This window comes from Protopterus annectens, chromosome 7.part0, assembly GCF_019279795.1.
Source record: "Protopterus annectens isolate FY-2018-M chromosome 7.part0, PAN1.0, whole genome shotgun sequence".
NCBI classification, from domain to species: domain Eukaryota; kingdom Metazoa; phylum Chordata; order Ceratodontiformes; family Protopteridae; genus Protopterus; species Protopterus annectens.
Genome location: NC_056739.1, coordinates 1,546,288,419 through 1,546,360,507, shown reverse-complemented (window position 1 = coordinate 1,546,360,507; position 72,089 = coordinate 1,546,288,419).

Below are 72,089 nucleotides of genomic sequence, written 5' to 3'. Positions count from 1 at the left end.
CAATGAAGTGTGATTTCCCTGGTGGAAACCAGAGAAACCACTTCTTATGCTTCCAAGGAAGGGGCAGAGCTGTTTGGAGAGATTGCCCCTTGTGGAAGTGACGGGACAGCCTTCATAGATAGCCTATTTGCACTTCACTCCCCAGAACTTTTTTGAGTGTGGGCGGGGGGACAAGGTGCAAACATAAGTAAGCCAAAGCACCCCAATGGCCGCCTAAATGATGGCCTGTCCTGGCCAACTCTCACCCCAGTGATGGGGAAAAAATAGTTCAATTGGTTGGAAGTGGGCTAATGATTGGCAGCCAGTGGGGCCAAAAATGGCAAAAGAAATAATTCTGAGCACAACAAGATTAAGAGTCTTTGAGGCCTTGATATATATATATATATATATATATATATATATATATATATATATATATATATATATAGTTTTTTTTTTTTTTTTTTGCAAGACAAACTGTACAGAATACAAAAGAAAAATAGCTAATGTTAGAGGAAAAAGTCAAGTAAACAGCATATGAGCAATAATTTCTCAATGCAGGATGTTGTTTTGCAATACAGTTGATAGAACTGAAGCAGTAGTGGTTAAATATATTTAGTCACTAAACTGAGACAGCACAAGACACTTGGCAAGTGGAAAATGTTACACAAGGTCTTTGGGTGATGATGGTATATTTGTACTGTCATGAGCCATTTTTTGTGCCTTCTTTCTTTACTTGGTATTAATAGGCACTAAACAGTACATCCTTTTCCATGTGAAACTTTGTGCCTCTTCTGTAAGCATTACTTAAAAATATGGTAATTTGGATGTGGATTATTGTTACATTTTCTAAGTAAACAGTGGCTGGTACATTGTTACTTTGTAGTTTTTCACTTTAGAAACATTGACCTACTGTTTCGGTTTAACTTTGTAGATATGGGCTGTCCTGACTTGTAGAAGGGACTGGATGTATATTTGCTGACTGCCATTGGATAGGGTCGTTATCTTATTTGAGATAACAAATTGTTTTCTTTCAGGATAACTGTCTGCTGACTTTAGAGCAGGTTCAAACCAAATTGATAACAGGTAATGGTTTATGATGTGCTGATATTGAAATAAACCTTTTTAATTATGTTTGTAGAAAGGTAAAGTAGACTATACGAATGAAAAGTAATAGCCAAGTATTGGCAACATTAATTTTTTTCTGTTTCACATGATTCCTAGTATCACGTTGGGGAGTGTTTGCATGTAGGTGAAGGAGCCAGGACAGTAGCAGTAGACTTTAATTTTGCACTTGTAGCCGACAGAATGGTGCTGCAGCAGTTCAACATAACTTTCCAAGGCACATAGAAATTACTTCATTGACTCTACTTCTTGAAAAAAGGTCACAAAATGTGAATTATTTGAATCATGACTATTGAACTCTCAAAGTTAAAAAAACAAACTTAAACATTACATTGCCAATTTGTAATTCAGCCTATTTCCATTTATAAAAAGAAATACTTGTGTATCCATCATTTCACCACATTGATACAAGACTTGATTGAAAATTCCGGCAAATTTAGGTTAATGTATACTTGATGTCCTTCCATATCAGTGTTGCAATATTCTTTCTGGGATCTCTTGCCAAGGATAGTCCTTCTGGCCAGTATACCAAACCCTTTAGTTCGTGTAGGTGTTGTGTGTCAAACATATGCTTCTGGCACAAGGAGTGGGGCATAAAGGTGATGTATGGACACACACACTCAGAACTTCTTTTCCACCAGTCAGAAAGCCATAGTTGAATGTCAGTCTAAACGACCTTCTACTGTGCTGTTTACCATGCTGTGTCTTCAGATAAGTGCCCTGTTGGGGGGGGTTCTCTTTTTTCTATTTCTTTGTGTTTATTGTGTTCATGTCATCCAGAAAGGGAAAATGTCAGTGTTGGAGGGCAGATTCCCTATAAAGACCATCATTTCCAGTGTCTCTTCTGTTTGGGTGCTTCCCATGATCATACAGAGTGCTGTATCTGCCAGGCATTTGTGCTTAAGACCCTACGTAGTCTTCTCTCCTCCTTGTCCATATAGCTGGAAAACCAGTGTCTTAAATTGTTGCCTCAGGGTGCTGTGGCATAATCCTGTCATCCTGAGGGCCAGCCGTCTACCAAAAAGAAGACCAAAATAGTTCGGTCTAATCCGGCTGCTGTCCAGCCTCCCCGAATGTCTCTCTTGAGGCTGGTGAAAGCCCGAAGGACCATCCAATAGTTGCCTTAGATTTCTCTGCAAAGACCTCCTCTGAGGCCAAATGGATCCATCTTCTCCCATGTCTTTGGAGGCTTTTTAAATGTCTGTACCTGATGTTGAGGGGGAACCTCATCTGATTATATCTGAAGGACCAAGTGGGATTCCTTAGATGTCATGGAGAGATTCCTACAACCATTATTCAGTCTTGCAAAGGGTCCAACCCTCTGAAGGTGTTTTGTGCTCATGCCCCGCAGAAAAAAGAATAGAAAACAAAGCATATTTCCCTTGTTAAGGATTACCAGTGTGAATGGTGGGATTTCACTCAAGGTTTATTTAATGCTTTGCTGACCTTGCAGCCTCCTTAAGGGGTCTCTGTACCTGCTCCTCCCTGGTCTTCCACTCCACTCAAGAGGCTTAGGGAATTGGATTCCTCAGATGAAGACTTGGACTCTGGAAGAATATGGCTTACTCTTCTCATATCCCTTCCCCCTTGGACTACGGTTCAGTGGGAGAGGACTCCATAAGTCCTGATTCCCACCTGGAGGCACTCTTCTTTGAGGATAACGTTACTCATATGATGGATTATTTTAAGTGGCATTATTCTCAAGTTTCTGAGATTCAGAAAAGATATTATGAGCTCCTACAGATGGAGTCTCCTGTGCCTTCTGTTGTTCCTCTTGTTTTGGCTGCCCCTCTGGATACTTTTTCAGCAGTGTCTTTAGCCCATGATTTTCAGCCCCATGCACCTTTAGACGCAGGATAGATTCTATAAATTGCATGAGGGAGTGCACATTTCTTTATAAATGCCCTTCCTACCCTTCTGTAGTGCAAGTATCCTCTGACAAGCCATTCAAGTTATTGCCCTCTACCAAGTTGTTGGCTTCTGATAAGTATAGTAGGTCTGTGGAAAGGCTGGGCAAAAAAGTTTACACTGCTGTCACTTTATCCTTTAGGGCCATCAACTACTAGACTCATATGACCAGGTATGTTTTGGCTGTTTCTCAGATTTCTAAGGCAGTATCTGACCTTACTGAGTCTGAAGGAAGGGCTTCCGCCCTTTTCCTGCCAGGTTCTACTTCTCAAGTTGCCAATCATTCAATCAAATCCAGCTGATGCCTCTTTCAGGGCTGCTGCCTTTGGATCAGTTATGAGGCGTTCTTCTTGGCTTCATCCTCAGGCTTTACCTGATGATATTAAGGCCAAACTTTTGGATACTGTTTTGAATAATAAAAATCTTTTTGGATTTGCTGCAGCTGACCTTTTCAAGTCCCTGCAGGTCAAGGGTAAAGCCTTGTAGGAGCTGAAACATATCTTTGTCTCACCTATTCCCAAGTTTCAGAGGAATTATCACTCTGCTTTTGTTCGCAGGCAGTCTTACCCTTCTCGTAAAAGCAAGAAGGGTTCAAGGCATGCACCTCCTGCTAATTCTGTTCAGACTCATGTCTCCCAGAAGCCTGATTTCCAGGACAAGCTGGGTTCTATTTAACAGTTTGCTTCCACCTGCCCTCGGCTAGGTTCCCTTGTCCCTCCATCTGTCCCTGTCTCTTCCAAATTGGCTACAAATCACTGCTGACTCTTGGGTTCTGTCCATTATCTGTCAGGGATGTTTCATGGTTTGGAAGTCCCATCTTTCCTTTAGAGGCATTCCTCAACCTCCTTGGGAACAGCTCCCTCATTTTCCAGAGGTTCTTCACTTTCTTTTGGCCCAGGGCACCATTCAAGCCGTGCTTTCGACCTAGGTAGGGAAGAGATTTTATTCCAGATTGTTTCTTATCCCATGAAAAGAGGGCACTTGGAGATGAATTCTGGATCTTTCCCAGCTGAACACCTTTCCCAAGATTCCTTCCTTTTGGATGTTATTTATGTAGACATTATTTCCTCTTCTTTTTTATGTTTCTCCAGCTCTTCCTTGCATTTTCAGTTCTCTTATTTGCCCTTTATCCTCTCTACTGCCCCATGTATATACTCCAAATGCCTCACTCCTGGCATTGCTTTCTTCAGGATGCAAGGAATTCAGATCTTTCCCTAGCTAGATGATCTGCTTACTCAGGCTCCCTCTCCAACACTCAGGATCTGAAGGTTACTACTTCCCTGTGACAGAGTATGGAGTTCACCCAAAACTTTCAGAAATCAGTTCTGGCACCTTCCCAGGATTGTATTTTCCTCAACTGCAGACATCAGACAGATGTATCAGGGTACAATCGGTCAAGTCGACGCCATATCGGCCCCAGTTTGCCAGTGGACCGGACGCCGCCATATGTTGTAAGTGCCGTGTCTTTCTGAAATGCACTTCGCAGTGCCAGAGTTTTGCCGACCAGTCCGCATTTTGTTATCTCCGCTTTTGGTTCCACTCCCGAGTTCAGAGTTTGGCCAGTACGTCAGAGGAAAATTTTTTCAGCAATTTTTGTTTCGTGGAGATAAGAGAGTTGGAACTCATATGCGGTGTATATTTTTTGATGAACCTTTGTGGTTTACCGCAATTTGGTGGAAATTTGTTGTAGGGAGGATGACGTTGTTGGCGTTGTAGCGTGCAGGTTGCATAATTTTTTAGTAAGTGGTTGGAAAGCGTAATGTGCATTGGTTGCCAGGTTAGTCTTTGGGAGCGGTGCAATTACTGGTGGATTCGGATGCTAAACCGCCGGCTTAGAGAAAGTAGCCCCAGGAAGAGGCAGTTTTATAGAGCCTAAGTGGAGGCGGAACCCGAACCTAAGGTAGGCTGGAGGCCCCAGGAGAACGGGAGTTGGAGGGAGAGGCCTCCGAACCCATGGCCTGGGGCTAGAAGGCGTCAGTGGCAGGGCAGAGCCTCCCCAAGAGGAGTTGTAGCATCAGCTTCCGTAACCCCAGAGAGAGGGGCTCCTCAGGCTTGTAAGTGTCCTGCCTTCCTCTTTCCCTAAGGGAGGACTGTGGAGTCCATTCTGCTTCCCAAGGGGTGTCTGTGGTACCTCTAATTAGGTGCTCCCCATGCCCCTCCTGATAAGTGCCTAGGGATCTCCCCTTTATTGGAGGCTCTAGAGCCCCTCCCTTTAAAGACTTAATTAGGACCAGTGCAGGCTCTATGATTATATTCTGATTTGGATGTCTGGGTCTTCGAGCAGGGCTTAGGATCCTGAAGATGGAGATTCTCTGTCTTGACTGATTTTCCCCCTCTGATCTCATTCTATTCTGATTCTGATGATTCTGATCCTGCAGCTTCTGAGCACATTTTTTTTGTTTTTTCCCAGCAGGGCCCTTTAGCTTTTTAGCCTGGGAAGAAGGTTGTTTTTTTGATGTTACCACCCAGGGCTAAACCTTTCTTTTGATTTTTTTCTAGATGTTCCTTGCATCCTGACCTCCTGTTCTTTAATTCCTGGAAGATTGCCTTTGTTAGAGGCGGTCCGGATAGGTATTCCAGGGTGCTGTAAGTCCCCAGCATATGTTTGCTAGAAGCCTCCAGAACCCCTTTTAAGAGATAAGAGGTAAAGGTCTCTCCTGTGCTGGGGGAGAAAGGGGGTCCTCCAGGCCAAGAGCTTGGATAGATGGCAAAATGGGGAAGTTTCTAGCTCTGAAATAGATAGCTAATAGAGCTTTAAAGTCCAGTCTAAGGAAATCTCAAGCTGTGAAGGCTTCCTTTCAGAAAAGAAATCAAACTGATCTTCTGCATGTTAGGTCACAATTGGGTGCTATCTTAAGAGTTTTTGTGATTCTTTCAATGGTGGTAACTTTTTGGGGTGGTTTCTGAACAGCTCAGTTCCTATCTCTTGCAATGTGGGTTTGAGGCTGTATATTCTATCGTATGTGGTTCTGACTAGGTGGGATTCATCTCTTTGCTGGCTTGAAATCTTTGGTTTATAAAATTAGTGTGGCCATCACTTTTAAAGGCTTTGGTGAGGTAGTACAAGCTTGTTGGAACTGTTCTTTGAAAACTAAAGTTCAGGCAAAAATTTAAAAAAAAGCAGGAGAACTAAGTCTTGGAAATTGATTAGGTTCCTAGGGTGGTTCCTAGTAAAATATGACGTTTAATTGCAGAAGGGAAGCTCTCAGGAGGCCTAGGACAGGGGTAGTCAGAGGTCAGTCTTCGGGTGAGGGCAGGAGGGAGGAGTCCCAAACAGGGGTCTTCCCCTAGGGAGAACAGGCCTCCTTCTTTGGTGGCCAGACCTGGGGACCCTTCTTCATCAGACAGCACCTTCCACCAGGACAGCCTTTGGCCAGGGAAGAAGAAATGGCATCTTTGAAAGAACATTTTTTTTATTACCCAAAAAATGCCTTTGGAGGACACATCACATTTGGCCAGGTTTTTTTTATAGAGGCTCACCAGCTTTCTCTCATTACCTTGCCAAGGTTCTCAAAGCAACAAGCATACATCTGACTTCAACTTCTTAGTCACATACATAGGGGGCCATACAGCCCCTTCCTCTGCCAGGGTATTTAGTGGGATTTGGATTTATCTATCTGTTCTCCTCCAAAAACGGGGGGCCATCAATTTTGAACATCTAAGGACTATCTTATACTTCTATATCTGGACATTCCCAAGTTCAAAATTCTACAGTTTAAATCTGTTGGAGGCTATCATGTTCCTATCTACTGGAGTTGCAGTAAGATCTGCGGGAGGCTTACCTTCATGGGCCTATCTTCAGCTTATCCCTAGGACTTGACATTCCTCACTTCAGCTTCCCAGTTGCCCTCATATCTGCTTGCTTATTTAGCATCTACAGGCATTTAGGAAAGGAAGATCATTTTCTGGAGGCACCCATTGTTCATATCATTTCTGTTGAATTTGGACGAGCTTTTTCTCCATTTGGAGTATGTGATAGCAGTGCTATTTGGGCCATGGTATTTAGGCTAGCTAATATGCCCACCACTCTTATATTCTCAAGACGAAAAAAAAAGTGGAGAAGTAAAACTGAATACAGCATCCCAGAGGGGAACATTTCTATGGGACATCAAACATAGCATTCTTTAACCAAGAAAAACAAATCTATCTCCCTTTCCCGGATCTATCTCTCTCTTCGATCAAGCCTGAGGGTTCATGGCATCTTGTATTCTGGTGTTTCCATGCTTATTCTAGTTCATTCCTTTTTCTTAAGTGCATGCAGGAAGTTGTAAAAGTAAGTCTATGGTATCAAATGGACACTGTCAACAAAATAAATGTTGCATTCAAAAGATATTCTGTGGCATTCAGAGGAATTTCACTACCTTGGGAAGGAATTTCTGTGACTGACTCACTCTCTATGACCGGGAATTTTTAATGAATAGCCAACAGAGCAGACAAAGCTTGGGAGCTCATCTAAATGGAAAGTGGATACAAGACAAGTGGCCTGTCAGACTACAGCATCTACATATCAATCAGTGGAACTGCAGTAGACAGTCAGAGTTGGGGATTTACTTTTCAAGATTTAGTACTTCTTCCGTGGCAGGTGTTGCATTCAACACAACTGTCATGTGGTACTGTCATGTGGGACAACAAACACATTCTTATCTTACATCATCAAAAACAATGGAAACAAATGATTTGCTGGGAGTTAACTCTCAGTTTACTTGAGCAAAGTTTCTGAAGCCAACTACAACTCCATAGCAGATGTTAGTAGCAGATTCATCATGATCCCCATGGATCTGAGAAACATGATCATTGTCTTCATGAGAATGAATCAGTGTCTAATGAATTCAGACATGAAGATCTTCATAGGTTTCCCAAAAACCTCCTGCCAAAAGTTTCCACTAAAGTTTCCAAAAGCCCACCTTGTGGAAGCTTTTCTCTTTCTTTCAGTTGGAAAAATCTTCATCTTCATTCCCACCCACCTCTCTCTCTTTCTCTCTGAAAAATCTTACTGAACAAGCCAAGGAAGATGCCCAAGAATCCAGATGATAGCTCCAGATTGGCAACACAGAACTACCCATTACTGAGTCTACTGAGGGTCAGGGTTCCAGTCCTGTCTCTTGCCTCTTGATTCCTCCATTGTGTCAGGAGGATTTGCCCATTGTCAAGCAGTCCTTTCACCTAACAGCATGTTAACAGCATGGCATACCACATTTGTCACCACTTCATAAACAGTTTTCCAAATGTTTTTTTGGAAACTTTTGCCTAGTAGAAGGAAAGTGTACGCAGATAAATGAAAGAGATTTTTATTTTGGAGTGCAGCTAAGGTTTTGAATGTATTTTGGAGTGAGATTTATTTTTTGGTCTGATTAATCTCTTGAATATTATACTTAGTTTTTGGTTCTCTCTTCTTCTATTATTTCATTTGTATTAATTTATGCTGATTCATGTGACAGTCCACTCAGTTCATTTCTCTCATTTTGTTTCAAGCCTTTTTGTAGAATTGTTTTTCATCCTCACCCCAGTGGGAGCTTAATGAGCTCCCTTGGATAAGACCCCCTCAGAGCCTCCTACTCCTGCTTGGGATCTCCCTTTGAGCCTGCAGCTACTCTTGACAGCCTGTTTGAGCTTGCAGCTACTGCTGACTTGAAATTTTGGCAAGAAGCAAGGGCTTTTTGAATTGCTCATAGCAGTTGAGCCTGAGCCTTTCTTCCATAGCATAGGGGATTCATTTTCGCATTAATCCTCCTAAAGTTATCTTTAGTGTGGCTTTGGTACTAAACCAAACAAATGCCTTTTTTTGCCTACTTTTTATGCAAATCCAAAAAATTTTGTAAAAAATTTAAACACACCCAACATAAGTGACTTTAGATTCATTATATTATTTGGACCAGCACTCAGACAGTATTTTGACAATCAGCGGTTCTCAGTTTTTTTTCCTCAGGCATTTCCTTTTGTTCTTTTGCTGATTCTAAGTGCATTTTTCTTTGCATTGCTTTCTTGGCATTGATTTTGTTTTGCCCATCATTGGCTCTCGATAGGGCCTCATCCACTTCCTGCCACTGCCACTTCTGCTGCTTTTTGAGGGGGGTTTTTTTGAGGGTGACTACTTGGAGTAGCTTTTGAGCATTTCAGTGCATACCAGTGGCCTAGGCATTTCTCTTAAACCCTCTGTACCCCAACCAGGGCTGGGGTGTGCACTAACTGCTTGGCAGTTTGCTTATGTCTGTGTTGGGGGGCATTTAGTTTAGCCATCCTCTCCTCCTCTTTAGCCATCTTCCCTACTCACCTTAAGGGATTCATGTGAGTAGGACTGCAGCAATGTGAGATGAAGAACATTAGTACAGTTTGTAATACCATAAATGTATGTGTTGCAAGATCCACATCACTGCACCTCCTCCCTCCTCCTGTGGTTTGAGGTGGTGTTGTGTGGGTGTGGTTATCCTGTATATGTATAGTATATATTGTATATATTGTACATATTTTTGGTGTTAGGTGTTTAGTTGTTTGTTTGTTGTTTTTGGTTTCTTTTTGACCTTTCTTTTTAGGGTCTTCTGACATCTAAAAAAGAAAATGATAAGGTCGTCATGTTGACATTTGTTGACTGTCTGATGTCGTTCTGATGTCAGTTTGACCGACGCCACCCTTATACTCCTCTGATATGCCGACCGAGGGACAGCGGACTACCCAAGTGTTAGGACTGCAGCAATGTGGATCTTCGAACATCTACATTTATGGTAGGTACAAAACTGTACTTTCCTAAGCTTTTATCTCTGCCTGCCCCCAGTGCTCTATCTGATTGCTTCTTTCCAGTCCCTTCTTCCTCTGGTGTCTGTCATGGCCAGGGACTTTCTCAGGGTTCTTGGGTTCATGGCTTCCACCATTCCCATGCTCCTACTTGCCAGGCTCCATATGAGGAAGCTTCAATGGTACCTCAAGCCAGTGTAACTTCAACATTGCCACTCCCTGAGCTTCCTAGTACCCTTCCTCCCTTACTCGAACTTCACTAATGGATTCATCAAGTTCCACTCAACCCAGGGCTTTCTTTTCAAACTCAGGTTCTGTCTCAGGAGCTCTTTATAGATGTCTCAGCCAGGGGGCAACGTGCCTCCTGTGGCCTTCTCAAGGTTCAGGATTTCTGGCCTCCTCATCAGAGGTCAGACTACATAAATGTAAAGGAGATGACGGCACTGTTTCTGGCTCTTCAAGCGTTTCATTTCCTCTTTCATCCCGGGTCCTTCAAAGTTTTCACAGACAATATCACAGTGATGTGGTATGTCAACAAGTAAGGTGGCACAAGGTCCTATCTTCTTTGTAGGCTAGCTCTTCAGATCTGGGATCTATCTATCCATTATCAAGTGACTCTTCAGGCAGTTTACTTTCCCTCAGAACACAGTCTAGTGGTATACTGTTTGAGTTGGTCCAGCACACAAGCTCATGAATGGATACTTCGCAGAGATGTGTTCTTTAACATTGTCCACTGGTGGGGTATTCCTCAGGTATATATTTTCGCCTGTGCTCTGAACAGACAACTTCCTATATTCTGTTCTCAAGTCTCTAGTCCTCTGGCTTGAAAAGTGGGCACCCTGCGATTTCCTTGCAAGGGGATGTTTCTGTATGCTATCCCTCCACTTCCTCTGTTATCATGAGTCTTGCACAAGGTTAGGCAAGACCCTTCCAAAATCTTGCTAGTGACTTCCTCTTTCTGGATGCACATATTTTCCTTGTCACTAAAGGCATTCTGGTCTTCCGGGTGCTTTTTCAGTTCTGAGTGTGTGCATCCGTATGTCATCTTTATGCCCTATATTTTGCACTGGGTGTGTATGTGTAATGTCCAATGCCTATAAGAACTAAAGGCTTTAGTATACTGGGCAGATGTTGGGCTATCCTTGGCAGGAGATCTCTTAATTAAAGAATACTGCAACAGTAGAGAGAAGGGCATCTATTTTATGGTAGGATTTTACACAACTGTATTTTTCCATGCTTTGCAAAACTAACTTTGAGAGCAAGGACTGAATTTTCTCTCCAATGACATTGCAGCATAACAGTGTTTTAAGATGGAACCTCAATGGATGCTATATTTGCCCATGTGCTTTGTCGAAATACAGCCATTCATAGATAAATCATTGGAAACTAGGTCACATTTGAATATATAACATACCAACTGCTATGTACTTGCATTTTAAGCAAATGTACCCCTCTTAATATGTCAAACCTCACACTGAAGGAAAAACAAGGACCAGCAGCAGCACCAGTGTAGCAGTCTGAAACAAGTTTCAGGCAGTAGAGCAGCATACTTAAAGAAGACTTAGCCTAAAGGAGAAATACAGTGTTCTGCAGTAGTATGGTAAGATGTGATGTTATGTAGTCCAGTCTCGCCTACATTCTTACCCATGTGACTCGGCCAAACTTTTTTTTAGCTCAAAGTCTTTCTATTGGCTGGGCTAAGATGGTATCCCATGCTGCACTGCTCTCTATCCCCAGATCTCGTTTGCTGCTCATGTAGCTCGGACGTGGTCTCACTCTTGGCTGTGGCTAAGTACTCTTTTTCTTCCTTATAAGAGAAATTTGTTGCAAACAAAAAGCTATTTTAATAGCTATTGTGTGTTCTTGTCTTGTCTTGTGAAAAAAATTGTGTTTTGGATCGTTTTTCTGTGGTATCCCACTAGCTGTTTCCAACAGGCCAGGCCCATTTTCAGTTAGAGGACCTAGTCTGTCCCTTTGCTTTCCTTGTGTCTTTTAAGTTTAGCGGGACTAAGTCCTGTTTAAATTAGAGGTATTAGTCCTTTCTCCCTAGTGTTTTTGTCTAAGAATCGATTAACTTAGAGATCTTTTGGTTTTTGTGTGTTATAGTTTTTTCCCGCCTTGTGACTGTTTGACCATTGGTCATTTTATTCAGTGTTTGATTGTCTTGGTGCTTTAATTTTGTTGGTTAACTATGTCCAAAGATACTAAGGAGCACAAGCCCTCGGGCTTCAAGAAGTGCTCTAGGTGCAGTTACAAAATGTCCATTACCGATGGACACTCTGTCTGTGTATATTGTCTGGGAGAAATTCATCTCCAGGAGTTGTGCAGCTTCTGTCATGCTTTTAGTCCGCGAGTTCTTCAGGAAAGGAAGAATAAATTGATTTTGAAGGGACTTCTGAAACCCTCCTTCGAGGAGGGTCTGGAGAGTGCTTCCAGCTCTAAGACTAAATCTTCTAAATCAAAAAAGAGATCTCTGGCTCCATCAGTCTCCTTGGAGCCACTGGATAAAATAGCAAAGTCTGTTTCAACATCCTCAGCTCCATTGTCTTTGGGGCCGCAGGAAGTGTCAGTTGTCATGGAACCTGCTTCGGCTCCAATTTTCTTGGAACCTGTTCGGAGCCGATCGCCTAGTGTTAGGCCATTATCGCCTCCTCGCAGGTCCCCTTCGGAGAGGAGGTCACAATCTCCTTCTCTATCCCCTAAATCCTCCAGGACCTTATCAGATGTGGACATCGATAGAGTGGTGCAGAGACTACTTCAGTCACTGGTTCTGGCAAAATTGTTCTCGGCTGCGACCCAGTCGGCTATGGAGCCGGTCCCTCAACCTACTTTGATACTTCCTCCTCCGAGCACACCTCAGCTTTTGGAGCCGGAGTGCTCGGCTCCGCGTGATGTCCCTAGGTTGGTTTCGACAGCCCCTCCTGGCTTATCGGTGCTGATGTCAGCTCCGACCCCGTCGGCGCCGTCCACGGGGTACAGGACTCAGGATTCTTCGGTCGGACCCGAGGGAGAGGCTTCAGGACACCTCTCGGCTCCTAGTCTCCCTCTTGGTGCTTCGGTGCAGGGAAGTTTGACTCCTGTCGTGGCTTCGGAGGCTGGTCGTTCTTCGGACTCAGGGGGACCAGCCTTCGAGGCCATGTGGAGCACGTTGGCCAGGTCGTCAGCGGCATCATGCGGGTCAGTCATTCTGTCCCCTACTACACCAGTGCAGGTCTCTGATCGCCTTCTATCTCTAGACAGTGGAGTCCCAAGGCCTCAGGGTACCCCCATGAGTGGTCCCCCACATTTCTGAGGGCCCCGCAGAGTTTTTGCCTGAGGAGCCACCCAGAAAGAAGACGTGCAAGAGGAAGCACATAGATTCCCAGGATGAGTCTCTCACATCAGACACTGACCTCGAGAAATTGGAGGGGTCCCCCAAGTCATCCTCTGAGGATGTTTCTTTCTCTGACATCCTAGAGATTTTGAAACAAAGAGGTGACTGGCCATCCAAAGCCCCCTCCAAGGAGGAGTCGGTCTTCCTGAAGGCCTTTGGTGCTCAGCCCTCTGCCTCCTGGGTGTCTCCACCCATCGACGAGCTTCTGGATTTGGTTTGTCGAAGGGTGTGGGAAAAATCTGACTCTGTGGAACCAGTCCCCAGGAGACCCAATACATTTTTGTCTGCTCCTCCTGATAAGGAATTTCTGTCCAAGGGAGTCCCTGTGGATGCCATGGTGGTGGCAGCTGCCACTCAGAAGGAATTAGCCGAGACTTCTTCCACCGTTCATCCCCCTAACAAGGAGTCTAGGACCATGGACCGGTACGGGAGGCGTACTTTTTCTTCAGCGACCTTTACCTTACTGTCAGTGAATTATTTGTCACTCTTTACATGCCTCCAGAGAGATCTCCTCAAGGAGCTTGGAGATACTCTCATGGGTAACGTTTCTGAGGCGGTGGCTCAGACAGTCAATGCTCAGTTGTCTACCCTCAATTTCATTGCAAATTCCTCCATGAGGCTAATCTTCTATGCAGCCGAAGGAGCGAGTAGGGCAGCAAGTTCAGGAGTTGCTCTTAGGAGAAAGGCCTGGATGCGCCTTTGTCATTTCGTGGAGGCCTTCAAGTCTTCAATCACCGACGCCCCTTTTGATGGTTCCTCTTTGTTCGGAACCAAGGTGAAAGACACTCTCACCAGGTGCAAACAGGAGGGAAAAACTCTGTCTGCCGTAGGTGTCCGTTTTTCCCTTCCCCTCTAGGTCTTATCCCAAGGCCCAGAGGGGTGGCAAAATGTGATTCAAGAAATCACAGAGGTTTTTTCCCGGTGCACAAGGTGAGCCCCCCTCCAGAGGCAGGGGAAGGGGTGGCTATTCAGGGAGATGCTGCCCTAAGGGGAGAAGAGGCCCCCGCAACTTGGGAGACTGCGATTCCTTTCATGGTTCTCCCTACCGCCGCCCCTGATGAGAGGCCCGACTGTGCATTTCCGGAGCCAGTCAGGGTCGAATCTCATTATACCTGGAAGCCTGGCAAGACATCACCCAGGACCAATGGGTTCTACGAATAATTTCCAGAGGATATGTCATTCCCTTCTCATCAAATCTCCCTCCAATCAAGAAAATCCCGGATGTTCCACCCAGTCAAAGGGATTACGCAGGTTCAGAAGTTTCAAAGCTGCTAGAAAAAGGAGCCATCCAACATGTCCCCTCAGACCAGATCAGATTAGGGACTTACTTCAGATTATTTTTGGTGCCGAAAGGGACAGGGGACCTGAGACCCATATTGGATCTCAGTCAATTGAACACCCATGTGCAAAAGTCCAAGTTCCGAATGGTCACATTGCAGTCTGTTCTCCCATTGTTGGGAAAAGAAGTGTGGATGTGCTCCATTGACCTCAAGGATGCTTACTACCACATAAAGATGGACAGGGCATCCAGAAGTCACCTACACTTCCGGCTGGGAGCCAGTCATTTTCACCCCTGCCCTTTGGTCTCACCACAGCCCCCAGGGTGTTTACCAAATGCATGGCAGTGGTGACTGCTCACCTGAGACATCAGGGATTCCAAATGTTTCCATATCTGGATGACTGGCTCCTTACTGCCACCACCAGACATCTACTACTTCAGACCAGGGATGCTACTATCAACCTATGTCAACAGTTGGTCATCACATTGAACTGGGAAAAATCTGCCTTGTTGCCCTCACAGCATGTCACTTTTATAGGCACTGAACTAGACACCGTCCTCATGCGGGCATGTCTACCACAGGAAAGAACCAGAGTCCTACAACAAGTTCACGCTTTGCTCTCTCTGTGAAGAGCGAAGGCAAGATGGGTCCTCCAACTGTTGGGGACAATGGCTGCTACAATTATGTTAGTCCCTCTGGCAAGGTTACATATGAGGCTCCTTCAGTGGCTCCTCTTTGCTCAGTGGTCTCTCCAACGCCTTCCACTTTCTCACCCTATTCTCCTCACAGACAGGTGCAAACAGGATCTCAGTTGGTGGCTTTGCACTGACAATCTGAATGTGGGAAAGCCCATTATTCCTGCGCCCCCAGTTGCCACAGTGACCACGGATGCCTACCAGATGGGGTGGGGGGGCATTGTTTGACAGGACAGTCCAAGGCACATGGCAAGAGCATGAGATGCATCTGCATATCAATGTCCTGGAGATGAGAGCTGTGCTATTAGCGTTGCAAGCACTCCAGAGTTTTCTTCCTCTCGGGACTATTGCAGTCCACTCAGACAATATGTCAGTGGTGTGGTATCTGAACAAGCAGGGAGGAACCAAGTCTTACCCCCTTTGCAGAGAGGCCATGCGAGTGTGGCAGTGTCTTCCCAACGTTTTCTGGTGGCAACGCACATTCTGGGGAAGTCTAGTGTGATCGCAGACAGGCTAAGCAGAGCTATTCTGATGCCTTATGAGTGGTCCCTGAACTGTCAAGTTGCGGAACAGATCTTCCGCAGGTGGGGTCAGCCTTGCAAAGAACTTTTTGCCAGCCCCCTCAATGCCAAATGCAACAGCTACTTCATGTTGATCCCCCCTCAGGAGGAGTCACCCAGGGACACTCTAGTCCATGATTGACCCTCCCTACTATATGCCTTCCTTCAGGTCCCCTTGCTGTCAAAGTTTATTCAGAAAGTGCAATCCTTAGGAAGCAGAATGATTCTGATTGACCCACACTGGCCTCGTCAAATTTGGTTCCCCTTTCTCCATCCCTATCTTATGGACACTCCTTGGATTCTGGACCCACAACCAGACTTACTGACACACATGTCAGGGCAGCTCCATCCCTCTTTTCGGACCCTCCGGTTGACAGCCTGGCTACTCCACTTCCGTCAGTTAGACTTCATCATTTTTCGCCGGAGGTGGTTCATATTTTATCTTCCTCTCATAAGCCCTCGACCAGGAAGATTTATTACAGCAAATCAAAGAGGTTTTCAATCTGGGCACATGCCAAAAAGATTGACCCTTAGACAGCTCCAATTTCGTCTGTATTGGAGTTCTTGTCTATGCTCTTTAACCAGGGTTCAGTGGCCGCAACCATTAAAGTCCAATTGGCGGTGATTTCTACCTTTAATGTCGCAGGCGATAGACTCTGTAAGGCTTTCCTGAAGGGCATGTTGTTACTTCGTCCTCTGGTATCAGAACCTGTTATACCTTGGGACTTAAACTTTGTTCTACAGGGTCTTACTTCACCCCCCTTTGAGCCTGCAGCCACTTGTGATTTAAAATTCTTAACTTGGAAGACTCTCTTTTTAGTAGCCATCACGTCAGCCAGATGCGTTTCGGAGCTTCAAGCTTCAAGCTTTATCAGTCAAACCCCCTTATTTGATTTTTCATAAGGACAGGGTTTCTCTCAGACCAAACCCCTCTTTTCTTCCCAAAGTGGCATCAGTCAGTAACCTTAACTAATCTATTGAATTGCCAGTGTTTTTTCCCCAGTTCTCAAACAAGGCAGAATTCAAATTTCATCAATTGGATGTGCACAGACAATTACTTTTTTATTTGCACAGAACGAAATACCTCAGAAAATATGATCAGTTGTTTGTTTCTTTTCGGAAAACAGAATTGGGTCTACTGTCTCCAAAGTCACGTTGTCCAGGTGGATTTCCAGTTGTATTTCTTTAATTTATTCCTCACTCTACTGGGTCTGTATCTACATCTACAGCTTTTCAGGCCAGATTGTCTATGGATGATATTTGTGCTGCGGCTACTTGGGCATCTCCTCACACCTTTGTTACTCATTACAAGTTGGATGTGGTATCTAGGGGCAGGTCTTCCTTTGGTTCCACAGTGCTCAGGAGTATTTTCCACTGAGCCTCCCAGGATTTAGGTGCTGGGGACGCTGTCCCACGGGTAAGAATGTAGGCGAGATTGGACTACATAACATTAAGAAGTTATGTACTCACCATAACGTTCAATGAATGAAGTCCATCTCGCCTCACATTCTTACTTATCCCCCCTCCTTCCCCCGTCCTAGAGGATCTGGAGGTTAGGTCTGGTTTCAGAGCTCCCTTCATTCTTGGTTTGTTCTTCCTTTCCTTAGGTGTTATGCATGGAGAATGAGTGCTGGTGCTCGCAGCAAACTAGATCTGGGGATAGAGAGTAGTGCAGCATGGGATACCATCTTAGCCCAGCCAATAGAAAGACTTCAAGCTAAAAAAGTTTGGCCGAGTCAGAGCCGACATTTGGCTCCGAACCCACGGGTAAGAATGTGAGGCGAGATGGACTACATAAATCGAACGTTATGGTGAGTACATAACTTCTTGTTTTTCAGGTGTTGTGTACATGAGAGTCCTTGTCTTGGAGCAGTGTATAGGTACACAGAGTACTCAGTACTATGTTTTACTACAACTTATACATGAATATAGATTATATGTAATATACATAACTTTATATATGCAGTATAGTGGGAAGGCAACCCACTGTCTGAAGTGCTTATTCCTAAACCATTTTGTATGTCCTAAATACACGATTTGTGGATATCTGACAAGGCTTAGTGGTAAATCACTTTGGCTATGGTGTGCAGGGTCCTGGGTTCGACCCTTGCAGAAGCTGTTTATATAGAATAGGTACAAGCAAGCAAAATCTGAGGGTAATGCTACTAAGTGCTAGAAGTCTAAACCTCAAAATGCATCCACTCAAGGCACTCCTTAAAATGGAGAACATCGACATCTGTGCAGTGAGATTGACCTGGTTCAAGGCTCCAGAGAGCACCCCTGCATTATTAGGCTATAATTCATACCACACCTTTCGGCCATCTAACCTGGAGAAACACTAAAGGTGGAGGAATGTCCGTATTCATTAAGGATATCCACACCTCCAGGCTAGTTGCTCAGCATAGTGCATCCAAGATTTTCCCAGTGCAACTTACTCTGAGCAAGCCCACAATCCAAATTGTAACTTGCTACAGATCTCCCACCATGCCCCAGGATTCTCACTCCTCATTTCTTGATACACTGGAAAATATTAGGGTACAACCCAACACCCTAATAATGAGCAATTTCAACTACCCCACCATTAACTGGGAAAACTACTCATGTACCAACTCTTTTGCGCAACGTTTTGTGGAATTCATAAATTCCAATGCCTTGGATCAACTTATCCACACACCCCCACCAGGGGCAGCAATGTCCTAGAGTTGGTCGTTACCAACATGAGTGAGTGGTGTTCCACACCAGAGGTCAATTACTCGCTGATCAGATCCAATCACAAGCTAATTACCCTAGACATCCACATCTTGCCCCCAGCCCCCATTAGGGAAACCACTGTAAAAAAAATTTCTCCAAAGCCAACTTCACGCTTCTTAAGACAGAAGTGGCAAACTTCACGACACCCATGCAGACGGACAATAGAGGTACGACTGCCGAATCCTACAACATATGCACTTTATAAGCACTTACACGAGTGTATGGATTGTGCTATCCCTAACAGAACCAAGATGCTATCCTCCAAAAAAAAGGAAGCCAATCTGGTGGTCCCCTGCCATAAACAAACTCTACAACAGACTAAGAAACTGTTGCAAAAAAGAGTTAAACCTCATGATTGGAAGAACTCTCTGGTCAGCCTCAGTAAGAAGCTGAGATCCCTCATAAAATCCTCCAAAGCTAGTTATGAAAACAAAATCGCCACTGATTCTAAAGACAACCACAAAAGCATTCTATAGCTATTTCAAGAATCTCAATGGCAACACTCAGATCTGCTCTGAGTTACAGCACAATGGCACTAAATATACAGAACCAACTGATATTGCCAACATCCTGGCAGATAGGTTCAGTGCTAACTTTACCCCCCTTTCACCCCCTAAAAGGCCCATCTCTATACCAGAAGAATGCAAAGTTCCTGTAATCACAGCTACACAAGTAAAAACCACACTCTCCAAAGCCAAGAACACAGCATCCATGAGACCTGACAACATCCCAGGCTGCGTTCTACATGAACTGCAGAATGAACTGGCACCCCACCTAAGCACCATGTTCAATCATAGCCTCACCTCAGGCTTTGTGTCCACTGAATGGTGCACAGCAACAGCTATCCCACTCCACAAAGGGGGAGCCACCATGGACCCAGGGAACTACCGCCCCATTAGCCTAATGAGCCCTGGTTTGCAGGGCCATGGAATGTATCATCATGGATCTTATACACAAAGACATTGGTAATCTCCAAATTCTGGACCCCACCTAGTTCGGGTTTGTAAAAGGCAGATCATGTGTCCTAACCCTGATAGACTTCTTTGAAGCAGTCACCAAAGCCGTAGACAAGGGGGTAAGGTGGTTCATACAGCCTCTCTAGATCTCGCCAAGGCTTTTGACACCATCCCCCACTCTGGAATTATAGATAAACTCACTAAACTAGGTATAAATCCCTATGTCACAAGATGAGTTGCCAACTGGCTCACTGACAGAACCCACTTTGAAAGTAGCAGACTCCAAATCCATGTTTAGACTAGTGAAAAGTGGAGTACCACAGGGTTCAGTCCTGGGTCCTCTCCTGTTTGGTATCTACTTTTCTGAAGTACAGGCCAACATAGAAGGTCTTTGGCTAATGAAGTTCGCAGATGACTTCAAACTAGGAGACATATTCAAAACTCCTAATGATGTGGACATCCTACAAAAGGGCCTCATAGAGACAGATGCCTGGTGTCAAAACCATGGCCTCAAGCTCAATGCCAAAAAGTGCATTGTCATCCCCTTTGGTAAAAACTCTGTACCCATGAGCTTCCACATAGGCGGTAATCTACTTAACACCGAATGTGTGATAAGACAGCTATGGAAAGAAGAGACATAGCTGTAGGTCAATGACTACTGAAAACTGTTTCCAATTACATACAATGGGTGTTATAGGTATACTCAGTACTCGACAGTGGCACAGGAAAATAATTTTCTAGGGTGGCGAAAGCCAGGATACCTTTGGCTAGGCTTATATAGGTCCTAGGGCCAATAGCCTAGTACCTACATATGAACCTATGAAGAAACCTTGGGCCACAGGTGGACAGTAGTCTCTTCTTTGATAATCACATCGCCACAGTAGTCAGGAAATCCTTCTACATGGCACACCTCATCACAAAAAGGTTTCTCATCCAGGAAAAAAGAGGTTATTGTTCCCCTCTACTCGTCACTCATTAGACCCATTATAGATTACAACGCCTCTTTTGGTATGTACCTCACAAGACATCTACAACAACTGGAAAGGCTGCAGAAATACCTCACAAAGAGGATTACCAGCCTCAAACAGATGCCCTCTGCAGACCGTCTCAAAAAACTCCAGCTGTACTCCGTCGCATATCACCTACTCAGAGGCGATCTCTGCCTAACATACAAAGCTATGTCAAACCCAGAGCTGTTGGACATGCTCCACTTAAAGAAATCCCAATCCTTCAGAGCTACATGCTCTAGGGACCTAAACTTTGTTACTAAAATAAACAGAACATGCTGGAGGGATAGATTCCTTTCCCAGAGACTTCCCATACACTGGAACAAACTACCTATCTATATCAAGCAAAGCTCCTCATTAACACTCTTCAAAAAAAAATCTTGATGATTGGATGGGAAATAGGAAATTCACCCACCGGGGATCACCTCTGTGTCTCTGCTCGACAGGAGCACAGGAAAATAATTTTCTTGGGTGGTGAAAACCAGGGTACCATTTTGGCTAGGCTTATATAGGCCCTAGGGCCAATAGCCTAGTTACCTACCTATGAATCTGTCTGCAGTGGGCCTCTCAATTTTTAACTTCAACTTCATAGACCATTAGCACACTGTCATATGTGATCCCCCAGGTGGCACCTAGCCAGTACTGTCTGTGAAGCATGCCTTTCCCCTGTGTATATCAGCTGTATGGTAGCCATCCCAGCTGTATACACCAGATGTCTGTCCTTACCACTGGTCTGGGTATTATTGTAGTAGCCCACTGTCCATAGAATAGTGTATCAGTAGTACCAATTGTGGTCTTGTCCTTGTTTAAACCTGTAATATTGAGTATACCTATAACATGCATTGTATGTAATTAGAATCTGTTTTCAGTAGTCATTGACCTACAGCTATGTCTCTTGTTTCCATAGCTGTCATCATGTCCTCAAGAGGGAGCAGACGTCAGATGTTAAACAGTGTCAGACAAGTTCATAATAATGCTATTCTACTTTCAGTTGATACTCATTGGTGTTGCCTGATGGAGAGAGAGGGTGCTCACCAGCAGCGATGGGACCATGTCTGGGAGACATTGGTTCTTGTCTTCAGAGCTGCTGGTGGTCAGAATTGTACAATACAATGTTTGGTAGCATATCACTGATGTGATTAGGAGGGTCTGCAAAAAAGCACACCATAAGGAGAGGGATTGACTGTTGGAGGATGTCCCTGCATAGAGATGATGGAGGCACAGGTGTCATAACCTGAATAAGTGGCCACAAATACTGGAAATAGCCAGTCCTCATGTCTCAGAGGGAGGTGCAATAGGTTAATAACAGTTCTGAATGTGGGTGCAGTAACATTTCATAAACAGGGTGTAAGCAGGTCATCTGTGCCAATACATATGTTTCACACAGAAATGTCAAGTTCTCAGACCCTCAGAAATGGAAGAGGAGATATGTGTCTGTTTTATATCTGCATGTTCTGTAATAATTTTTAGCATGTACAAAACAGGACCTGACATGTATGATGGATGTATAGATTCAGTCTGTTCATCTTACAGGGTGTATTCATTGGCCAAACCTCTTCTGCAGTGACACCTGTATAGGCTGCTTCAGGGCAACAGGTTTATGTCTGCACTTAAATAGTCTGATCATGCATTGACGCAGATTGAATCACAGTTAGATGGCATATAGGCACTGTCTGTATCCTTTCTGGGTGAACCTACACCCATTGTTCAGGGTGAAGGTATGGCCTCACCAACACTTGAGCTATTGCATGTACAGCATGTGCACTCACCTTCCCCATCACTTGGGACTGTTTGTGACTGATATCACCAGTACGGCTTCCCCCTGTGGCACCAACAGCATAGGAATGCACTGCATCAGATGTTTTTACCCAATGTACAGCAGGAGTTCCTGGAATTGCCATATACCACAGCCAGCCCCTGGTAAGTTGGTGTTGCTAGGGATCAGTCAGTCGATGTGCAAGACTATCATCAGGGCACAGACTTTTGCTATCCATGCCATCATGGATATAGGTGTTGTGGTGTGTGATTTCTGTGAGGATGTCACCCAGTACTGCCAGTGTCTTTGTGAAGCCATGGAGTGTAGGCACAATGTTATATTTCATTTTGTAAGGACTACAATGGCACACATATGCCATAGAGACCTTCTTTCAGAAGATAGCAAGTGTCACTGGCATTGCCCTGTCTAATAGTGTTGTTCAAGGGGAGTGGATGGATACATTCATGTGACAGTCACCTTGAGAGGCATCACAGGGTACGCAGTCTACTCCTGCAGATCTAGGAGCATCTCACTCCAAACCTTAGCAAAACAGCTCACAAACCGACTCCATACTGCTTCCATTTCCACTCTTGTGTAGAATCTTTATCATGGGGGCCTTGAGTCCTGCCACATCAGGTTAGCACAGTGGCCCCAGATCACAGTCATGTAGTGGCTTTCCCTCCCAGTCACAGTCCAGCAGTGCCACCCACCTCACAGAGGAAATTGTGTATGTCGCAGATTTCCCCATGCCCTAAGACCCTTGATTTTATCTCTAGACTCATTCTGCCACCCTCTCCCTGCCATCAGATGATGATGTCTGTGACAGTGTATCCTTTGCCTCAATACCCACTTCTCTGTTTCCGTAACATGGCCACATTTTCAGATTATGTCAGTTGTGTGTCATAGTTTTCCTTTGGCACCTGTGCAAGTGATGACTCTGACCCACTTCACCCTCCCTTCCTTCCTCCTGTGTTGTGTATGCAGTGATATCAGGATGTGCAGTGATACTCCAGTATACACTGCCCAGCACAGCCCTTAAATAACACTGCATGCATCATTTATGTTCTGTATGACTCCATACTGTCACTGTGTACTTATGGGCCCATACAGCTGGACTGAATTCCACTGTTTCACCTACGCTGTTACTTACTATGACCATTGCTGGCTGGGGGGGAGGTGTTGCTGCTGCTAGCTATAGTTTGACCCTCACTGTCATCACTGGCCGAGTTTGGTATGCTGGCTGTAATAGGGGCTGCTGTACTGAGTCTTGGATGGTCCTAGTAATCATACTAAGCATGTAGCATGTTGCAAATGTATTGCAGCTTTTCCAGGGGCATACCACAGCACCCAAAGACATATCCATGCAATGCATCCTAGCCTACAGCAGGCCAGACACATACTTGGCAATATTTCTGGTTTGTGGATTGGTTTTATGATAATGCAGGTCAGCCAGGCTATGTGGGTTCCTTATGTGCATCATCTAAAAGGGCACCAGTGGGTATCTTGCACCATCTGAAACACAGTGGGAACATATTGGGGGAGGTCAAACATTACTACCCACCATTTTTGATGGCTCAGTTTCACACTGCCTGCATTTAGCTAGGTGGCCCTGCGGAATTTCTCTGTAGAAGAAGCAACAAGGTAAATGACTTGTACATTCAATATGAGAATCATGATTATTGCCAGAATGGTGCGCAGATACATTGGTTATCAAACTATGTGCATATCTGAAAGTTCATAGAATGGTAGCACTTCCTATTAATATAATGCAGTCCATGGACTTCAGGTGAGACGTCTTTTGCCAAGTTTGCAGTCTATAGCACATAGAAGTTTGTGGAAGGGAGCATTATCAAAGAAAACACGTGGTGGTTGTCTTTCTTTTTGTATTGAGGTAAGCTCATCCTCACATTGAATTAGCATATCAAGGATCTTATTTTGTATTCTGTAGTCTGAGACTTGCCATATGCCCAGTCCATCCCCATGTTTATCTCTGGAAGGTCACTATAAGTACTATAGTAAGCTTTACCCGTACCTTGATGCCTACTGGTATAAAATGCCCACATATTCCTCTCTATCCTGTCCATGGGCAGTATATGTCAACCAACACGTGATATCTGCCCACTTGAAAACTGGCAGATACTGGTCATTTAGCTGGTGGTAGGTGATACACTGGCAGTACCATTTTCATTATGGCAACTGCCACCTTGTCATGCTACCAGCTGAAAGGTAGCAACCCTTAAAAAATAAGTGCTGCTGCTATGCCTATCATAGTTTTTTTGTGCAGCTACAAAGTGATACATGCTTTTTGCCCTTATGGTGACATGCAGCTTACTATGTGACTGCTACTTCCTAGGTCTAAGAATCACAACCTGTTTTCAGGGGCAGTCATTTGCATCTCATTATATATCTTCATTTGTATGTCATTATACTGTTATTTGTGTATACACATTCCCATGCTATTTTCCTTGCCGTTAAGTAGCTCTAGCACATACTGTGAATAGCAATATGTTTCCCATGCAACAATATGTAGCATACTATGCAAGTTTGCTATGAATACCAGTCCAGGAGTCAGATATTTACTTTCCAACTACCAGTTCAAGTGCTTAGCTTGGGACTGTGATTCTGCAGTAATGCATCATGTGATTTCACAGTGTAATTGAACTGAACTGCAGAAGACTGAAACTTCTGGGAAAATAAGCCATAGTGCTCAGCAGCAACATTTCAGTGAGAGCAGATTCACCTGATAATCTTTTTAATAGTCAAAATTGTTACACAGTTATTTACTCTGTGCAAGCAGCTGCTAGAAAATTACAGTCATTGAGGGTCTTTGTTTACAGATGAATCCAATATATAGCAGTAACTCTACCATGATTCAGCTTTTTAAATACCTACCTTCCTGTTTTCAAAAAACTTCATCCTGCTGCTGCTGAATTAGTGGTGTCCTTTCTGCATGTGTGCAAGTCAACACAAAAAGCCAGGGTCAAGTTCTTCATAGATGGCATATACGCCTAAAGAAGGTAAACATAAGACTGAGGAAAGAAAAGTAGAAAAATAAAAATTAAAATATAAGGTTCTACCGCTTGCTTTTTTTTTAACTGATGGCTGCCAGTATAGTACAATAGAACTTAAATCTATTTTAAGATGCCAAGAGTATATTAGCCTCCAGGGTGGGAAAATTTCAACTTATTGCTAAAGATACTTAATGAATTTGTGAATGTAAGGGAAAATGGCACTTTCTCCCTGAAGCCTTTTTGGTGGCAGTGTGCATTTGTTCTCTAAATGTTAAGTGAGAATAACTTTGTAAACAGCTGCATGTTTTACTAAACAAGTTAATATACCTGAGATCTGATAACATAAAGATGTTTAAATTACAATGGGTGCTACAATGCTGAATTTTCTTTTTAAACTGAGATGTTTTGCTCATGATCAGTATTGTCTCCTGCATGACAGTAGCACACCTAAATAATTATCTTACATATTATGAAGCCATTAACACAAATGGGCTTGCAGGCAAAATAGATCAGTTACTTAGGAAAATTATAAAACATACTAGATTAATTCTTAGTTTCTATGAATGATTTAATTTTTTATGTATCACAGGCTTATGCACAGGGACACAAATTTAAAATAATCAAAGTAATGGCACAGTGTCCTTTATATGATCACTTTCACAATAATCCTTACAGATAGGACATATCCTGTCAAGGTTACTGTATGTCTGTCCAGCCTACAAAGCTCAGGTAACATCTTCATGCACTTTGTCTGCCCTTAGCACTAGCAGATGTGGTAGTGTAAGAGGGATGTATGGACATGCCAAAGCACATAATTTTCTTGCCATTAGTCTATTCATGCAGGCTGTCATCAATGGCATGTCTAGTTCTCTATGCAGTTGCCTTCAGACCAACGTTTTCAGGTAAGTCCCCACTGAGACCCTTCCTATTCCTTTGTAACTTTTTGTGTGAAAGTTTCATATGTCTGTCAGAAAACGTATGTGAGACTGTTGGCATCAGATACCATACAAGGACTTCCCTTCCAGTTGTTTTGCTTTGGAGCTGATCACTACATTAAATGTCCCTTCTATTCTACTGTTGCAATAGTCTTAATATGAGGGATTCCCCACCGAGGGTGGCCCGATGTCTGGCCAGTATACCAAAGCCCTTAGTTACTTTAAGGTACACCATACGTCACATGTATGCTCCTCGCATATGTAGGTGTAAAAGCAACATCTGGACGTACCATCCTCAGACGAAACTTCTCTGCCGCCAGTCCAAAAGCCATCTTCGATCGTCGGTCTGCTCACCCGAGTTGTTTGCTGGTGTATCGAGCCATTCAGATAAGTGCCCCATTTCATTTTCTCTTTCTTATTTCTGCTGCTTTTTGTTGGAGGGGGGTTTACATGTCACCCAGAAAAGGCAAATGCCAGTGTGGGAGACAGATTTCACATAAAGACAGTCATGGAGCAGTACTTGTTTTGCTTTGGGCCTACTCATGATCATAAAACTTGCAATATTTGTCAGACCTTTGTGTCTAAGACTTTATGAAGTCATCTTTCCTCCCTTGCAATATACTTGGAACACCAGCTTCTCAAATTGTTAGCGAAAGATGCTATGGAGGAACTTCTAGGCTTGATATGGAGTCTTTATTGAAGAGAAAAGGCCAAAAAACCTAGGTCAGACTCTTCCGCTGCACCTCCTACATTGGACGTTGCTGTTGAGGCTGAGGAAAGCCTAGAGATTTGCCCAGTTCTGGATTTGGATTCCTTGGTTGGGACCATTTTGGAAACTGCCATGGATCCGACAACAGGGACGTCCTCAGAGGCATTGCAGACATCTATTTTGGATGGTCAGGGGGAACCAAGACTGATTATCACAGAAGGAGTTGGGGGGTTCCTCAAATTCTGGTAAGGGTGGAAGTTCCAATGACAGTTGTTGAGTGTAGGTCGACGTTGGGCCCTTCTACATTTCATAAGGCAGACATCCAGTTAAAAAAGAAGCAAAAAACAAACAATGTTTCTTCTCCCACGGACCCTCAAAGTTGTTGTTGTTGAGTCTTTCCACTTTTACCGGTTAGGAGTCGCCACAGCGGAACTCCGATCCGCCAATGATTGATAGTTGATTTTTACGTGCCGAGTTACCAGCCCTGATGCACAACCTTCAACGAAGGTACGCCCATTTGTGCATGTCTTCACTCAGAAGACGCTCTAGCTGAGAATCGAACCAGACAGCATCTTACTGTGAGGTGACAATGCTACCACAGCAACAGGGACCCTCAAAGTAAATGGCAACATTTTACCCAGGGCTTATTTAATGCCCTTATGGCTCTGAAGCCTCCTTCGGGTGTCTCTATCCCTGCACCTCCTTGGACATCTTCCCCTCACAGGAGTGTTAGGGATCATGATTCTTCTGATGAAGAGGTATCTTCGGATGAGGAATCCTTGGCTTATTCCACCCAGATTCCATCCCTTCTAGAGTACGTTTCTCGTGAAGAGGAATCTACCAATCCAGAATCTCTTATTGAGGAGATTACTTTTAGAGATACCATTGCTAAAATGAGGGAGTTCATCAAGTGGGATTTCTCCCAAGTTTCAGATGTGCAAGAGATATTATGACCTACAAATGGAGTCTCCCTCACCATCTGCTGTTCCTCCAATTTTGCCTGCTTTTATTGGATGCTTTCTCTCTAGCATCTCAGGCTCCAGATTCACAGCCCCCTGCTCATAAGAAGCCTGTCTACTTTTATTAAATGCCCGATGATTGCAAATTTGTTTACAAGTGCCCATCTGTTGACCCTTCAGTAGTTTCTGTTGCCTCAGGTAAGCCTTCCAAGTTAATGCCGTCCACGAAACTTCTTCCTTCTGATAAGGAAAGCAGAATTATGCAAAGACTGGGAAAGAAGGTCTGTACTTCTGCCATGTTTGCCTTTTGTGCTATTAATTACCAATCGTGAAGGTCTGTACTTCTGCCACTTTTGCCTTTTGTGCTATTAATTACCAATCGCGAAGGTCTGTACTTCTGCCACTTTTGCCTTTCATGCTATTAGTTACCAATCGCATATGACTAGACATGTTTTGGCTCTCCTTTCCTAGGCTACTCAAGCTAACTCTGACCTTTCAGATTCTAAGTGCAAAACTTCAGCTTTGTCTTTGTTAGGGGCTTCTTGTCAGGTAGCTCGCCATTCTGTTAAGTGCAGTTATGATGCAGCAGAAACTTCATCTAGACCTGCTGCTTCAGGATCTGTACTGAGGAGGTATTCCTGGCTAAGGCTTCAACCTCTGCCTGATGTCATAAAAGCTAAGTTGATGAAAGCTCCACCGGATAACAATAGCTTGTTTGTTCCTGCTGATGATTTGCAGAAGAAAAGCAAGGAGTTACAGGACTTGAAACATCTTTTGTTTCATCTGTGCCTAAGTTCCAAAGAAACCATCCTTCCAAGCCAGCTTTTGTTTGAAGACAGGCCTGTCCTCCTCCTAAAAGTAAAAAAAAGTGGAAGGAGGGTTCCTCCAACTAAAATTACTCAAACTTCTGCTCAGAGGCAGCCCTTTCCTGACAAGCCAGGTAGCATTTGATGATCACACTCCTACCAGCATCATTCCACTCTCGCTTCTTCTTTCTTTGTCTCTTCCAGTGTGGTCAAGCATAACCCAAGACTAATGGGTTTTTTTCCATAATTCAGCAAGGGTATTTCATGGTTTGGAAATCCTTTCCTCCCTTCATGGGCATTCCTCAGCCACCACAGGAACAGTTACATGTATTCCCAGAGGTGCTTCGAGCGCTATTACATCAGAGAACTATTTAAGAAGTTCCACAAGCCCAAAGGGGAAAAGGGTTTTATTTTAGAATGTTTCTGGTGCATAGAAAGAAGGGTCCTTGGAGACCCATTCTAGATCTTTCACACCTAAATACCTTTCTGAAGGTTCCTTCCTTTCACATTATCTCTTCAGACCTTGTTCTGTTTACTACTTCCTCGGGCTTTCATGGCTTCTCTGTTTATCAAGGATGCCTACCTTCAAATAACTATTCATCCCCTTTTCAGGAGATTTTTACATTTCTCTGTTGCTTCCTGACATTTTCATTACTCTGCTTCACCCTTTGGCCTCTCTACTGCCTGAAGGGTATTCACCAAATGGCTAGCAACTGTGATTGTTTTTTGCTTGCTTCAAGGCATCCAAGTATTTCTTGGGCAATCTGTTTCAAACATCCTCTCCAGAGACCTTACTGCAAAGTCTTCACTTTGCCATTACTCCTTTGCAAATCTGGGGTTCACAATACATTTCAGAAAGTCTTTAATACTTTCTCAAGATTATGTTTTCCTGGGGTGTAGGATTCAGATGGTGCCTATCATGGCATCCCTGCCTCCGCCAAAGGCCTTGACTCATTTCCTTTCAAAAACTTCTTCCTCTGACCTCTCTCACTGCCAGAGAGTACTTGACACTTCTGGGATTTATGGCATCTACCATCCCTGCGTTACCTTTAGCCAAACTCCATGAGGAAATTTCAGTGGTGGTTCCTAAAATCAGTCTGGCAACAACATGTGCATCCCCTGGAATTTACAGTTTCTCCTCTTCCCTGTCTAAAGACAGAACTTCTCTGGTGGATTCAGCAGTTGTCTTTGAACTCAGGCCTTCCCTTCCATCCCCCTCTTCCATCTCAAGAGCTGTTCACAGATGCTTCAGACGTAGGTTGGGGAGCAGCTTTTGGCAGTATGAAAGTACAGGGGTCTGCTCTCTTCTTCAGCAAAAGGAGCACATCAACATCAAAGAGATGACAGTGCTTCTGCTGGCCCTTCAAGCTTTCCAGCCTTTTCTCTCCCCAGGGCATCTCAAAGTGTTTACAGACAACACCACAGTCCTGTGGTATGTAAAACAGGGGAACAAAATCTTACCTTCTTTGCAGGCTAGCTGTCATGATTTGGGAACTTGCAGAACAACATCAGGTGACTCCAGGTCAGAACTATGTGGCAGACTCTGAGCAGTTCCTTGACTCAATCCCATGAATGAATGCTTCACAGGGATGTGTTTCTGGACATTGTCCGCAAGTGTGTTACTCCTCAAATAGATCTGTTTGCCTCCCCTCTGAACAGACTTCCTCAATTTTGTGCCAGAGTCCCAGGTCCTCTGTTTTGGAAGGTGGATGCCTGCTCATTTCTTGGAAAGGGGTGTTTCTGTATGCATTCGCCCCCTCATTCTGAAAGTTCTGTTCACGACTCAAGGCAAGCCCAAAATCTTGCTGGTGACTCCCTTTTGGCCAAGACATCATTGATTCCCTCATCTTCTGGATTTAGCCAAGGACAATCATCCATCACAAGTTACCTCACAGAGTGGACCTACTCACACAAGACAAAGGATCTCTAATCTATCCCCACCTGTCCACTCTTCATCTGACCATGTGGGTGATAGGATTTTGATTCTATATAGACACCTTTTCAATGAAGATGTGCTTAGGGTTCTGCAGTAGGCCAGGAAACCCAATACTAGGAAATTGTACTTATCCAAATGGAAGAGGTTTTCTGACTGGTGTCTTTCATGTACCCTGGAACCACTCTTGGTGGACGTTCTTGTGGTTCTTTCTTATTTGTGTGAATTGCTCAGTGCTGGGTTGGCTTATTCCTCCATTAAGTCCCACTTGTCAGCTATCTTTGATTGTTTGCCTTTATCTCATCCTTTAGCTTCCAGGTTTGAGGCAAAACAATTTCTTAAAGGCATCCTTCACATTAAACCTCCAAAGAAACCTATTCCTTCGCCCTGGGATCTTAATTTTGTTTTGGATAAACTGGCTCCATTTGAGCTTGAAGCTTCAGCTTCATTGCAACACTGTTCTTGGAGGACTGTTCTATTGTTAGCCCTTAGTTCAGCCAGATGGGTGACTGAGCTTCAAGCCCTTATGGCTTGTCGTTTTTGGTTTTTCAAAAGGACAGGGTGTTCTTGTGTACTAATCTTTTATGAGTTGTCATTTAATCAGTCTATTCATTTTCCCACTTTTTTCCTTTCTCCACAATCTGCTAGCGAGAAGGTACTACACACCTTGGATATGCATAGACAACTCTGATTTTATTTGGATAAGAGTAAGACTATCAGGAAATCTGATCAGCTTTTTGTTTATTTTCTTCCCAGGTCTTTGGGATTGGCTGTTTCCAAGCGGACGGTTTCTTCTTGGATTTCTAAACCCTTTTCCTTTTAAGTTTTTCATGGTAAGGCCCTTCCTTTTCTGTTAAGGCTCATTCTACAAGGGCTATGGCTTCTTTGGGGGCTTTTCTCAAGGGTTTGGCCACTAACTGCATTCTTCAGACAGCTACCTGGACTCCTGTGCATACTTTCACCAGACACAAGTTGGATGTAATATCCAGAGCTAGAGCTGGTTTTGCTATGGCCATTCTTCATGGCTTTATAGAGAGCTCTACTGGTCCTTCCTCCTCCCAAGTTTCTTCCTGAGCTTTGGCATTCTCCCTTGTGTTAAGAATATTGCAATGGTAGAATAGAAGGACATGGTACAGTTGTGTAAAATCTTACCATAGTGATAGATGTCCTTCTTTTCTCTGTTGCAGTATTCAATCCCTCCCTCCCTCCTACCCCCTGATTCTTTTTTCTGTTCTGGATGTATTGTTTACTTCCTTTTCCTTGGACTAGCGTTCCTACTGGAGCATTCAGTTCTGAGAATACTACATCCAGACATTGCTTTTATGCCTTACATACGTGAGGAGCATAATTGCGATGTACAGTGTACCTTAAGGTAATTAAAGGTTTTGGTATACTGGCCGGACATTGGGCCACCCTTAGCGGGGAATCCCTTATGTTAAGAATACTGCAACATGAAGGGAAGGACATCTATCATTAAGATTTTACACAACTATACTATCTTGGGAATTTTGTCAGTCATGCTCCACTAAGTCTATTAGAAAGTTTTAACTTCCTTCATGCTTATTTAGGGAATAAATACCTTTAAGACTTGGCATTGACCTCCCCCTTTAGGTAAAATTGTTAAGAGAGATTTATGGTACCTAGACATCCTCCTCTCTCTTGGTCTGAGACTGATGTGCATTCACAACTCTGGTCCATCTGTCCGTTTTTCCTGGGCCCTCTAGTGCATCCCATTTGGAGGCTGCTATAGCTCAGGAACCAGAGATAAGAAAAGCTGTGTAACTCTCTCCATGAGTTCTCTAACTTTTTGAAATGTTCAGCAGAAGAGTTACCAAATAGCAAGTCCTTATCAGGACTGAATATTTGGATGAGTTAGCTGGGAAAAGATGAACCTAAAATGATATTATTTGAGGGGTGTATCCTTCAACTTTAAGTCATACTGAACGTCCATGGCTGTTTGATGGAAATCAGGTCAATGGCTTCCACTCAGAAGACTATACTCCTAGACTCTCATTGGAAACACATTTCTCCACTTTCTGCTCCTTCCATTTAGAAAGCCAATAAAGAAGACTGGTTCAGTTTTGCACAAGATTCATTTAAAGCTATTCAGTCCCTTCCAGTCTTCACTGCCTGCGGTATTTTCTTTCATCATAAAGAGGAAAAGAGTTCCTTCTTCTTTAGATGAAGAGGGATTTTTAGATTCTGACCAACAAGATTCCTTCTCCCATTGGTTGTGAGTCTGAGCTCAGTAAATCATATTGCCTTCATTAGGAAATTTCTTTGAGGGACACTTTTGCTAGATGTTTTGTAAGTGGGAGGGTAAAGAGGTTTCTGACTGCCAGAAAAATGTACTATGAGCTTTTTAAGTATGAATTCCCCTAAGATTGCTATTCCTCCAATTTTGCAGGCTCTAGAGGATGACTTTTTGCAGAAGCCAAACAAGCTTTATGGAGTCCCTTATATAAGCACCTGTATAAATTCCCTTTACTGACCATGCTGCCATTTCTTTCGATCATGATAAGTGTACCAGGATACTTCCATCTTCTAATCCAATTGTCAGGGAAAAGGGCATCAGAGCTCTTGATTGGTATGGCAAAAAAAGGTGTATACCTCTGCTACCTTAGCTTTTAGAGCTAGTAATTGCCAACCAGTATGCCTAAATTCTTTTTTTACCTATTTTGAGTAATATGTGACAAACCTTTGCAAATCTCCCTCATTCGGACCTGAAATCTAACCTTACAGACATGCTTAATTCTGACTTTTGGATAGCTGAGGTATGATGTTGTGGATGTCTGTAGGACAACTGCAACTGGTACTTTTATGAGAAGGCGTGTCTGGATAAGATTACAGTCCTTCCCTGAGGATGTTAAAGCTCAATTATTAAATGTCCCTCCTGAGAAGGATTTGCTGTTTGTTAATGCTTCTGCTGAACTTTTCAAAAGCTAGAAGAAACAGGAAAAATTATGGAGGGAGTTAAACAGCCTTTCTTACCTGCAGTTATTAAGTTTCAGAGGAACTCCATCAAATCCTGATCTCTTTTTTGTAAATCTTTCAAATTTGGTCAGCAGAATTCTGGGAAAGAATGTAAGAAAAAAGTGGCAAGTAGACTCCAAAAGAAAAAAATTATGGACACCAGGAATCCAACACTCAAAAAAATGCTTCTTACTATCACTGCCACATATTTCATCCCTCCTCTCCCCAGCCTTCTTTAGAAAATTTCAGGAAACTTTCTCTCTGCCTTCCTGCTTGGCAAATTATATCCACAGATTCTTGGGGCTTGAATATTAAAAAGAAAAAACTACAGACTCCAATGGGAATCCTTTCCCATTCAGTCATAAACTCCTCAGCACCCAAAAAACTAGTTTCATCATACACCCCCAGTCATTTCAGAGTTACCCCTTCAGGGGTCACACAATCAATGTCTTCAGCTCAACTGGGATAAAGATTTTACTCAAGACTTTTCCTGGTTCTCAGGAAAGAGGGAGCCTGGAGGCCCATTCTATATCTATCTAGTCTAAACACTTTTTTGCACATTCCAAAATTCAAAATGTTGGCATGTCAAACTCTTACCTCTTCTTTGCTCCAAACATTTTGGTCACTGTACCTAAATGATGCTTACTTACATATTCCCATTAAAAAAACATGTAATTTTAAAGGGTATTTGTCTTGAGATTGCATTATCAATTTATGTTTGTGCCATGTGGGCTCTCCAAGAGACTTTACCAATGCATTGTTCCACTGACAGCTTATTGCGGACTTCAAGGCATACATATCTTTCCTTACCTGGATGATTGCCTGATCTCCACATCAACCAGTCACAAGATGGTTCACAACCTGGGATTCATCCTGAACCAAAAATATATCCCTGATTCCATCTCACAGGCTATTTTTCTGTGATGTCTTCTAGACATCTAACTAATGACTAGTTTTCTTCTGACAGAAAAGATGGAAACTTGCTACCAGCACAATCTTTCTCAGCAGAACATGTCCACTGCAAGAGAATTTTTAAGAGTTCAGGGATTTGGGGCCTCTTGCATCCTTATCATTCCTTATGCCAGACTTCAACTGAGAAAAATACATTGGTTCCTCAAATCTATTTGGGATCAACACTCTTACCTCTCAATTGTACTCCATTGTGAGGAGTGTTCCTCATTCTGAGTCTTTAAAAGTCCATGTTCCACTCTGAAAGTGTCTGTCACAAATCATTGCTAAGGAACAACTGATATTCATGGCAAATAATCATGAGCCATATTAATTCATCAAAAGAACGCATTACATGTATAAAGTGGTATTAACCATTCTTTGAACTTCCTAGTTGAAGTTGTTAGTAAGCTGTTAACATGTGTTTCTCATTTTCTCCATTTGTTCTACGTTATGAGAAGTAGTGTTCCACATTTTGGAGATGGAAGTTTGAGATCTATGACACTCTCACTCTATATCTTTTCCAATTTGAGTTCTAAGCTTTGTGAAAAAAATGTTTGACCAGCCATCACAGGGGTTCCTTTCACTCCTCCTAGCCCCTCACAGTCAGTGGCAACAAATCATAGGATCTTAGAATGTGCAAGGCATTTGGGCCATGCGGTCATTTACTCCTTCCCAGTACCCATCCTTAGACCTTACTTCCTTTTTCAAGGAGCGACAGGCCAGTTATATCTGGAGTGATTTTATGAATATTCACCCACTTTTCTAATTGTTTCCTTAAAGGAATACAGTGTGTCAAGCAATGTAACGCACTATCTTCCTTTTTAAAGGAAGATAGTGAATCACATTGCTTGATCTGGAGAGGAAGTTTACTCCAGAGAAGGACTTGTTGCTGCATGACAAACTTGTCTCTCCACCATGAATTCTTTATTTATTGAAGTAGGTTCAGGTAGTGTTAACTTTGTGGAGAAACAATAGGTCTTGGACTGCCAGATCCACAATAACCCAGAAAACAAGACATGGATCACCCCAAGGAGTCTGTAGGACACTGAATAGAGGCACAAGGCCCTCCAGCCTCTCTTGATAGATCAGGTCCTTTAGTCCCACAATCTTTTTTTTTTTTTTTTTTTGTCAGGAACCTTTGGAGACTCTCTAACTGCTTGATAAGTTTAGAAAGATACATCCCAAAGGGGGGCATTGTATTGTAGAATGGGCCTGATCAGTGCAGAATATACAGCATTCAGGGCTTCTTTGGACGTAAAACAAATGCACTATGTGATCAGCTGTGCTGGACAGAAGGACTTCATGACCACTATTGCAACATGGTGGTCAATGCAGAGGGAGTTTTCTACCCATGCACCAAGATCACTCACAAAATCATCATTTTGGAGTGTAGTGTTTCCTGTACTATAAGCTGGGTGCAGGGTTTGCCAGATGCAACTGTACTGCATTTTTAGCATTTAGTTTTTGCCTTTTTTCAGTGTACCAGAAATTAATATGTATAAGTTCACTTTATATCTTCTGTATATCAAAAGAAGATTCAAGCAGATCACCCAGTTTACGGTTGTTGGCAAACTTCGTTAATGATAGTTTGTGATTTTTGATTTGGAGATCAGAAAAATATATGCCACATCACAAATGTCCCAGCATGGAACCTTGTGGTATCCCACTGGTTGTGCTCATGCTTTCTGAGGACACACCTGCCACTCTCACAGTGAGAGTTCCATCCTTCAGCCAACTGGCTATCCATCTAACTACAAAAGAATCAATTTGGAGTACATTTAGCTTGTTGATAATGTTTGCATTGATGAATGCTTCGGAAAGGTCAAGGTATGCTGTGTATATGCATTATGACCACTGTCCATCGTTTGCATTACCTTCTCAAAAAACTACCAGATTTCTAGCAAGGTCTACCCTTGACAAATCCAAACTGCTGGGGTTCATGTCTTATAAGAATTTTTTTTTAATGATTTATTAGAATTGTTAGGACCCATTCCATGGCCTTGCAAATAAGGCTATCAGGCTGAAGAATTTGTAATTCCCTTGGGGTCAGGTGGTGTGGCTGCCCTTGTGAAGGGGCATCACCAGTGCTGCACATCAAACAACAGGGACAAAGACAGTGGATAAGCTCAAGTTGAACAGTTTTAGGAGTTGTCCACCACCACCTTTAGTCCTCTTCAGCAGGCAACCTGGTCTGTTATCCGGTCCCTTAGCACTGAATTTCTTTGCCGGCATATTTGCAATATCCACTAAATCAGTGTATTTGGTGTAATTTTAAATGAGTTCAAAACAATGTAGGTGGTCTTCACTTCCTTAAGTAGGTAAAGAAGGATTTGTAATTATCCTTAGCTTCTGATATTAGTGTAAATTAATGGGAAGCCTTTGTTTTCCTGATGATGTTTTTCAATACTGTGGACAACCTTTTGATGTTAACCTCGATTTATGTTTAGGTTTTCTGTTTATTCTAAATTCTTATTGTATTATTTATGCTTGTGGACCACCAGGCTGGTTTGCACTTTCCCTTTCCTTGTATAGTTTTCATAGGGACTTGACAGGTTGTACAGTTTTATAGGTCAGCTTAGAATTTATTTGCATGGCTACTATCCATAATTACATTTTCAGGGAGTACAGTTATATTTGAATTTAGACACTTCATCAGAGAACAGTAGGATGTCTGTACATTTGAAGTATTTGAATATTGTGATATTTGCCTGACCTGGTTTAGGAATTTTGAAAGAGAAGGATACTAAGGGTATATCTGTGGTATAGGTAATATTACTACCACATTTGTAAAGATCACATTAAGCATATTTTGACCTCTAGCAGTTTCTTTGACTATTTAATCCAGGCAGGAATTTTTGGGTATAGCCTACATTCGAGGGATAAGTCTCCCAGTTTATCAACAGGTAGTTAAAGTCTCTCATGACGATGGAGTTTTTTTGTATATGAATTTCATCCAGTATATTTAAGAAATTGACATGTGTGTTTTTTTTGTGTGTGTGTGTGTCTGGGGGGGGGGGGGGTCATTCGGGGAGACCTGATATATGCTGTGATCTGCTAGCTGTGCTTTTTATAGGCTGAGTTGAATCTCAGTAAGTTTGGTTTGTGGTTCTCTGGAAATCTATCTTGAGGTAGTAGTCTTTAACAAATATTGATACTCCACCACAATTCTCAAAAACCCTGGTATAGAGCGGGTTCTTTCTGCATTCTTAAACCATGCATCAGTAATAATAGAAACATGAATGTGCTCCAAATGCAGGAGGACTTCAAGGTCAGGCAATTTGTTATTCAGACTTCTAGAACTGAGCAGTACCACGTTGATACTGTCTGGTGCTTTGTTTTTGTTTTATTTTTTATATATTTTTTTTTGCTTAAAAAGGGACTGAGATCAGCAAAGGCTTTAATCAGTATTTAGAAGTCTTGGAATCAGAGGTGTAAGTCCATCCTTGGCAAAGGGCTGTGCAGTAGTTCATCCAATGCTGACACATACAGGATCCCCTCAAGTGACACCAGTTATTGAGCCAGTTTGTCAAATTGTCATATTTTCTTTGTACTTCTCCATCATTCTTTGTGAGGATAGCATTCTATTCAATAATAGTCTTTCCTGCACTTATGACATGCATGCAGAGATCAAAAATGTCCCTCTTCATTTCTCTTAGGGTTTTGTATGGCAAGTCATGTACACTCACATGGACCATCACGTCATAGTCATGTTTGTTCATCTTGAGGACCCTTGAGGTGTCAGAAGATCTTGGTGCCATAAAGACAACTTATTGTCACTGTGTTTTTGTCCAGCCTTGTGAGGATAGAGTCTGTGTGTGTCTTACTATGGAGTCACCGATCAACAGTACATTACTGTTAGTGGACAGTATAAGTGTACTTGCTTTGGAGTAGGTTTTTTTTTCCTGGTGACTCGATTGTGGATGTAGTATTGTGTGTTGTGGTATTTAATTTCCACTGGGAGTTGGTCTTGTTTGATCATAGAGGTAGATCCTTCAAACTTTGCTTGGGTGCTGTTTTTCAGGTTGTCACATTTGGGAACCTCAACACAGGCACAAACACATCAGTCTGAAATGAATTATGGCTCATAAATTCCCCTAAAGCTCTGTGTATCAGCTTTGGATACCAGATACTCTTGTAGTGGTGACAGAAGAACCCAACTGTGAAGTGGTACATAAACAGTGCAGAACAAGATCATACTCTTTTTGCAGGCTGGCTATGATTGCCTAGGCCACAGCAATTTATCACAAATTATTCCTTTTGGGAACTTACATTCCTTCAGAAAAGAATAAGACTCTTTGAACCACATCCAGGATAGATCCCTGTGTATTTTTCCCCATAAATAATCCATCTTTGGGGAATCTCTCAAACAGTTATGTATCCTTTAGCTTTTGCTAGATCGGTATCTGAATTACAGGCCTTCAGCCTTTCTTGGTTTTTCAGAATGACATGGTGAGTCATAGAACCAATCATTTCCTTATGCCTAAAGTAGTTTAAATTTACTGTTAATAAAACTCAACTATTTCCTGCCTTCTACCCTCACCTACATAATAAGAAAGTGAGAATTCTTCATTGCCTGGCTGTACATAGACAGTTGAGATATTATCTGGACAAAACTAAAATATTTAGAAAAATCTAATCAACCTGTTGTACCTTATGATGGTAAGATCTAAACAAGCTATCTGCAGCTTTCCCTTTCCATTCAGCACTGCTATTCTAACCATGGCAAGCATCCTAAAATGTCAAGGCTTATTCTACTAGGGCAGTGGCCACATCCTGGGCTTTTTGGGAGAGTATGGACTCTAGATTCATTCTGAAAGCAGTTACTTGGACCTCAGTTCATGTATTCTCCAAACATTACAAACTAGATATCTTCTCTAGAACCCAGGGCTGTTCTTTAGGGCATTCTGGAATCTTAGTTAAGCTTAATCCACCCTGTCTTCTCAAGCTTTGGCAATTGGCCCCATCTGTAAGGATTACTTGCAACAGTGATCATAATTCAGTTGTGAAGGTAACATAACATAACAGTGGATGTTTGAATAGATCCCTGTTATACTACAACCACCTTCCCTCCATCCCCCTGAATAATCTCTTTCCTGGTTGCATTGAGGTATCCACTTTCCTTTTCATTATGACAAGACCTGACAGAGCAACAGACATCAGCTTCCATTCATGAGGCAAGAAAGTTATGAGTTCTGGTGCATCTATCTCACACAAGCATGTGTTGTCATGCTAATGGTAAACTTGCAGAGTGTGAGGATGGTACCTGAGCTTTGTAGACTGGCTGGACATATCGTATCCTTGGCCGGATGTGTCCCACCTGCAAGGATTACTACTACAGTTATCTATTCAATCATCTGCTACTATGGCAAGTTACCTAAGCAACTGTTCTATATGAAAGTCAGTTTTGACCCTGCTGGCTAGATCAGATTCTGTTCTCTGCAGTGGCTTTTTTAATATGTTTATTTCTAATTAATTTATGAAATGGATAACTTTTTTGAACCACTGTGTCTAGATATGCCAGAATAACCTCTGAAAAATCATGTTATATTTAAAATTGACAGTAGTTAATTACAGTATGATTGTGATACATATATGTGTGTACCTGTAGTATATTACATTTGCAAAAATTAATAAGAGTTCGCTGGCCCTTTGGTCACATGGTGATTATAACACAAAAATGAGGGCGGATTGGTTTTATTAATCCTTTCTCAGAGAGTAATCAATGACCCTTTAGCTAATACAACTACTAAAAAAGTCAGTAATGAGGACATGTCTTTCTGTGAGTGTACATTGATTGCTGCTGCTACTGTGGGCATGGCAGCATGGTAAGGAGGACAAAGGGGGTTCACTGACTCTGACTGCTGTAGAGAACAGGCAACATATGTGAAAGCGAGAATGGGTTCAGTGACAGGGCAGTACTAACTGCAGGTATTGTTTTTTTTATACACAGACAATAAAAATCATCCATTGTTTATGCAAATGTTATTGATTATGGGTTGTCCCCAAGTATCAGTAGGCATAAAATGGAATTTCCTAATCTGATGATACAGAAGAATACTCACGATAATTTCAACACTGTTTTAGTACAGGTCTCCATTTCAGTGGATTACTATATGAAAACTAGCTGCTATTGCCTAAAATGGCCACTATGTAGTGCTCGTGGTCATGAGTATAATCCAATCCACCTGGTTGGTGTTTCAAATAAAGAAATAGAAAGCAATGCAAATTTTAAACAGTTTAACTACAGACTTTCTTCCCTCTGTTAAAAGGTAAATATACCATAAAGTCAAGCTATAGTTTGTTACTGTGATTACTATTTCAAGATGCCACTGTGTGACACATCCATGTTTGTGGCTTCCTAAACAGGGCAAACATTTTTGTTGCATAGTCCACTGGAGTCGCACTGTTTTGTCTATAGTGGATACTATATTTGGTCATTAATTTGGACATGCCAAATTGCAGGTTTGTTAGAATGGCGCAGGGTAGTAGCCAGTAATTAAAATGCCACAAGTAGCCTTGCAAAATGATGTTTTACACTGTTTACCCATTTAGTGATTGCTTTGGGTGATTAATTATTTATATATATATATATATATATATATATATATATATATATATATATATATATATTACTTATATATATGTCTACTTCTGCTTACTCAGTTGTCTGTACAATTGTATAAATGTGCAGTTGTCACCTGCAATAAGTTTGCAACTTACTAACTGCATTCTTATGCATTTTCTGGCATTGTTAAATAGCTGTATTGAAAATTTTCTCAATGCAGTTCCCATATAAATGGACAGTAGTTCATTGTGTCTAGCCTGGTTAACAAATATATGTAGTAGGTGATTAGATTAGGCTGGCTAAGTGTCAGAGCTAATCCTAATTCATTCCTAAAGTATGCTGTATTATAAAACATAACCAAGTTATACATAAAATATGGGAAGATGTCACTCAATGTGTCTTGATGTCCATAGTTAGCAGGCTGAGCTGCACTAAGTGCATTCTGAAGGAATGCTGAGGCCGCGTACTGAGCAGGCTGAGCTGCACTAAGTGCATTCCGAAGGAATGCTGAGGCTGCATACTGAGCAGGCTGATCTGTACTAAGTGCATTCCGAAGGAATGCTGTGGCTACATACTGAGCTGCACTAAGTGCATTCCCAAGGAATGCTGAGGCCACATACTGAGCAGGCTGAACTGCACTAAGTGCATTCCGAAGGAATGCTGTGGCTACGTACTGAGCAGGCTGAGCTGCACTAAGTGCATTCTGAAGGAATGCTGAGGCCATATACTGAGCAGGCTGAGCTGAGCTGCACTAAGTGCATTCTGAAGGAATGCTGTGGCTACGTACTGAGTAGGCTGAGCTGCACTAAGTGCATTCTGAAGGAATGCTGAGGCCACGTACTGAGCAGGCTGAGCTGCACTAAGTGCATTCCGAAGGAATGCTGTGGCTACATACTGAGTAAGCTGAGCTGCACTAAGTGCATTCTGAAGGAATGCTGTGGCTACGTACTGAGCAGGCTGAGCTGCACTAAGTGCATTCTGAAGGAATGCTGTGGCTACGTACTGAGCAGGCTGAGCTGCACTAAGTGCATTCTGAAGGAATGCTGAGGCCATATACTGAGCAGGCTGAGCTGCACTAAGTGCATTCTGAAGGAATGCTGTGGCTACGTACTGAGTAGGCTGAGCTGCACTAAGTGCATTCTGAAGGAATGCTGAGGCCACGTACTGAGCAGGCTGAGCTGCACTAAGTGCATTCCGAAGGAATGCTGTGGCTACATACTGAGTAAGCTGAGCTGCACTAAGTGCATTCTGAAGGAATGCTGAGGCCATGTACTGAGCAGGCTGAGCTGCACTAAGTGCATTCCGAAGGAATGCTAAGGCCACTTGAGGGAAGTAAATATCGTGGGAAGAAATAGCCAGGGAATTGTTATGGCTAGGCTTGTATAGGCCCTAGGGCCGATAGCCTAGTACCAACCTATGAACATAACTGTTAAGGTGAACAACTAAGTCAATTCATTCAGCTCAGTTAAAGAAACTAAATGTAAGAACTCAGGACAATCCTTAATATTTAGCATTTCCTGTGCTGAACACTTTTAATGTTTAGAGCCATGCATGTATTTATTTATTGAAGTGGGGGGTGCAGTCTTGTAACAGCAGCCGATAATCCTTAGATCAACATTACTAGTCAATCCTCATTTGATTAAAAAATACTTCAATACTTTTCTAGAACATATTTTCTTTCTAATAGCATAGTTATGAAACTAACATCTCACATTGAGTAGTTTTACTTGAAAACATTTAATGCTTAAGTTTCAGAATTGGCACGCTTAGAAAACTGCAGCACTGGATGCTGGGTATTGGTCATCCCCTTCAGCACTTTCAAGTCTTTTGGTGCTCCTAGACCCAGTTAGCAGTCCTCACCCTCGTGGAACCAGCCCCCGAAACAAGCAGTCCTACAAGGCTTACAACAGAAGGACGCTGCCCTACTAAATTACTCAGAATATCTGTTCTAAGCAGCCCACCAGCTAAAAGCCCTGCTAAGGAACCATCCCCCTAAACAAGCAGCCCTACAAGGCTTACAACAGAAGGACGCTGCTCTATTGAATTACTCAGAAAATCTGTTCTAAGCTGCCCACCGGCTAAAAGCCCTGCTAAGGAACCATTCCCCTAAACAAGCAGTCCTACATGGCTTACAACAGAAGGAAGCTGCCCTACTGAATTACTCAGAAAACCTGTTCTAAGCTGCCCACTGGCTAAAAGCCCTGCTAAGGTTATTATTCATCTGAAACTATCTGTGCATCTTACTTTTGCTGACCTGGGTCTATAGCACTATTCCCTAGCCCCATCTATAGTACCAACCCCTAAAACCACACTTCCCCGATATTTTTATCTACAAAATTGGAAGAAAATTAAAGAGATTTCCCCAAAATTAAATAAAACAAATTGTAAGTAAAACAAGGTTAAAAGAAAACTCCTGAATTACAATTTATATAGTACTTTTATTCATTCGGAGCCTATCCTGTTAAACCTAAGCAGAATTAGTTACTTACTTGCAGGTTTCTTGTGTCTGGTTAAGCCTTGAAATCCTATCATACCTGGGATCCCCTCCCCCTGTACAACTACATAAGCGAGGTTTGAAATATACCTCTGAACCCGCCATTTTTTAAAAAAATCAGTGCTCGTAGACCCAGTCGGCAGCCCTCACCCTCGTGGTTTGTGCCTAATGTTTTAAGCTATATTTGTGTATTTACCCTTGTGAATTTCAGCATTTCTACAAGTTTTTATGCTACTACTGTCTTTTTTTCACACAGAAATGCATAAAGTGTAATAGAATGCTTAAGTGTTAGTGCCGTTCAGCTCTACAGCTACGGCAAGCTGTTTTTTCTGTATTAAGCTAGCTAGCTTGGATATATATTTGCTAATGAATGTTGCCTAGAGTCTTCTGCAATTGCAACATAGTAATATTGACGCTGTTGCAACAGAATAGCGAATTAGCAGCTGTAAAGCTAGTACAACCTCACTTTGAATGTTTAAACCTTACTGAACTTGTGGATTGCATTCCTTAAGCTACGGATGGCCAAACACTTTGGTCTGCGATTTAGAAGCTAAATGATACTGTTTTAGTGGCTTTTAAACTAGTATAATCATTAAGTGTTATGGTATTATATAGAGAAACTGCTGAGTACGTTTAAAATGTTATGGATGACCAAAAGCTGTGGTCTATGTATTTTAGAAGCTACAGCATACAGATTGTGAGGCTTGTTGCTCGCAGGGACTTAATTAGCTTATAACAGTAAAAATACAGTAAAATTAACAGACTAGAGGCTCTCCTGCTTATATATAAATAAGGACTCTAGTATCTGCATCTGTTATGTAATGCAGTAGGTACATCAGGAAAGCTGATATTTTATATCCAAACAGAATAATACAGGGAAAACAGTTGTATTGTGGATGTAATTGCTTTGTTCCCCTGCACATAGTGTTACTGTTTGAGCCCTAAACATGTGCTAATTAAATTTAAACTAGCTTTCCCACCAGGAACCATCCCCCTAAACAAGCAGTCCTACAAGGCTTATAACAGAAGGACGGTGCCCTAATGAATTACACAGAAAACCTGTTCTAAGCTTTCCACTGGTTAAAAGCCCTGCTAAGTTTATTATTCATCTGAAACTATCTGTGCATTTTACATTTGCTGATTTGGGTCTATAGCACTATTCCCTAGCCCCATTTATAATACCAACCCCTAAAACCACACTTCCCCGATATTTTTATCTACAAAATTGGAAGAAAATTAAAGAGATTTCCCCAATATTAAATAAAAAAATTGTAAGTAAAACAAGTTTAAAAGAAAACCCCTGACTTACAATTTATACAGTACTTTTATTCATTCAGAGCCTATCCTGTTAAACCTAAGCAGAATTAATTACTTACTTGCAGGTTTCTTGTGTGTGCACACTTCCCCGATATTTTTATCTACAAAATTGGAAGAAAATTAAAGAGATTTCCCCAAAATTAAATAAAAAATTGTAAGTAAAATAAGATTAAAAGAAAACCACTGGCTTACAATTTATACAGTACTTTTATTCATTCAGAGCTATCCTGCTAAACCTAAGCAGAATTAATTACTTACTTGCAGGTTTCTTGTGTGTGGTTAAGCCCTGCTCCACCCACCCTCGCTGTGCTCAGGGATCACTCCGCAATCCTCCCTGCCCCAATTCCCACTCACCCCCTCTGTGTCTAGCTTTATGGCCACTATTCCACTCCCCCTCCAGCTGAACCAATCCATAATCCCCTAAGCAGCGTAACTCATCCCATTTCCACCTCTCCTTTTCCTATCCAGACCAATCAGTACTGTACTGTACTGTGTACACTACTCTAGCCCCCACCCTCCCCCAGTAGCAAATATCCAACCTCAAGATCCTGAGGGTCCTAGGCCTATAACACCAATATAGCCTCCAACCATGTTACCATACAAAGCAATGTCACTACTCTCTCTGCTATCCCTCATGCTATTTCCATATTTCCTCTCCATTTATGAAAATCAGTCCTACCTAGGATTTCACCACCCAAAATCTCAAACTAGCCCTGATGTATCTAATAACACAGGCTACCCACTAGTTACAACTATTACCAACTCCTTAACAACAAAACACTATCTGCCTATTAGACCCAGATACATCAGCTCAAAATCTAAATGCCATCAAAAATTTATATACAAAATCCTGAAAGTTATAGCAATTATACGCAATAACCTAGCAATGGATGGAGATGTTCATCCAAACCTTGGCCCTGCCACCTTAGATACGGGAACTTCCACTACAACTAACTCAGTTATATCATTATCAAATAATAAGGCCCCCAACTTCCTCCTGATCTGCCAACTAAATATACGTAGCATAAATAACAAAGTACACAATCTGCATGCCCACCTACAAGTCCATTCCCCTGATATTCTATGCCTAACTGAAACCTGGCTGAAGCCATCAACCTCAGATAATGAAATACTACCACCTGGATATAATATACTTAACTTGATCGCTCCACCAGGAAGGGAAGGGGCTAGCTGAACTCTTCAAATCTACACTAAATGTTACCTTAGACCCCAGTCAACCACCCCAGATCAATAAGGCAGAAATAATCACTACCAAGCGCCAAATTAACAAAAACAAAAGCATAAATATAGTCTATGTGTATATTCCACCAGGGAATAATACCAATTCCCTAGAAGACATCCTCCAATGGTTAGCTAGTAACTATCCACAAGAAACCATTGTACTAGGAGACCTTAACATCGATTGGAACACTTGTTCTTCTCAATCTCCTACCACACATGTAAACCTGTATGGATTCACACAGGTTATATCCACCCCAACCAGGATAGGAAAACTTAACCAAAAAGATAGTATACTAGATTGGATACTAATCAATAGCCACTCCCAAATGTATTCTTCGGGGGCCATCCCTGATGACCTCAGCGACCACTTTCTTACCTTTATCTGCAAGCACAAATCTAATTACTCCCAGCAGCCCATCTACAAAACAATAAGAAATAGTAAAAGTGTCAATCCTAGCAAGTTTCGGGATGAACTTAAGGTAACCAATTGGACTGCCTTAAAACACCTGCCCTAGATGAAGCTGTCTCCCATTTTAACAATAAATTCCTTACCATCCTCGATTCTCATGCTCCCACTCATTCCATGAGGGCAAAAACAAAAGCTACCCCATGGCTATCTAAAGAAACTAAAGCAAAAATCATAGTCAGAAATAAGACATGGGCAAGATGGTGTGCTACAAAAGATCGTATAAATCAAACCAAATTTAGACAAATAAGAAATGAGACAAAATTAGCTATTCTATTAGATAAAAAAGCTGCTACCTCCATCTTCAACAAGGGAACCAAAATAACCTCCCCAAAATTCTGGGCAGGGATAAATTACTGCACCCAGGTCAAACCACCACTCCACCTCCATCAGCCTCAATCGATAAACTACCAGAGGATGTTGCTAACACCTTTAATAATTTCTTTACTGAAACCATCCAAGCCCTTGCAAGCCAAATATCCCTTAACTCCTCTAACCCACTGGATTGTACTCCCAGTTCCCAGCCCTCCTTTAGCTTCCAACCAGTCTCTACAGCTTTCATTCATTCACTACTCAAAAAATTAAAATCTACTACCCTAGCTGCAGACCTTCTCCCAGATGAATATTTGCAAAAAGCTGCTGATACCATAGCATACTCTGTTTCTATTGTAATTAATCGGTCCATATCAGAAGCCTCAGTACCCTCTATCTGGAAAAATCTCTCATGTCATACCCCTCCATAAAGGTAGTAACTTACTGAGTTATCCAATTATAAACCCATAGCCATCTTATCACCTCTGATAAAAACAATGGAAAAATGCATCCATAAAGAAATCCTGAACTTTCTAACCCAAAACAACCTACTGGCTAACTCCCAGCATGGCTTCAGACCATATCATAGTACCACCACAGCTCTCCTCACCTTCGTTAATGCAATAAACTATAACAGGAACAATAACAAGCTATCTTCAGCCCTTTCCTTGAACCTGTCAAAGGCTTTTGACATGGTTAACCACCATCTTCTCATCAACACCCCGGCAACAATGTCCCTAGGTAATCATCCTCTCTGATGGTTTGAATCCTACCTGCACAATAGGCAACAATCCGTCTTATGGCAGAACAAACTCTCAAACCTCCTACCCAACACTCTAGGTGACCCACAGGGGTCTATCTTAGGACCACTTCTGTTTTCCATTTTTGTCAATGACCTCCACACTGTAATTTCTGAAGCCATCTGCATTCAATATGCAGACGTCTCAATGTTGATCTGCACTGGCACCTCGCAAACAGAGCCGCTATCAGTAACTCAGAGTACTTTCAACCTAGTAGAGAACTGGCTTGCCACTTGCTGTCTGATTCTAAATCCTAATAAAACAAAGCTCCTACTTTTCACCCCCACTCAAAGATCCACGGCGTTATCTCTCTCCATTAAGGCTAATAATGGTACCATTATCTCTCCAGATGCCCATACAAAACTGCTAGGAGTTATTGTAGACAACAATCTTAAGCTTGATGTGCACGTCAACAAAACAATCAAAACCATTAACAGAAAACTGTGCTCACTTTATAGGATAAAGCCATTCCTTACCCCATATGCTAGGACCTCCACTGCCCACTCCCATCTACTCTCTACACTCTACTATACTTCCCCTTTACTAGCCAACCTAAATAAATCTGATCTTAATAAACTTTCAGGCTGCTTTAATAACATAGCTAGATTTGCAACTGGTCTACCCTGTAGAACACATCATTGTAAAAATATAAATTATCTCGGATGGCTAGAGCTACCCAGGCAAATTCAGTATAATCAACTCATTGTTGCTCACAAAGCACTTAACCAACCAGATAATACACCTGCCCTGAAAACATCATCTGCCCCCACTCCAACTCCACATCACTCCAGTCATCTAACAGACTATTAGTGCAAACCATCAAATCCAACAACGCATCCGGTGACTCCCTGTTCGCCAACTCTGCTGGCAAAATTTGGAATTCCCTTCCTGCTAACATTACCCTGGATACCACCCTATCTCAATTTAAAATAGCTCTCAAGGAGTATTTCAAGTCTGAATGGATATGTCCCTGCTCCAAGCCTGACTAAATCTTTATGCATACAGGTGTACCTATCCTATGTCTGTAAGTGATACTTAAATATCTTTGTTAAGCTGGTTTAGAAGATTGTTAGTCTGTACAAATTTAAATGTACTATAAAATGTGTATTATGTTATGATTACTCCTGTTCTACATGACATTGTAATGAGTATACCTTTGGAGCATTTCTCCCTGGGCCTCTGCTGAAAATGGACATGTATCCAGTCGGACTATCCCGGTCAACAAATGTAAAATAAAATAAATAAATGAATGTTTTTACATGCTTAGGCAGCAATTCCATCCTTTTAACTTCAATCCTTCATTTTAAAACATTTTAACAAAGTCATACTTTTCAATAGTTTGACTGCAGCTAGTGTTTAACAAAATCTTGGATTTTGTCCTTTCTTTCCTGTAAAATTCATAACTGTTGTTTCTCAGCAGCATATTTGATTACCAGTATTCTATGTTTCTACCATCACCTCCTTTGTGTTTATCTTTCCTGTAAGTTTCACTCTCTTGGGCACAGCAATGTTTTCTTCCTATTTTGATTCTACATCTCCAGTGCTACTAATATTTCATTCTTATATAGCAGTAATATTGCAATTGTTATTTTCTTACTTATCTCATCTGCATAGCTTTTTGTTTATTAAGTGCCAGTGCTACAAACTCCATACTTTGCCTCTCCTGTTGAGATGTTATTATCCTTTGATTATGCCATAGCTGTTTGTGAATTCAATGTATAATAACATGTATGTTCCTAGTAGCCTGCGTCAGGGCTAGCCACCCAGCGGTGTGAAACTTGGCTCTAGATGATTCTCACTATGAAAGTGACACCCGACCCCCATGTGAAAAAAATGGGAAAATGGTTGTGGATGGATGTTTCTAGTAGCAAAGATAATGATTCAAGGTTTTTATTAAAGTTATTTTTGTTTAAAAATACAGCACATCAATATGCTATAGACATAATTCCATAATGATATAATTTTCAGTGTACATACTAAAATAAATGTACATTTCAACACATTTCTTAGCATCCCTGTTTTTGTAGCATTAATGTTGCACCATTCTCTTTCTTTTTTACTGTAATACTCTTGATTTTATTATGAATTTGTTTTCCTACATCTGCATCAATTTCTAAATGCCGTAGGCAGAATTTCTGACTTGTTTGCCTTAAAATTAGCTTAATTATTACATGTCTCCTGCAAAGATTCACTTAATGCTTATTATTTCTTTTTCTCAGATGCCCCATACCATCACCTCATTCTTGATCTTTGCCCACCTCCCAATTTCATTTTTGAAAACTTTTCCCCAACCTGCATAAGTAAACAAAACTCCTGCTTCTCAAACATTCCACAGTCTTCAAAACTCTGCGGTTCCTGCACTGCTTTGCTTTTGATTATTTCGACTTCTGTGTTTCTACATATACAGATAGCGAGTGCACATCCTTTATAGAAGGTTTATTTTCATTATTCAACATCCTTAAAATGGTTTTTATTTTAAAATCCCTTTACTTTGCAGTTTTGTATTCCATCTCATGCTCATTTTTCAATACCTGAGGCTCCAGTTTCACTTAAACCTCCTTATTCCCAGTTTGTCTTTTTCCTTCATCATTTACCAAAACTACCACTAGAGGGCAGTTGTACAACATTCTAATTGAGTTTATAATTCATTACTAAATCCCTGCATTCTCAGTTACCTAAATAATATACCCATATCCATTTGTTCAAAGCAAAGATATACCCACTAGCTTTTTTGCTCCTACAAGCAAATAATATTTCTCTCAATAAAAACAAATTGTAATAAACTGCCTGTCTTTAATTAAAGGAACACTCCACCCTCTCATGCAGTTTAATTCAATCATTAGGTTTCTTTTCTCCCTACAGTATGGTTCCAGCATTGTGTAGGTACCAGAAACCTGCTTGTACTTTTCAAAACATTTTATTTCCTTGCATTGGAATCAAAGGATGGGAACGCCCACCTACTTTTTTTTTAAACTCAACTTCTCACATACTTTGCAGAGAAATTTGTCTACACCTGCATGACATATCATAGACAAAGTTAAATATGTAGTGTACCCTGTCAGGTACTGCTGTCAGACTTAGATGGGTAATTAATCTTGCTAATGTCAGAAGTACAGCAGCTGATATAAAAAAAGGCAGAAAGCTGTGGAACTGTTTTCCACTGTTTTTATTGCAGAAGGGAGGGGAACTTAACATTCCCCTTTCACTCCAAAACAAAGCAATTAGATCAGTCAGGGGTTTAAAGGTTCAACTCTTCTGACAAATTTACATAAGCAGCAACACAGTATTGAAATGCTAAGCTTTAAATGTTATTTATAATCTTCTTCTTCTTCTTCTTTCGGCTGTTCCCGTTAAGGGTCGCCACAGCAGATCAACTGTTTCCATTTCCTCCTGTCCTCTGCATCTTGCTCTGTCACACCAACCACCTGCATATCCTATCTCACCACATCCATAAACCTTATCTTAGGCCTTCCTCTTTTTCTGTTACCTGGCAGCTTCATCCTTAGCTTCCTTTTCCCAATATACTCTGCATCCCTCCTTAGCACATGTCCAAACCAACATAATCTTGCCTCTCTGGCTTTGTCTCCAAACCTTCCAACCTGGGCTGACCCTCTAATATACTTATTCCTAATCCTGTCCATCCTCGTCACACCCAGTGCAAATCTCAACATCTTCAACTCTGCCACATCAAGCTCTGACTCCTGCCTTTTTGTCAATGCCACTGTCTCCAACCCGTATAGCATAGCTGGTCTCACCACCCTCTTGTAGACCTTCTCTTTCACTCTTACTGGTACTCGTCTGTCACAAATTACTCCTGACACTTTTCTCCACCCATTCCATCCTGCCTGTACTCTCTTCTTCACCTCTCTTCCACACTCACCATTACTCTGAACTGTTCATCCCAAGTACTTAAACTCATTCACCTTCGCCACCTCTACTCCCTGCATCCTCACCAATTCTGTCTTAGTCCTGCAGACCTTTATTCCTCTTCTCTCTAGAGCATATCTCCATCTCTCCAGGGTCTCCTCCACCTGTTCCCTACTCTCACTACAGATCACAATGTCATCTGCAAACATCAAAGTCCACGGGGACTCCTGTCTGATCTCGTCTGTCAACCTGTCCATCACCATTGCAAATAAGAAAGGGCTAAGAGCTGATCCTTGATGTAATCCCACCTCCACCTTAAACACATCCGTCACTCCCACCGCAGACCTCACCGCTGTCACACTACCCTCATACATATCTTGTGCCACTCTTACATACTTCTCTGACACTCTCGACTTCCTCATACAATACCACAACTCCTCTCTAGGCACCCTGTCATATGCTTTCTCTAAATTCACAAAGACACAATGCAACTCCTTCTGACCTTCTCTGTACTTCTCCATCAACACTCTCAGAGCAAACATCGCATCTGTAGGGCTCTTTCCTGGCATGAAACCATACTGCTGATCACTAATCATCATGTCCCTTCTTAACCTACCACTACTCTTTCCCATAACTTCATGCTGTGACTGATCAGTTTAATCCCTCTGTAGTTACTACAGCTCTGCACATCACCGTTATTCTTAAAAATCGGTACCAAAACACTTTTTCTCCATTCCTCAGGCATCCTCTCACTTTCAAAGATTTCATTAAACAATCTAGTTAAAAACTCCACTGCCATTTCACCTAAACACCTCCATGCTTCCACAGGTATGTCATCCGGACTAACAACCTTTCCGTTCTTCATCCTCTTCATAGCTATCCTTACTTCCTCCTTGCTAATCCACTGCACTTCATGATTCACTATCTACACATCAGCCAACCTTCTCTCCCTCTCATTCTCTTCATTCACCAACCCCTCAAAGTACTCTTTCCATCTGCTCAACACACTCTCCTCGCTTGTGAGTACGTTTCCCTCATTATCCTTTATCACCCTTACCTGCTGCACATCTTTACTAGCTCGGTCCCTCTGCCTAGCTAATCGGTACAGGTCCTTTTCTCCCTCCTTAGTGTCCAACCTTTTATACAACTCTTCATACGCCTTATCCTTAGCCTTCGCCACCTCTCTCCTTGCCATGCACCTCATCTCCTTATACTCTTGTCTACTTTCTTCATCTCTTTGACAATCCCACTTCTTCGCCAACCTCTTTCTCTGTATACTCTCCTATACTTCTTCATTCCACCACCAGGTCTCATTGTCCTCCTTCCTCTTTCCAGATGTCACACCAAGCATTATAATAGTTTATGTTAAGATAATGTAAATGTCGTATCAAAGGTTCCTGTGACATTTAGAGAAAAGAAAAAAAAATTCTTGTAAAGTATCAATGCATTTAGCATTTTCAAGCCCCCCCCCCCCACACACACACACACACACACACAGGCCAGAACTGCAGAAAGAGAGTCAGGTGGCAACCCTATCAACAAGGTGCACTGATACTGTTCATAAAAAGGTCTTTTATGATTTTTTTGTGACATCCTTCCAGAGGAGATGCATGTCTGATACATGCAGATTCATTGTAAGAGATTCTCACTGACTTTGAGTCAGTCCTTATATTGTTAGAGTGCAACTATAATATACAGCTGAATTTACTTTAACATACATTTACTGTGTGCCCTTGCATTAAAAACAATAAGAAAAGGAAATCAGAAGTGCTTAACTGTGTTTAAATCTATACACACACACACACACACACACACACACGCTTTTGTACACGTGTACTTTATACACATACACATATACAGAAACACATGCACACGCGCACACACTCGTGTGTGCGCGTGCGTGCAATATGTGTGCCTACAATGAACTATTTGTACTAAACAACACAGTATAGTTAAGCATTATTAATGTATAGATTCTTGTAAATGTTGCTCAATGATTTACTTGGTCACTGTCACACACTGGCTATGTGTTGCACATACAATCTTGGTCAGTGTCTCTTATGTCAGTATTTTTTTTCTTTGTATTGCTAAGTACATTTAATAATTGTTATTATCTTTGCCAATGTACCCTAGGTTGTGGTTGAAAAGAGTCCTGGGACCAGTGCACTTTCCTGGTTACCAAAGTATAAATAAATATGAAACAGAAAAAAGGAGAGTGAACATGACAGAAATAATTGAGAAACTAGTAAAGCACATTTTAAGTCTGCATCATTCATGAAAGAGAAAATTCCTCCCACTGAAGGCATTTGGAAGTAGCAGACAGACTAAGTTTAGGGTCCTACTACTTGTCACTTGTAAATGTACAACAAGGATCATGTACTGCATTGAGAGTTTTCACACCTCAGCATATGAATGTGGGAGAGGGTTTGTCAAATCTTTTAGGACTACAAAAGACTCCTCTTACAAAAAACTATTTATCCACTTTCTTTTGCTGCAAGTAGCTAACAGCTATTTATTGTATAGAACAAGCTCTTACAGACACATAAATAAGGCTCAGTCAGGTATAGACAGAAGCAGCTCTGTTACAGAAGGTGTGTTTATATGACAATGCATCACAGTCCTGCTATTCAATCGTAATGGCATGAGAAAACAGCACCACTTCCTTATATCTAGCATGATTCATATAAAGAGGACTTGAAATGTATTCTGGGAAGAAGGAATAAAAGCAAGAAAATAAGATCACGTCACCAAGGCAGACCTCATCATCCGCTATTTTGAGAGAAACACATTAAAATTGTAAAAAAAGCACTTGGCATGATTTTGAGGCATTAAAATAACTCAAAAATAAAGATACAATGAAAAAGGATATGTTTTTTGAGTTCGAAGGTGGAGTTTTCCATTAATTCACAAACCTGCTTTTTTCTCTGTATTATTTTCTTCCTTCCTTTCTTTCTTTCTTTCTTTTCATATGTTAACTGGAATAGTCCCTTTTCAGCAGAAGCGTGGGGAAAAAAGAGTTCCAAAAATAAAGTAAAACACACAGGCAGTAACATTACAAGTGAACAAACAATGACAGGAATAAAAAGTAACTAACCAAGGTAACGCAATTTACACATATTTCCATATACAATTTATTTATTTTACATTTGTTTACCAGGGAGGTCCGGCTGGACAGAGCTATTCGTTTTCAGCAGAGGCCCGGGGACAAAAGCTCCAGAACAATTGCTAACATACTATGCATAAGGTATTGGCATAAGCATTGTGGTTTATGCATGCAGTTATAAAAATACCAGATAATAACATATGATTGCATAAGATATTTACATAAGTGTAGTGGTTTAGACATAAATTAAAAGTACAGCATGTAGTAACATATGATAGTTGTTCATACAGTATGTGTAGTAGAGATAATCTTGAAGATGTAATGATGATAAGAGAAAGGAAAAACTAAAAAATACTAGCCAGTTTGTCAAAGGAGGAGAACACAGACAAGTTCATATAAGGGTCATTGACATTTTAAGGGAAAGCCTTTCAGCTTAGTCTAGGGGGAAGAGTTAATGGGTATAGATGGGACAGTGGGGAGTAGGCGGTAGTGAGTTGGTAAGTAATGTGTGATTATACATAGTGCATCTGTGGGAGTTTTAAAGAGGAGGTTGGATAGTGGGTAGGGGAAAGGAGATAGAACATGTCAGCCAGGTGCTAGGCAGTTACAAGTAACGTGTGGTAATATATAGTGCATCTGTGGGAGGTTTAAAGAGGAGGCTGGATAGTGGGTAGGGGAAAGGAGTTAGAATATGCCAGCCAGGTGCTAGGCAGTTACAAGTAACGTGTGATAATATATAGTGCATCTGTGGGAGTTTTAAAGAGGAGGTTGGATAGTGGGTAGGGGAAAGGAGATAGAACATGTCAGGCAGGTGCTAGGCAGTTACAAGTAACGTGTGATAATATATAGTGCATCTGTGGGAGTTTTAAAGAGGAGGCTGGATAGTGAGTAGGGGAAAGGAGTTAGAATATGTCAGCCAGGTGCTAGACAGTTACAAGTAACGTGTGGTAATATATAGTGCATCTATGGGAGTTTTAAAGAGGAGGTTCGATAGTGGGTAGGGGAAAGGAGTTAGAATATGTCAGCCAGGTGTTAGGCAGTTACAAGTAACGTGTGGTAATATATAGTGCATCTGTGGGAGTTTTAAAGAAGTTGGATAGTGGGTAGGGGAAAGGAGTTAGAATAGGTCAGCCAGGTGCTAGGCAGTTACAAGTAACATGTGATAATATATAGTGCATCTATGGGAGTTTTAAAGAGGAGGTTGGATAGTGGATAGGGGAAAGGAGTTGGAATATGTCAGGCAGGTGCTAGGCAGTTACAAGTAACATGTGATAATATATAGTGCATCTGTGGGAGGTTTAAAGAGGAGGTTGGATAGTGGGTAGAGGAAAGGAGTTGGAATATGTCAGCCAGGTGCTAGGCAGTTGCATGTCTAGGTGGGAAATAAGCTGTTTTTTGAAGATGGTTTTATTAGGTTGCTCCCTGATTTGTAGTGGTAGGGAGATCCAAATCTTAGCAATGCTACTAGAATACAGGGAGTCACCAGAGCTGTAATGGCTTTTGGGGATAACGATTAGTGACTTGTTAGTGGATCTATGTTTGCAGTTATTGGCGTAGAGGGTGATCAGGTCTTGTAAGGCTGGAGTTTTGTCAGGTTGGTACAGTATTTGGTGAGCTTGAAGACATTGGTTTAGAGCTAAGGTGATATGGGGTTCCAGCCAGGAAAGCTGTTTCAGGGCTTGACATTGGTGGGTGCAGTAGGAGGAGTTTGTGACATATTTTGCTCTTTTTTTGTAGCATACTGATAGCGTGTTTAAATCACTCTTGTTTAGATTAATTAGGACAGGAGAAGCATACAGTAAGGTAGAAAGAAGATAGCTATGAGCTTGGGTAACTTTATTGTTGCTGGTTAGGAAGTTATTACATCTGTAAAGTTTACCTAGTTTTTGTTGATTTTGGTTATTGTATGAGCTATGTGTTTGTCAAATTTAATATTATTGTCAATAATGACCCCTAGTCATTTGGTTTGTGTGATGGGGAGATGGGGTATTATCTGATGCAGAAATAGAGAATGGGGGAGTAGGTACTGATGCTTTGGAAGGATGGAAGAGCATAAGTTGGGTCTTATTAGGATCTAGTATTAGCTGGGAGTTTGATAGCCAGGTTTTAATGGATGTAATGGCTTCTTCAGTCTTGATGTAAAGTTGATGGAGGGTGGGGGCAGAGCAGATTAAGGTGGAGTTGTCAACGTACTGAACCAGGTTTGCCAGAGGGGTGGCTTTGTGAAGATTATTTGTAAATATAATGAAAAGTATGGGTCTTAGGACTGATCCTTTGGGTACTCCTAGTTTTACAGGAAGTAGGGGGGAAAGGGAATTTTTCCACTGAATAGCTTGTTGGCGTTGGGAGAGATAGTCTTGAAGCCATAATAGAGCGGGGATAGTTTTAATTTTGAGAGTGATGTTAGAAGTTTTGTTTGGGAGACTGTATCAAACACCTTTGATAAATCAAGGAAAACTGCAGACACTAGTTGGCCGTTGATGCTGTGCATATTTACTAGGTTACTAAAATGTATGAGTGCAGTGGTAATGCTATGGTTGGAGTGGAATCTGTGTTGAATTTTGGCAAGAAGATTGTTGGAGAAGAGATGTGTTAGATACATTTTTCCCATATTTTAGCTATTATAGGGAGGTAGTTTGTTAGGTCAGTGGAGGTGCCCCCTTTGTGCATTGGTATAATGTAGGAGATTTTCCATAGAAGTGGCACCTTTTGTTCTGAGAGTGATCTGTTAATGATTATAGAGATTGGATAGGAAATGGCTTTGGCGGCTATTTGTAGGAATTTGGCAGGTAGTTTGTCTACTGCTAGGGTGGTGGGTTTAATTTTGGTTAAGTGTCTATAGATGGCGTACGTTGGTACAGGTTGAAGGGTGAAGGAGTTGGTGTTATTTGATAGGTTATAGAGTATAGTGGGGTTGAGGAGGGAGGGTCTGTTGACAGCTTTAGTACAGATTTGGTAAAGAACTCATTGGATTGGGTGGCTGTGTTTATAGAGGTGGTGTCTATGTTTGGATGAGGAGTTGGTGATTTACCTGGTTGGTGAATACTGTTTATAGCGGCCCAGAACTTTTGTGGGTTGGTATTGTGCTTAGTTTGAATTTCATTATAGTATTTTTATTTGTCTAGTCTGATTTGTTTTTTTACAGTGTTTCTCAGTTATAAGAATTATTTGCTTATTAGGAGTAGTTTTGTTTTTCTGCTAGGTCTCCCATGCTTTGTCCCATTGTTTCATAAGTTGCCTAGTGCTCATGGTAAGCCATGGGGCATAAATGTTTTTAGTGCAGATCTGTCTTGGTGTGGCAAGTTGGTTGAGAAGGCCTAAGAAGATAGTGTTGAAAAACTCAACTGCTTCATGTAAAGGAAGTGTTAAAAGAGGGGACCAGTTAGAGTGTTTAAAGGCTGTATTAAGATCATCAGCCCTGAAGTTTTTAGTGTATCTGATGTGTTTAAGAGAGCTAGTTCTAGTGACTTTATTTTGATCTCTGATGATGAAGGTTGGGAGGGGGTTGCTTAGAGTGTCAGGTAGTGTACCAAAATTATGGGTAAAAGATGGGTGATTGGTGACAATCCAGTATAGTATTGATTCTTTTTTTGAGGTTTTTGTCTACCCTAGTAGAGGTTTGTATAAGCTGTGAGAAGCCATAAAGGTTAATATGATTTGATGGGAGAGGTGATTTAAGTGAGGTCCAATCAATATTGAAGTTGCCCAGTATAATGGTTTGTGGGGGAGGGTTTCTGATGTTCAGTGGAGAAGAGATTCTAGGGTTTTGATGTTATCTCCTGGTGAGATATATGATCCTAAGATATTTAGCTGTTTTTGTGTATTTAGTCTTACCTTAGCAAGTAGGATGTCTGCATTATTAAATGCAGGGATTTCTATGTTAAATAGTTCAACACTGATTTTGTTCTGACATAAGAGAGTGAATCTACCTCCTCTTTTAGTTGTATGGTCTTTTCGTAGTATACTATAACCAGGGGGAAGTATTTCTTCATTTTTAATGTGTGGCTTAAAGTCATGTATCTTTGAGGAAGATGATGTCAGGTAAGTATAATGCTATGGTTGCAAGGAGCTCAGTGGATTTATTAAGGATGCTTCTTATGTTATGATGTATTATTAGAATATCGGATGTTTTCTTACGTAGGGTAATATTAGTTCTATGCTGATTTTGGTGATGTGTTGGACCTGTTATTGGACCTGGGTTAGGGTTGACATCGCCACTGTATAGCAGGTGAGAAGCAATGTTTATTATGATTTGTAGGTATGTGGAGAAGGCTAAGTCACACTGTATGGATATGATAGATTTGCTTTGATAATGGAGGATTTATTATTGAATTAAAATTATTAAAATTACAGTCTTATTGAAAAGAGTTGAATTATTTTGCAAAAGGTAACCAGTGGTGTTTAGAGTATTTCTTTTTCCCCTCTTAGGACTTCAAAAAATTACATGCCCAACCCCAGTGCTGCATGCCCATGCTTGGTCCATCAGTTTGTCTCCAACCCAAACCTCTCAACTGTCCACATTTTTGCAGAATGTCCAGATTTTTGTCTCATATTTTTAGTCCATTCTGCCTAAAATTTGTGGATTTCTGGCAGATCATTCAGGACTGAAGTCATTAAATAATGGCAGTCATTTGAGTTTCAGACTTCATATCCTTCAGCAAAATCCATGTTTACACAAAATCCTCTATTCTAGCAACTTCCTAAGTTCATAAGAGAAATATTAAACATTTGCCCCTGTTTTTGGGCTTTTGACCCCCATTTTTTGGCACTGTCCAGATTTCTTGTGCTAAGGAGTTGAGAGGTATGCTCCAACCCCTCTGGACTTGTTCTGGTATCAGTGAATCAGTTTTAGATCCTAAGGGCATTCATGGGGGGGCTCTTTCATCATTGCTTCCATCCTGGGGGCATTGTTTATTTTCCCTACCCACTTCCCTACCCCCTCTTCCATGTTCATCACTTTTACATTCAAGGGCAACTTCCCACTTTGAAACATGTCTCCCTTAAGGGAACATTAGCGATGAATGCCCACTCATCCATCCCTGCCACTCTGTCAGTCATCCAAGCCACTAATCAAACCAGTGCTGACTGGACTGTAGTTAAGTTGTTATCCCTATACACCATCAGAGCAGCAGTGGTGTTTAGACTGTTAAGCAGAGTGGCAGGAAAATAGTGAAGTGTTTAAAGAAGTAAATGTAGAGACAGGTAAGTAGAAAGGAATAGGAGGAATGCATGAAGAAAGACTGAGAGGGAGAAAGAAGAAAGGAAAACAAGCGGTTAATAAAGTTTATGCATCATCATGTCCTCATAAAATAGTTTTATGTATGTTTTGTGTGAATGTATAATCTAAGTAAAATATCTGAGTGGTATGTCATGTTATATTATGCTAGGACAGTGCTGAGTTGTATGTTTTAATTTGGATGTGAATCATTTTTTTGTATTTTTTTTTCCTGTTCTGATTTTAAGGGGAACATAGATCCACTTGTGTGCAATAGATGTAGTGATTCTTCATATTGGCTGTATTATTTTATGGTGTCTGATTCTGGTTAGAAGATCTTAAAGGCCTAGGCAGATTATATTTGTGCAGTGGATTAATTAGAGCTAGTCATTTGCTACATTTAAATAAATGAAGTATATTCTACATTAAGTTGTGAAAGTATTGGTGTATTTTCAAAATCAAGCCAGCATTTTTTTCTGTAATGCTTGACAAGGGTAGATTCTCTGAGGAAACTTGGCAGTAAACCTCACAATATTGTTATAGTAATGTGTGTGAGTTTGTTTAATTGACCTAGGGAGATTGGTTATGATAGAAGAAACACAAAGTGCGGATGAAAGTAGTAGTGTGCATGTGTGCATGTACAGTTAGGGTAGGATATATTCTGATAGATATGGCTTGGATTTATATACCGTCCCTACTTTTTCATTGCTTTAGCTTATTGCACAAGCTATATACGTATCAAACCTAAGGATATTATCAATGATTACTCCTAGTAGTTTAGTTCGACTAATGTGGTCACTGCCTGTATTACCGATTAATTTCATGAATAAGCCTGAACTTTGTTTAGAGGAGGTATCATGACTGTAGAGATATTTTATTTTAAACAAAAAATATCTTTATTGAATCATCACTTATGATATAGGCAATCATGTGTTTATATAATTTAAAACAAACCATGACGACAAATTTTCGGTTGCAAACATTATACAGCACATATAATTTTGTATAAAGTCATTGTCAGTTGAACATTACATAGTTCATTCAGTTCTTGTCTTAAACCTCATTCCTCCTCCAAAACATTATTTGCATGTACTGTTCCCACAGTTCCCATTTTTTTATGTAATTTGCTCCTACCCTATTCTAAGGACCCAATTACAGTTCTTTTATCTGTGTTACTATATTCACTATGTCTAATATGGTTGAGTAGACTTTGATTTCCATTTTCTAGTAATTGTTTGTTTTGGCAGCCACTAGAATTAAACTCATCAATACTTTACTATGTCTATTCAATTCAGAACCTGCATCACAACTCAAAAAAGCATTTATTTACACTAATTTGCTCACCCAGTATTTCTGACAGAGTATTGCATGACTACTGGATCCAAAATAACGAAAAAAATCACAGTTTATATAAAATTTACTTTAATCACCAACCGTTCTAGCACCTTGGTACAAACACCTTTACAGAACATAACATCTTAGAAAAAAAGCAATCCTTAAATACAAACTCTTTGGAGTCTGCTTAGGGTATAAAAATACCTATGGAAACACTTTCAAGCAAAAATCCTTCCTAAATCTTCCAGACTTTGTTGTATATTTGGGAGCTGTACGTATGTCCTCCCCTTGTTTCTTTGTGAATTACTTATCCAGTTTCTCTCTCTTCCCAATCTTCTCTAACCTCCTCTGATTAATTCCCATAGATATCATGCAATATTTTATATGCCCTACTAATTATCCCTTTTTAATGGGGGCCTTTGTTCTAGATTCAATTAAAAACTCTACCAGTGACGGTCTTTCACTTAGGATCCTCCTATTCATTTTTTTTCTTATAATCTGATATCAATCCTTGATAGGGAAGGCAGTCCAAATGTATTCTTAGCCTCATCCCATTCTATTACATTTCCCTCTGTATATGTCCTCCCATTGTTCTTTCAGGATTGCTTATCCAGTCCCTCTTCCCAATTCTTTCTAAACTCCTCTGATTGGTTCCTTTGCCAGTTTTCTCCAGTAAATTCCAGCCCCTCTTACCTATTCTCTATATTCCTAATTGCAGTCATCCGTTTCAGCAGAATCTCCTTTCTCCATGCCCATGTTGGTTAGTTCTTAGACTACTTTCTGCTACTTTATGAATACAACATTCTGTATGATTACTGTTATTCTTCTTAAGAGTATACATCGAAAATCCCAGTCTCTCCTTGAATCTTGAGCTTCCCCCTGTTTCATCATCACCACCCCTTTCCAGTTTGAATTATTGTATTCTGCTTGTGCTATGTATAGCAGCCTTAACTGTTTAGCTCTGAAACACTCCATCAAATCAGGTAATCCCAAAGCACCTTGTTCTATTGGAAGAAACAATGTATCCCACTTAACTATTGCCTCTTTCCTCCAAGATAAAATTCTTCAACCATTTATTAATTTCTATCCACAACGTCTCCTCTGGTTGATAAAAATATGCCTGACCTATGTATAAAAGTAAAAGGGCTAAAAACATTTTCATTGTTTATATGTTGCTATCCATATCTATAAAACACAGCTTCCAATTTCCCAGTTTTTGTACTATCTTTGGTTTAGTCTCTTCCCACAAATCCTTAACTGCCATAACAGAATCACTTTTAATTTTATCATTTACCCATAAATATGGGTATTGCTGAACCAGGTTTTGTGTGGGTACATCATTTACAGCTATTGCCTTTGTTTTATCTTCATTAATTTTGTATTCTGGAAAGACTTAAAATTCTCTCAGAATGTTCCACAACACTGAAATGTGTAGTTCTGGTTTTATCAGGTATAAAGTAATATCATCTGCATATAAAACCATCTTTTCTGGATTACCATACCAATAATATCCTTTAATTTCTGAGTCCCTTATTTTCTTTGCCAATGGTTTTAAATATAATGCAAATAACAAAGGACTAGTAGCCACTTGTAGGTTACCCAATATAAGGTGAAACTCCAATGGCAAAGGAAATACACCAGACTCCTCCAGCAGACTACATCTGAAATGAACAGACTGGAAACAGCACAGCTAAATAACCAAGTGTAGTTTAATTTAAACTTAAATTTAAATTAAATTAAATTAAATTTAAACTACACTTGGTTATTTAGCTTTGCTGTTTCCAGTCCTTTCATTTCAGTTGTGGTCTCTGGAGGAGTATGCTGTGTTTCCTTTGCAAATAACAAAGGAAAAAGATGACACCTTTGCCTGGTTCCTCTGCTCAAAACAGAACTTATCAGAGATGAGCTCCCCACCACCACTATATTTTTTGTCTCCAATCCCTCATGTATCCTCCTAATCAACTATATAATTTTATCAGGGAATGCAAATGCTTCTATTGCCCTATTCATAAAATCCCAGTTTACTCTGCAGAATACTTTATCTGCATCAAGACCCACCAACAACAGCGGTATTTTCTTACATTCTGCTTCTTTTTGGATTATCATTGTTCTATTAATGTTATTGAATGATTGCCTCCCCCCTACAAAATCTGACTGATCCATATCTATCAATGTTGGCATTACCTTTGCCATTCTTTTAGCAATTATAGACATAAACATAATCATGGTTTAGAATTGAAATGGGCCTATATGAAGCTGGATCTGATGGGTTTTTACCATCTATAGATATTACAGCCACTACAGCTTTCTTCCAGGATGTTGGTGTTTCTCATCCTTTTAAAATACTGTTAAACAACCCCCCCCCCTAGATCTTTATCACTTTCTACCCTCCTGGCTTCCAAACTTACACACAAATACCATCTATTCCTGTAGCCTCTCCTGTAGATTGATTATACATTACCATTTTTATCTCATCTCCTCCTATCCTAACTGTTAGTAAAGTGAACCTCATCTACCTGTAAGCTTGACATATTTAATTCTTACCTAAACATTTCCCTTTGTACTTTTTCTAGATTTCCACATTCCTCTGCTTTATACAGATTTTCATAACATTTCCAAAATATTTCTAATACCTCAGCAGGATCTCTGGTTATTTTCCTTCTTATAGGCTCCCTAAGCTTGGCAATACAATAACACTTTCTACTTTCTGTTGTTCGAGCTGTTTTGCTAAAAGCTTTTGTGCTCTGGAGTTATTATCAAAAAACTGTTGCTTAACAGCAATCTTTCTAAACTAATGCATGTTATTCAGTATTCCCTTATTTTCCTCTTTAGCACTCTGCAACTATGGCTCTTCCTGTTCTGTTTGATTCCCCCATTCTGCAATACTTTAACCTTTGTCAGTCCATCTAAATACCTCTTATTACTTCTTAACCATATAATTGTTTCTTTTAATTATACCCTATTTTTAAATTCAGTGTTCATTTTATCCCACTCCTAAGCTATATTTTCTGAAGAAATTTCTATCTTTCTTAATAACTCCCAAATAATTTCCAATACTCATTCCTTAAATTCCTCTCTTTTTAACAAGAGGCCTCATTTTTATTTCATAACCCTGTATTTATATCTTAGTTACTACTGATGTGTGATCTGAAATAGTTATTGGATATGTATTAAAACTTTCAATTAAATGCACATGTTCCTGTAAATATAATTTCAGTCTAGCCTAGCCCAGTTTTTGTACTTTGGAAAAAAATATGTAAATTCTCTTTGAGCTCCTATTACTGAATTTGCATCTTTCATACCAAATACTTTTATAGGATCATAGGAAGTTACTAGGCTATTGGCCCTGAGGCCCTTATAAGCCTAGCCAAGAGTTTAGCCCATGTGTAATCAAATCAGCACCTGATACCCCTGTCCAGCAGGGACACTGGTGGAATCCCAGGGATATATTTTCTGTTTTCCATCCAGTTATCTAGGTTCCGCTTAAAAAGGGGGTAAAGAGGTACTCTGCTTAATGTGGAGAGGGAGTCTATTCCATAGATGGGGGAGTCTCTGGGACACAAATCTGTCCCACCAATAAGTCCTGTTGATATCACAGACCAGGCTGAGGCCATCAGTGCGAGTTACTTGAGTGAAGCTTGACTTCTGGATATGCAGCAGTCCCATCAAGGTGGAGTCCATGATTGCCTTGTATGCCAAACAGAGGTCACCTCTGAGGAGTCTGTATGAAACTGAATAGAAGGATAGGGCTTTTAGCCTATCTGTGTATGTTAGATCAACCACCAAAAACGAAAAACTGAGATAAAAATGAAAAAAAAACTGCTCAGGAATGATGACAGCATCCACGTACAAAAATTTAATAAAAACAGTGTCTTTAAAACCAGTGCTGTAATAAGTATAATCCAAATGAACCAAGAAAACAAGTATCTGCATGTACAAATGTAAAGCGCTTTTCGTCTGTTTGTATAAACAGACTTCTTCAGACAAATGCACTACATAAGACAAAGAAAGTTTAAATACAAAGTGAGTAGTCACATGACAAATGTGGCTCAAAATTAACTCTTTAGATTTGAAACAATACTGACTGCCTTCAACTCTGTGAAAGCAATAATGTGCAAAAAACAGCCAGGGAAAATTACATTTAACCACAATCATATGTTGTATTGTAGTTACGCTCCACTTCTGAAGAACAAAAAATGTACATATATATGTGTGTATGTTGATTACTCCAAAGCGGTGTATTGTAACAACATACAATAATGTATAAAATAACTTACGGGTGTTAATGTTAAAATATCGTCGGCACTTATATGTGAAAAAAGTGCCAACAAGGCTACACTTGTATCCCAGGTTTGTGATAGTCTTAATTTACTAAAAATAAGCCCGTTCCTGTAGCACTATCGCGCTACATCCCCTCATATCAATAGTGTGTAAAAACATAAGTTTGGGGGTAGAGCGCCCCATACAGTAAATGAAAATAATGGAAGCCACTAAATACTCTAAAACTATTATGCAACTTGATCTCTAAGACCAGTGTGAAGGACTATGTGGTGCTAAATTCTTTTCAAATATTTGAAGGTAAGTCAATAGATGTAAATACAGCATCAAAAATAGGAACAATGATAGGGAAAATGATCATTTGGATTATACTTATTACAGCATTGGTTTTAAAGACACTGTTTTTACAAACTTTTTGTACGTGGATGCAGTCATTGTTCCTGAGCCATTTTTTTTCGTGTGTATGGTAGATGTTTGAGGCCCTGGATTCTCCTGATGATGAACCTCTGTGGTCTCTCCAGCTGCTGCATGTGCTTTGTGAGGAACATGCCGAAAGGGGCATTGTACTCAATAATGGGCCTTATAAGGGAAGACTACAGAGATGTTATGACCACCTTGTCCCTGGAGGAGATACCCTTACTTATGAGGTGGCCCATGTAGAAGGCTTTCCATACAACTGAAGCAACATGGTGGTCAAACGTCAGGTTACTTTCAACCTGTGTGCCCAAATCCCTCACGACTAATTGTGTGCTTAGGACATTGTTATTATATCCCTCCAGTAGAGCTCTTTTGTGTGTGTACCTTTAACTCCCAGTGGGCGTGGCTTCAGCATTTATAAATGAAGTTATCACCTTATATTTTTAACAAATACCCATTGACAGAGGTGATATATCAATACAATTGTGTTTGCCATCATGTATGCTTCAAGATAAATTTTTCTGATACCTTGTATGCAACATGGTTTTGGAATTATTAATGCAAATATGAACAAGCAATATTTGATGCCTAGAGGCGCAGTAGGAGGTAACTGCAGAAATGCCTGGAAACGTCACTCAGTTGTAATGAGTTAATGTGATAATTTGTGGGGATGTCACTCTCACCAAAGGGGATGATGATGCATTTTTTTGGTATTCAGCTTGAGGCCATGTTTCGGGCACCAATCATTTGTCTGAGTGAGACCCTCTTGGAGGATGTCCACATCATTAGGGAATTGATGACAGCACCCAGCTTGCAGTCATCTGCATACTTGGTCAGCCATAGCCCACTGGTTTTGGCCTGCACCTCAGAAAAGTATATCCCAAATAACAGAGGCCCCAAGACTGAACACTGGGGTACGGCACTTCTTACAGGTCCACTGCTTCACAAATTTCTTCCAAAATCTACCATCTTTTGTTATATTTTCCCTTCAAGGTCCCCCAGATACATCCTCACTTTTGCAAATCATATTCCAATCCTCACCTATAAGTAGTATTCCTGCTAAATGTTGATTATTACTCCCAGAATTTTCTTAAGCTCCTTTGTAACAGTTTTAGGTGAAATATAAATGCATGCCAGCATAATCCTCCTCCCTTGCCTGTAGCCTCTTACTACTACAAATCTACCATTATTATTCCCCCCTTCTATTATTATTGGACCTCCTCTAACAGTTAATACAAGTACTCCCCTTTTCATTTGTTCCAGATATTCTGCTAAATAACCATCCTGAAATCCTTTCCTTATCTAATTCATGTGCTTATTTCTTTCCAAATGTGTCTCCTGTAGCATAGTTATTTGGACATTGCATTTCTTAAATTAATTCACTACTCTTTCTTTTTTGTATATACCTGTGAGACCCTTCACATTGAAAGATAATATGGAAAGTGTTTCTATTATGATGAGATGTTATTATTCCCACCTGTTATGTATAACAGCTTTTTCAAAAATGTCTAGTTTCAGCTTTTGTGTTACATGAATACACTAGTATTTGGGATATTTCTTTTCATATCCATTTAAACCAATATCACATCTTACAAGGCTTTTTGTTTTAATGAAAACCCTCATAATACACCCTCAGAATGCCCCCATAACCCATTCACTTAATACAAACACACCAAACCATGTACATCTTCAAACAATGAAGTTTAACCCTGTTAATAGGAACAATTGTCCCAGACTGACAGTTATGCTCATAGGCATTAATTGAGCAGTAATTAAGGTTATCCATGCTAAGTCAACTGGTACAGCCTGTACTTCTAATTACACTAAGTACTGTCTGTTTTTGTCTGATCCTTATTCCTCTTCCAAATGTAGAAAACAGTTTGAATGCTTAAAAAAAACCTTAGCTTTTAGCCATTGAAAGAAAAAAGTATTCTGTTTTTTATTGCCCTCATATCAGTTTGTCTCTAGAGAAACATGAGAATCAGATACACAGATGTCTTCAGTTACAAGTTTCTCATGTTGTACTGTGAACATTTGTTTGCTACAGAAAAACTTTTCATTACATTCCGTGTTCTCTTGTTTACTTGCTTCCCCTTAAAAATGTTTAGATCAAGCCAAGGGCCTTAATCCAAACATTCCCCTGTGCAAAAGTAAGAAAAAATATATCAGTTTTACTTATATCATTATCTGTATACATGTGCAGTCTATTCTTCACCTCAGTTACCCAACATTACAGCCTGTTATCTTAAACATGCTTTTAAAACTAAACAAGAAGAAACCAAGAAAGAAGAAGAAAAAAGGTGCCTGTTTACTTTAATATCTCTGTAACAAAAATAACTAAAAAGCTTTACTATTTAACATAAAATATATGCTATGTTTTATAAAAAAAATTGTTTTATTTACAGTTACCACTTTCCCTTCTCCTTGTCTCTCCTTGCATACCTCTCAACCATCTAGATTTTCACAGAATGCCCAGACTTTTGTCTCATGTTTTTGGTCTGCTCCTCATAAAATGTGTGGTTTTTCTGTCAAATCACTTAAGATTGAAATCAATAAATAATGGCATACATTTGAATTTCAGACCTCATACCCTTCAGAAAATGGATACTAACACAAATCCTCTTATTCTAGCAACTTTCTAAGTTTTTAAGATCAATGTTTAAGATATGTTCCTATTTGTGGGCTTTTTTCAGCTCTTTATTTTAGAGTTTGTTTAGATTTATTGTGCTCAGAGGTTAAGATGTATGCCTTAATGTTCTTCCAAACATTAATGACATGAAGTCAGGCAAATGCTTTGGAGTCCCCTACAAGTTTAACAAAGTCAAAAAAGTCCAATATTTCCATGTTTTCTTCTTCAGCTATATTTCACAAATGTGAGCGATGCTTTGCAATCTCACATTTATTTATTAGTTTCCAAGTTGTGGTTTTCTTCCAGTTAATCTCCACTTCCCATCGTCAGTCTCTGGTTCATTTTAAACATATTCCTGATTATTCTAGTGAACTCCTGTGCTTTTATCTGTCTCTCAAGCATTTTCCTTTGGAATATCGGAAAAGATTTCACTGGCAAAGTCTCTCTGTGAGCTTTACTATCAGAAGAACAAGAAACAGAGTCCCCTTCTGTTTGATAGCTCACTTTTTGCTGGACAAATTAGGACTGAAAAGATATTTTGTTTTTCATTTAGAGAGGTTGTGAGTTATTGAACCAATGTTCAGGAGCACTGAAGGAATGCCATATTATATTTTGAATGAGGAGGCATTGAAAAACAGGATGCAGTAATGAACATATTGTATCAGGATAATCTTTGATACTGTTTTGTAAATATCCTTAATAAAGATGTTAAATATAGAGGTCCTAAAATGGATCCTGATGGGACTTCTGCTGTTACTGGTTGATAAGTAGAAAGAGTATTTACCATTTTATGTACAGTGTTCTTTGGCACAGATAGTGTTTAAACCATGACATTGTCTCTTCACTCATAGAAGTTGGTAGGAGGCTGTATCAAAGGCTTTGGATAATGTAAGAATAGTGAGGCTAGATGTTGACCTTGTTCCTTGTGTTTGTTGATATGATATAGAATAGACATTAAAGCAGATCTGGTACCCTAGTTATGTCTGAAATCATGTTGAGCTATAGATCATGGATTGTTTTTGGTTAAATAGCCAAGGTGTTTCTTATGGTATGTATTTTTCAAGTATTTTTTAAGACAGGGATAAAACAGAGTTAGATGTGTGTGTAAAATACACACACACACACACGCATGTATATATATATGTATGGGTCTACTTCTAAATTTCAAAGTTTCAAAACTTCGAATTTCTTTTGGTCGAGACCATAAGATTGAAGTTTTGAAATTTTGAAATGTGAATAAAAAATAAATAAAATCAAACAAATCTTTTTTTTTTCATTGTGTGTGTGTGTGTGTGTGTGTGTGTGTGTGTGTGTGTGTGTGTGTGTGTGTGTGTGTGTGTGTGTGTGTGTGTGTGTGTGTATAACAGAGAGAGCTAGTAGAATGATAGCTTAGTAAGTCAGCTAGAATACCATAGGATAAGATATTATAGGAATATTATTAGTATACAAACCAGGTTAGTTTGTTTTCCTGTTATTTGTCTTTTCTGAATGGTTGGGATATAAATTGTTTAATGTGTCATAAAGTTTACATATATAAGTATCTTATCTGGTGTTTAAGTAGTGAGTGTTTTGGACCACTCTGTACTGACATTTCCTAGTATTTATCTTTGTTTTAGGTGAGATATAACTGATGAGGTGATATATTCTCGTTCTGCTTTACTGCTGGACGCAGTGATTACAGATAGTTATAATATGAAGTGCTTTGTGTTTGTTTAATTGTAAATATCCTGTCAGCACTACAGTTTTCCAAAGTCTGTTATAGATATCCTGTTACGGCGATAGGGTGTATATGCTAGTTTACCATTTGCTTTTTTGATGTTCTGTCTTTCTTATTACATGGTATCCTGGAGGAAGAAACTATCCATCTTTAGCTTTTGTTTTAAGACATGTTTCAGTAAAACACAGGATATCTGACTTGTTGGGCTGGATCCAACAATGTAAGTGTAACATTTTAAATGTTTATGAGATAGCATTTTGCAGCATGGTTGTAACTGCATACAGTAGTGTTTTAAGCATCTAGTGAGTATTGAGAGTGTGATTTGCAATGGTGATGGACAGGTTGACAGACGAGATCAGACAGGAGTCCCCGTGGACTATAATGTTTGCAGATGACATTGTGATCTGTAGTGAGAGTAGGGAACAGGTGGAGGAGACCCTGGAGAGATGGATATATGCTCTAGAGAGAAGAGTAATGAAGGTCAGCAGGGCTAAGATAGAATATATGTGTGTGAATGAGAGGGAGGATAGAGGAATGGTGAGGATGCAGGGAGTAGAGGTGGGGAAGGTGGATGAGTTTAAGTACTTGGGATCAACAGTTCAGAGTAATGGTGAGTGTGGAAGAGAGGTGAAGAAGAGAGTACAGGCAGGATGGAGTGGGTGGAGAACAGTGTCAGGAGTGATTTGTGTCAGACGAGTACCAGTAAGAGTGAAAGGGAAGGTCTACAAGAGGGTAGTGAGACCAGCTATGTTATATGGGTTGGAGACAGTGGCATTGACAAAAAGGCAGGAGTCAGAGCTTGACATGTCAGAGTTGAAGATGTTAAGATTTGCACTGGGTGTGATGAGGATGGACAGGATTAGGAATAAGTATATTAGAAGGTCAGCCCAAGTTGGAAGGTTTGGAGACAAAGCCAGAGAGGCAAGATTACGTTGGTTTGGACATGTGCTGAGGAGGGATGCAGAGTATATTGGGAAAAAGATGCTAAGGATGAAGCTGCCAGGGAACAGGAAAAGAGGGAGGCCTAAGATAAGGTTTATGGATGTGGTGAGAGAGGACATGCAGGTGGTTGGTGTGACAGAGCAAGATGCAGAGGACAGGAAGAAATGGAAACAGTTGATCTGCTGTGGCGACCTCTAATGGGAGCAGCCAAAAGAAGAAGAAGAAGAAGAGTGTTGAGAGTGTGATAAGTTAGTGTAGAATTGGGTTATGTATTCTCTGATAGTAGAATGTTTCCAAATAAATGTATGTGTTTTGTAACAAAACATGTCTCAATCTGTCTTTTTAATATAACCTTCCTTTTTTAAGTATGTCTTAGCTGATAGTGTTTGACCATTGGTAGATATTATGTGATTGTTAAAATAAGCTTGGGAGAGCATTTTGTAGTTTGCATTATTACTGTAGGTCTAATGGGGTTGTAAAGAGTAAGTAGGGAGCTAAGGGCAGAGCATTTTTCTGGTTTATGAATAAATGTATGTTTAGTTGTGAGCTGAAGGGGTAATAGGTAGTAGGGAAATTCAAGCTACTGTAATTTTTAGGGCAATACAGTGATGAGTAGAATTGTGACTGTAGCAAATTTATCAGTCTTGTTATAGCAAGTTTCTAGTTTTGTTTTCAAGGAAGATTGCAGGCTGGTTAGTAATGGTGAGCCATAGTTTAGAGAGGATAATAGGTAAGATTGAGCTAATACTTGTTTAGTTGGTAGGGAGAGGAACTTATTGTGTCTGTATAGTATTCCAAGTTTTTTGTGAGTCTTACTTATATTATTTTGGATGTGCAGATCGAATTTAAGGTTTTCATCGATTATAATCCATAACAATTTAGTATGGGTTACTAGCTCAATTTTAGTAGAGTTAAGAGAGAATATACTGAGTTCAGCTTTATTGATAGGTGTATTTCTCTTGGGAGTAAAGGTCATTAGTTTGTCTTTTTTTGG